This window comes from Pezoporus wallicus, unplaced genomic scaffold (genome assembly GCF_028554395.1).
Source record: "Pezoporus wallicus isolate ANWC-B61680 ecotype Strahan unplaced genomic scaffold, APGP_CSIRO_Pwel_v1 contig_6484, whole genome shotgun sequence".
NCBI lineage: Eukaryota > Metazoa > Chordata > Aves > Psittaciformes > Psittacidae > Pezoporus > Pezoporus wallicus.
Window position 1 is genome coordinate 2592124 of NW_026638903.1, and position 72089 is coordinate 2664212.

Sequence of the window (72089 nt, forward strand, 5' to 3'; positions counted from 1 at the left end):
TGATCTGCAGCTTGCATGTTGCATTAAGCAGGCTAAAGGGGAAAAGGGGCTATAAGCCTGCTTATGTCAACCCACCTCATAGAGAAGAGTCACCCACAACACAAAGCCACTGTCACGACACAACTCTGCTCTGCTGACAGCACTAAGGCTCACAGCCTTAGTGAAGAAACCAAGAACTGATTCAGTTTGAACTCCTACCTCTACCCAGGAGTGAATGTGAAGCAGCAGAAGCACTGGAAAAGAGTAGAGGAATGGAAAGGGGGAAAAAAAAATGTCCTTCTCTTACTGCAATTGGCAGACAGCTTTCCTGGTGTCCTTACATTGGCAAAGAGCCTCCCCTCCTCCTTAGCAGCTGCCCCTCATTTCAATGTATTAAAAACAAGATAACAAATCTATCCAGAAAAGGCATTTACACAGTGCCTAAAATACAAAGAGTACTCACGTCAATTGGAATCAGAATTTTGAATTGGCTATTCTTACTTCACAGACTACATTGCCCAGAGCTTTTTGAAATAACCACCTGCAGAAGTTATGTTATTGTTTTGGGAAGGGTGAAAAAAAACCAAAAACCCACCACCAAGGAACCAACCCAAAAAACCCACTCAAACCTGAAACAGTTCCTTTCATCCATTTGCATCATTGTCTTTTTCAGAGTGCACTGCTAGGCAAACACTGAAGATTTCATCCAGGAACTTTGTCCATTGTGGGGGTTTGGGTCTGGGTTTTTTTTCAGTGTGGGAATAACAGAAACAAAATTTGTATTTGGAATCTCTGTTGAAATACTGACTGGAAAATGATGGCCCTCATCCCCACATACAACTGCAGAGGGTCTTACAACGGATACCAAGTCCAGAAGGGCCCAGGGGTCACTGTTCTCCAAGTCTACACACACTGCAGGCTCCAAAATATTCTAGAATTACCTACGTATAAAGCAAAGTACTAATGGCCTTTAACACAAAGTTAAATGCCAGCACTATAATGGGCCACAGAAAAAAAGCAGGAGACATGAGAATTACTGCCAGTGTCCAAGATCCCTGCCACAGCTGGAAGTTTGTTATGGGAATTCCTAGCTGTTAGCATGTAAAAGAGAGGCAGGGCTGGCAGTATGTGAGTGCTGTACGGCATGAGCTTTCATGAAAGGAGCAGCTAGGGATCAGATCCAGATTTACAAGCCTGGAAAACAAACCCCACTTTTAGGGATAAGACCTGCTGAAAGAGAAGATGAGACGGTGGGAAAATGGTAGAAGGGAAAGACAGGATAGAGATTAGGCACAAAGTAAGCAAATGGCTAAAAAAAAAAAGAGGAAGAAATGGTGGTGACCTGTTTAATTGCCAGTTTTGCTATAAACTCAGTGTATGACCCTGATGACAAGTAAACCTTATCATGCTTTTCCTCAGTTTCCCACATCTGTAAAATGGATATCACATTTCTGTACCTCATGGCTATAAAAGCCTCAAGATCCTTAAATGGAAAGTGCTAGAAAGCTAGAATATATTACAGTGTAAAAAAGGAACAGATAGGCACGAAAGAGAAAGGCCAACTCAGAAAATAATTACTGGTATCTGTGGAAAAATGTCATTTTGGGTACTATAAAGAGCTAAGCCATTTATATTCTTAAAAGGCAGCATGGCTGAGAAAAGCAGCGCTTTATCCTTGTTACCACTATGGTTCCCAGCAGAGCTTCCTACAGAACAGTCAGTGTAAACAAGTAAATGCTGATGTGATAGTGATTGATGAAGGAAGATGAGGATTCCATTGTGTTCAGCACTGTGAACACCTAATGATCCTTACTCAAATGTCTCATATTTAGACTGTAAGGAAGAGACAACAATGGATAGAGTAAGCTGGTAAGAGATGTGCATACTGCAGCGAAATTGCTTTTTCTAATTGGGTTTCATCTTGGTGAAATGATAAGCAATCCCATCATCCCAGCCTCATGTTTATGGGAATGTGGATCTGTCCATTGTGTATGAAGGCAGTCAGCAATTCTCTTCTGTGGAGGGCAGAGACTGTATCAGGCAATTCACAGAGCAGTAACAATATGCAAATTAATTTTTCTGCAGCAAAGAAGGATTTTTTGGCAACACCCTCTCCGAGTTTTTCGCTGTTACCCAGGGAATCTCTGCCTAAGTGAAGGGTGCTTACGGATTCATTATTTCCTTATTCTTATAGCTTGGGCATTATTTTGCCTGCAGCACTGCAGGGATCTATCTGAGCGTTCAGCTTTGGACTTTGCCAGTCAGCTCACTGGAGTAATGAAGCAAAGCAATGAAGCCAGTGTAGCAAAAATGCTGATTGTACTACAGCCCAGGAGAAGCACTATTCATATTCAGCTCACTGCAAAGCCTGTTACAACATCACAAATCCTCTGTAGCAGCAAGAGCGGGACAAGGGAGAGCAGCCTGATGTTCCGGCTTTTCTTACACAGCCTGCTCTTGGTCCTGTGCATCATGCCCTCCTTCATCGCCCTCCATCTCTTCCACACAGTTCAGTAAGACTTTGAGATCCACGTTTGAAGGTTGTGAGTTAGAAAAGTCTTTTTCTACCATGATCTAAAGGCCACAACAGCCAGGGAGTTTCTTGCTGTCGATCCACATTCATGCTCTTGAGTAAAATTGACATAAGAAATATGCAGCCCCCATGGTGACAATATTAATAACAATTTTCAGAGTAGAGCATCATTTTAAGGGGGAAAAAAGAAACCAGGCTCTCGGAACAAAGAAAAGCAGCTGTAAATGTCAAATTTATTTAGTGTCAGGAAATCATGTATCTAGAAAGACAAGCTCATAGTAAGTATTGTAACTGCTGGATAAGTAACATTTTTTTGGTTTTGGCTGAATAGTTGGGAATCTTTTTCCCATCTTCTTCCACAACAGAACAAGGTGAAGATTTTTGTGAGTTTTCCTGTGAAAGGACGGAGAGCAAGAAGCAAGAAACAAATACTTGATTTCTGGGGAATATGGGCATTTGCTTGGGGTTGCAAAACATCAGTTGTCAAATCCATAGTAAGAGACAGTAATTTAACAACTGAGCTTACAATATCAGGCCAAAAAGAGAAAACTGAGCAGAAGGCCAAACATGAACAGGAAGAAGCAAAGTAATTTGCTAAAGGATACAGAGCAGTCCAGTGGCAAGGCCATCTTAAGCTGTGGCTAAACCAAGTGTGTCAGGATTTATTAACCCAGAACTCCAGGATTTAGTAAACCAGCATCTCCCACTGAACTGCTGATATTCTGAAGCTTAAGTTCAAATACACAAAAATACTGTTGGAAGGAAGATATAAAAAGGGTTTCAAGCAATTAGCACAGTTCTTTTATTGGGTACAAGGTCGCCAGGGTATCTGAGAGTTGCAGCGCTACTGGGCTGGGTAGGGACAGTGATAATTCCCCAGGCAATTGGTCTAACCTACTGCTGACTTAAAAGAACACTGATGCGCTGTTTGTAGCTGCTGGTTTTTGCATCCTTCATAAAAATAGTCAGGTTATAGCTAGCAAATGAGCCTAATATAGGCTGAGAAACAGTCTTTGACTTTCACTACATGTGTGGCATGCTCCTGCATCTATGCTGCTAAATATTCTAAGGTCACAAAGGCAGGACATGCCTCCTAAAGTGAAAATTATACCATTTCCAATATAACACTTTGAAGGGGACAGTGGCAGAGCCAGATATGGAGCAGAAGAGTGCATGCACTGTAACTTATACTTTCTGTTTGTGGGTGGAAAAATGAGAGGTTGTGCATTTTTCATCCCTTGACTTTTTCAAGACTGGATAAAGCTGTGAGCAAGCTGATCTTCAACCATCACTGATGTGAACAAGAGGTTGACGCAGAAACCTTCAGAGATGCCTTTCAACTGGAGTTATACTATGCCAATTGCAGCATGAGGAAGGTGAGGTGTTTCTGCCCATGGTTAGTAGGACAACTTTGCAACATGGTCTAGTGAGGCATCCCTGCCCACGCCAGAGGAGCTGGAAATAGATGATCTTGTGATACTTTCCAACCCAAACCATTCTGCGATTCTTTGATTCTGGTCCTTATTTCCTTCAGCTGGTGACAAGTATTTGGTGGCTACTGAAGACAAATCCTTCCCTTTTCCATGCTTCACCAGAAAGCATCACTGGGTATGGCCACAGAGGCAGCTTAACCTAATAGTGCAAGACTTATTCACGCACATTTCTAGTTAGTTTAAATCATAAGCTTGAGAAACAATGGGTGTTGACACTTTGCATTGCACTGCATGGACATGAAATTTAGCCAGGCATTTAAGTAATGAGCAGAAATTTCTCTTAATCATGTCATATTCCCTTGAAGGCAGCCACAAAATACAAGCACAAACTATTTTACCAGTGCCTGTCATGTCTGCTTTTCTAGTAACTCACCTTATGATAACCCAAGCACATAACTTTGTTTCCAGAGATTTTTTAGAGTTCTGCTGGTTTTTCTTCATTCTTTCCATGTCTACATTTACTGGCAACTATTTCCTCTTCATTTATCCATATAAAGCAAAAAATAACACCAAGGTTATGCACTCTCAAGGCTACACTTCCGGAGAACCACAGTGTTCTCTGATGATGAGTAGTGGATGTAAATATGGTAAAAGTGAGAAAAGAAACATGGAGTCTGCTGCCCTAATAAAGGTGTTGGAGCTCTCTATGAAATAAAATAACCTAGAACATATCACAAAGAAAAGGAAAGGATGCATTATGCTGTGGATGTAGTAGACAAGCCATCAGAATTTGATGTGATTAGTAAAGCTAAACACAGTAATAGCTCTGTAGGCATTTTCCGGCTTCTTGGTGAACATAGCTACTGCTAGGATCTAGCACAGTGTCAGGCACAAAACAGTGCCCTTACAAAAATGGTCTGCCATGTAGACAGGCATAATATACAATAAGCTATTTGGTGCAAAGTCAAATCTGCATGTTTGAAAGCTGAGAGCAGGCCCAGGAACTTCATGGCTCAAGCGTGTAAAGACCAGACACTGAAATCATGGTTCAGGAGCTCTCACACTTCTTGTGGTGATGAGGAGAAGCTGATCTATCCCAGCCCCATAGAGAAGCTATGCTAAGAAATAAGCAATTTGAAACAATAGTGATCATTGTAACTGCTTGCAACAGCAAGAGGGTTAGACGGGAAGCACATCATGGATCAGAACTAATTATGGCAGCGTAGAACTACTTCAAAAAAGAGTATAGCCTTAACTTAAAGGACTAGGGGTACCAGCTTTTATGAATTTGGGAGTAAAAAACCTGTAGCTATACAGGAGGGTGCAGAACAGGTAAGGAAATAAAATTTCAATTTTATGCCTGTCACACGTACTGAAATAGTTCATCACCCAGTTGAACTGCAGGACTCTCAGGATCTCCGACTGCATTCTATTTGTCTGAACAGATACAATGGCTATAGAGACTGGGTCTCAGATATTGTCGCATTCTCCATATTCTAATTTTTTGTTTGAAACAAGGTATTTCCCAGGGGAAGGGAAGCTTCCTTTGAGTTGTCACTGTGCTGTCACCTCTGCACAGCAGGTGAGCAGGAGCTGCTCCTAATGAGCTACACAGAGCAGCAACAAGGATGACCTTCAGCCAGCTCCCACTCACAAGATAATGAAGCAAGATTTGTAAATGCTATGTAACGAGGGCCTTGACAACAGCAGATGCCAGTCATACTTGGAGAAAGTCCCTTTACAAAGGTGGGGAACTCGCAGCAGGAGGAGGCAGACGTGATCTAGCTTTCATCCACCTGGCTGAGGTATCCACAGCAGCAAAGATGGTGAGTCTTAGCGAGCAACATGAACCAACAGTCACATGAACGGGCAGGGACACAAGTGGTTTTGCGCTATGTGGTGCTCACACAGTGGGAGGAGAAGTCGCAGGCAGAGGGAAAGGAGAAGAGAGACATGCACAGAGCAGCAGGGGCTTTTCTGAGAGTGGGCAGACTTCATTTGGCATAGCCATAGAAAGCCACACTTATCATCCACACACATGGACCCTGGGACTGCCGGCTTGAGTGCCCTCACTAGCAGCCTCACTTCTCAAAGCCAGCAAAAAGTGGTGGCATGTTGGGAGGAAGGAGGGTGAAGCAGCCCTGGGAGGGCACAAGGAGGACAAAGCAGGGTGAGACAAGGGAGCTGCATTATAACAGCAGGAGCATTGTCCTATTGCAAATGCCAAGGAGCTACTTCTGGAGCAGGTCAATCTGTCCTGCAGTGACAGGGTTAATTTGTTAATTTTAAATTGGCAGAGAGCTCCTCAGATTTTTCACTTCCACTGTCAGATCTCTGGGGGCAGCACTTGCTAATTACGATAATGTGAGGTGACAGTCACATAAGGAGTGGTGGATGGGTGAGGGAGGCTGAAAATCCAGGGGGTCAGATCACAATGAATTATAGTGACAGGACACAAAAGCTTCTGCCCCAGACTTTTCACTTCCCCTCCTCCCTCCTTCACACACACCACCCCCCCCCCCCCCCATGCTCAGCATCAGAAAAGCAAAGATAAATCATTCTCATGACTAGAATGCAAATGGATGGAGGGCACCAGGAGCTGGGCTGGAAGCTGGGTTTCAATGGCTACATTGTCACCCAGCTATCCAAATTCACAAACCATATGGCCAAAAGGGAGCAACTAAGCATCTCTTTTCATTTCCCACATAACAAGGGCTGCCAGATAGCACCCAACTTTAGTGACTGTTAATGTAAGAACTGTTAAAGCTGTAAAGCTGAACTCTTAAGATTTTATTTAGACATGAAGAAGCCTGCAGAAAGCAAGTACAAAATCTATATAAACCATTACTGAGTGTTCCTACTCAGCATTTGCTTTGCGCTGGCCTGAATGATCACACAGAGATGGAGTTCTTTGCACATAAAACTGAGACACTCCCAAGTCACATTCTCATCCCTTCTCCCACTTGCATAGTTCAGAGAAAACTGGTTTTGGCTCAGCCCCATTCCCATGACCAGCAAGAGAATTACAGCTACTGCCATTCTCACATCAAAGATCAATTCAGCCCTGACCTCAGACTTACCCTGTGGGTCTGTCCAGAGTTATTATGAGTGATTAGTTCAGATTTTCCCTCCAGCATTTCGCAGTGATGTTATGATCTGTAGGTCGTGGTCTATGCTACAGAAACCCATGTGAGAACTTTCTAATGATACCAAAATTCTCTGAAGGAGAAACCTGCTCACTAGCCACAATGTCTGGTTTCCATGACAAGCTGACTGACCTCTTAAGGCTGTTCAGTTGATGGCTACATTCACCCCCCTGGAAAAGGGTGGCTCATATTAAGCCCCACGATCACAGAGTTTGAAAATGCTACAGCTATCTGCTGTGGCCTTTACTAAAGGTTTTCCTATGGATTAATGGAAAGAAAAGGTAACTGAGCCATATACAGAAACGAGCTTTGTGTGCGACTTTCAAAATTACAAAATAGGACTTGCACGTCTTTCATATCTCTTCTCAGATTATGAAGAAAATACTCAAAAATATTTTGATAGGGGTTTTTTCCTACCTTCTTCTGCACTAGAATTTAACATTTTTCCTACCCATTTTATCACAACAGACTTTCTCAATGTTTCAAGAATCAGCTCAAGCTACACATTTTGAGGCCAAACTTCAAATAAGTTGAGAGAGGGAGAAGGTAATTTTTCATAGATGTACTCAAACCTCCTTATATATTAGGTTTAGAATCAATTTCACTCAAATGTCCAACAAGCCCACTGGAGAAGAACTCTCTTCCTGAAGGGGTCATATAAAGTCTTAGAACATTTCTGCCTCTGCTGCTGACTGCTCTTCCAAGAAAGCTCTCCAACCATATCAAATAGGAACCACTAACTTCTACATGGCACAGAGACAGCCAAGCTTGAATTTAGCCCAAAGACTAAATACAAAGCTATCACATTAAAACAGATGAGGATATCCTTGATGAGTAGGGCTATACAGGTATTCAGCTCAGGTATGAAAAGGTCCCGGGAAAATGCTGTCTGCTGAATCTGTGAGGGGATTCAGCATTGACTCAGCCTGAAGCATCTGGCTCTCTTCTGAATCAATGCCACCTGAATTTCCTGCAGCATCAAGGCTTATTTCTTTTCTTTTGGCAGCTTCACCTTCAAACACTGCACCCTGACTGTCTGGGCTTAATACAGAACTGTATCTGGAGGCCTGTCATGGATTTTAAATATACATGCTGAAAGAAAGAGAGGTAACAACAATAACAGCTATGGCAATAAGAAAAGACCTTTTTAGCAAAGAGTACTAGGAAAAAACATCTAGCTTTCAACAGACACATGTAATTGGAAAAATATCATGCCCTGCCCCGACATTTGAAACTATAATGGCAAACACTCGTCAAATTGGCTTTTCCTTATCATAATGATCCTGAAAGAGTCACTGTAATTGCAACAGCTCTGTAATTGGCAACTTTAGGGAATGACTTTATTAGCACAAATGGGAAGAGTCACTAGTACCCGGCAACTTTTATTAGTAGCAATCTTCAAACTTATTCTCTACTAGTGGACCTGAACAAAAAATGCATTCTTTTCTGTTCATAGGCTGTGCATGACTTCTTACAACATGTACGTAATGGTCTATTTACAAAGCTCCTCTTGCCCAGATTTGTGGAATGGCCGTAGCAGAACTGGTTAAATATCCCATATTTGAAATTATTTCTGGGAAGAGATCTGTGGACGTCAGTAATAATGACAACAGGCTCCTGGATTGTTTAATGGCAGAATCTTCTCTATACACATTCTAGGATGCCTGCACAAAAGCAGCAATCAATAACATGTCCCTTTGCACGATTTAACTCTTGTCCACTCTTGAACTTTTCCCTACCCAAGAAAGGTTTGGCACAAAGGTTTGTGACTGTCACAGAAGTGACAGTCACAACCCAGTCTTTGGGGTAATCTAGGAATGGTGATCAATCTATAAAACAGTTGCTCACTGATTACTTGAAAACTACATTTTCAAAATAATTGATGATGGCACCTAGCCCATTTCCCACACCTGGAAAATTTGTTTCAGTTCTTTCTTTACTAATGCTTCAGTGCAGCTTCTTTACCCTTTCCTCAGAGATTTTATGAGTTAAGTTTTGCATTTCCTGCTTGCTTCTATTACTTAACCCACGATTTAATACTACACGTGCCACCAGAAATCAATTATAGAAGTAATCCAAAGGCTTATGATAACCTTGGAAAAATTGCACTGTGGCTCATGCTTTTTTTTCCACAGCATATTCCAGGTGGTATCCTATCAGAATTTTCTATAGCTACTTCCAAAGAAAAAACAGCTCTGCAGTATCCTCTAGTATCACAGGCTCTTAACTAGTAGTTTCTCTTTTTCAAAAAAAGTGCTACACGCAGTAGAAGCTGAACCAGTGCCTCTGTAGGGAAGCAGCAGGAAGAAGGGGTTGTGAAAAGATATCTTTCCCGAGGCTGGTATCTGATGTTGATAGTCTGCTGTAGTTTAAAATCCATTCCTAGATCTAAGGTACTGGCGGACATTAGGCAGATCACTGGACCTACAATCTCCTACTTTTCAATAAGGAAATTGAAATTAATCAAAGTACGTCAAGTGAAGGGTGATAGGAAAAGTATCATTAATGATAGAAAGCCCTGACAAAAGAACTCCAGCCTTCACCATATACATTACTCTGCAAGAAGATAACAGCTTTGAGCTAAAAAGTTGACAAAGGTGTATCTTTGTCCTTTGTGGAGCACAGCTTTCTAGCAGCTTCATCCTTCTCCATATTACCAAGGTTTCTGTAGCCTCATTTCAAAAACACACTGAAGACACTCCAAGTCATCACACTTTTGAAAAACCTGACAATGCAGGAAGCTTATTGAAAAAGAAAAGTCATGCTGCAAAGATGGCATAGAAAAGTAATCAGTGATGGAATTCAGTTTACACTCACAGATCATGCAGCCCCCCTGACTCATCCAAGCCACCTTGCTTTATCAGAACTGCCAGCATCACTCTGAGACAATGTGCAATAAAATAAGGAAAATGCATTCAAACTGTGCAACCTCAGTGATGCAGTCAGCTGACATGAAAAACACTTTCTTCTCACTGCGAAATGCCACAGTATGGTTGATTTAGCTTGGAAGCAGATGTATATTGCTGCTGCTACTCTCACTGCTTCTGACACACCTGTTTAGCATGGGCCTTCAGGGCTCAGGAGATTCACCAGCACAAAATGCAAAGCTTCACATCTGGCTGTAGTCCTGAGTAATACGGGATGGAATCATTCTTGTGCATCTAAAGGATGCAGTGCTGTGAGATAACACCCTTATATGCCCCTTGTGTCCTCAGAGTGGGGTAATAAACTGGTTGCCCATGAATCAGGCCTTGGCAGATGCAGGAACGTCAGCAGCGCAGCTACTCCGATAAAACAAGATGACACTACTTTCATGCAACCCAGTTCTGTAGACACAGGTCTAGTTGTACCTGTCACCTGACCAAGTCTGAACCCTTGCTATTCTCATTGCAGGTTTAGTGTCTCTGTGTTTGCCAAACAACAAATGCAGCTTTTCTGCTCTTTCTCCTATTTCAGTACAGAGCTTGGGTGCTAAAATAAAGCTCATTAAGCTGGTGACTGCTATTCATTTGAATGGTACTACTGCATCTGTGGTTTTAGTTAAATGCACTGCAATCTCCTACATTTCATGGCTGTAACATGGCATGATAAGAGAATATAGCATTTCTCCTGATGGCCCCAAAGCATTAGTAACACCTGCAGCTGTAAGTAATGCTGTATCTTGTATCAGCAGCAGAAGAGAAACAGAATGATTCAGGTTGGAAAGGACAACCTTCTTAAGGGCTCCAGTCCAAAAAAGCAGAGCTAACTTTGAAGTGAGGCCAGGGAGGGGGCATATCGAGAATAATCCCCTTCATCTACCATCATTGTGCAAGACAGAAATTAAATATTTGTGTGGATTAAATGTAGCATTTCTAAGAACTAACAGTGACAAAAATTACCAGCCAATATAGATTCCACAGCAAGGAAATGATAACAAAATGTTTGTCTTAGCACCGCATATTTACTACTTGATTGAAACTTCCTGATTTTCCAGAGATTGGATGTGTAAGGCATGCAGTGAATGTTTTTAAAGTCAAATTAAAGGGCAAGTAATTTCAGAGAGGGACTGATTTTTAAATATTGTTGCGTTTTCTCCTAGTGACTAAAGTCAAGCAAAGTCACCAAGCTGCAGATTAGTTTGCAGCTCTTCTAGCCAGTGGCTTTTGAACTGTTGTGTTTGATTCACTGGCCAGAACAGATAAGGCACAGCAGTTAACATGCCAGTGAGTCAATGGAAACACAGCTAAAATTGCAATTCTCAGCACTGCGGAACTCTCAGCACTGTGGAATTATCTGGGCTGGAGCGATAGTGTGAAATGTTAGCGAAACAAGTTGCACACAGCCTCAGCTTTGCTCCGTGAACCAAACAGCTGTGGGTTGCAGAGCTGAATGAGCATTACTCAGAAACAAAATTCATGTATACACACTATTCTCTTTTTTAACCCCTACAGGAATTTTCAAATCACGGTTCCTCCCACTCACAAATACCATCCTTCTCCAAAGTGACTAAAAACCATCGTGTCCCTCCTGTAAGAAACTCTGCTCTCTTCTGGTTTTATTCAGTATAAGAATGATGCATGAAATTTAATCTTAAAAGTTCCCAGAAAGCACTGGATCCTGAAACACAGAACTATAGATTTTCAGGCAGTCCCTGGTCAGGACATGTCTACATTGCCACAGCTGCTACAAGGAGCTGTAGTTCCATATCTCTCATGCTCAGTATCTTCCCTACACAGTCTTTTTGCCCAGTCAAGCATCTTTGTGATCACAGTGCATCATGGAAGTGCCACCCTATCCACTAACTGGGATCAGGAAGGGCAGACTGTATGTAGGAAATGACAATAGACATCTTGAAACTCCACACACATGTGCAAAGGTAGGCAAAAGAAGACTATGCCCTAGTCTCCATAGAGCACTCACCCCTTCTCATCCCCATCTTTACCACTGGGCTATGTAAGGACTTCCTTCCAAGGAATGGTGCTTATAGAGGGCTATGTGAAATGAGGATCATATATATATGATAACATGTTCCTGCTAAACACCTTCCACAATGCCTCTCAGGCATACACAGCAGTGTGCAGTACTCCCGGATGTGACTGTGTCTAAGTAAGAGGGGAAAAAATATACATTATTTAGCTTAAAAACTCATGTGAGATTGTGCAGTTCAATTCTGCAGGCTGTTGTCCATCAAATAACTACGGGGTTTTTAATCTTAAATTTCTTCTCTCTTTAGACTTGGCTACCTGTGTCTCCTAGTGTTACCTAAGATCTAGAGGATGGCAGCTCCAAGGAAAGGGCTGTTCTGTACTGTCTCAATAGCTCTTTTCCCCAGGCATCTGAGGCTGCAGCATCTGCAAGTGAGGTTAATAAGGATGAAGACAGCTTTTGAGATCTGGGGCTGGTTCATAAAGGTACCTACCTCCTGGGATGCTTATGCTCCTGCAAAGAAATGACCTGGCATGATGGGTTTGGAGTTCCCTAGGGAAAAGCGAGGCCACTGCTACCCACCATAGATCTTTCTGATGGTATCAGCAACAGAGTAAAAGCTTATACACGTTTTTTTCAGTGCATGGCCCAAATGAGGAAGAAAAGTAGTGAAAAGAGTGGAGGAGAAACTTGCAGCAAGAAACACCCCTTGGAACCTTTGTGGTAGTTTTACTGGAAGAGAAGATCTGAATCTGGAGCTGCTCCCAGGGTCACACATTTCACTAGTAACACAGCACAGGCAACATATGCAGATGTTAGATCTATGTTAGATTGACTTTGGACTTTCTTACTTATTAAAACATGCTCAAGTCCGACAGTTTTCTATGGGTCAAGTACACAGTTAAGTAAAGCACACCATTCCACAATCTCCTGAGCAGGGTGGGTTCCTGATAAAGAAATTATGTGGGATGTGACATATAAACACATTTCCAAGTGGCAAGTCAGTTTTTGAATCTGCAGCACAGCAGTTCCTCAGCCCCATGTTTCTAGCCCATGATAAATGCAAGGTAGTTTTAAGCTCAGAGATTCCAGTATGCTGCGGTGACACATGACGTTTATCTCATTGTAACTTGCTTATGTGCTTTATCCTCACATTAAAACATCTGCCCAGTCCATAGTTTTACAGTGCCCACACAGTTGTAGCAAAATCAATTCTGCATGGAATAAGCTGATCCCCACTTCTCAGGGTGAGCTGTTTCCATGCTGAACTAGATGCTCAATCATTCAAGCTCCACCCAGCCTCCAACCAAACCAAACCAAAACGTCTAAAGGATTTTTTACACCACGAGCAATGAATCCCACATCTTACCTGTCCTGGGTTCAGCAGTAGCAGTCATTTTTTCTCCTTCTTGGTAGCTGGTGCAGTGCAGTGTTTTGACTTTCAGCTCGGGAACAGAGCTGATAACAAGGATGTTTTGGTTTGGCCAAGGACTTTGTGAGCCTCATGCTCTGCCAGGGAGGAGGAAGCAGAGACAGGACACCTGACCCAAACTGACCAAAGAGGTATTCCATACCACAGCACGTCATGCCCAGGATGTTACTGGGAGTTAGCCGGAAGGGCTGGGAGTCTGGAGGGTTGGAGGAGGTATCGGTCGGAGCTTGGTCGGGCTTGGGGGGCGAGTTATCGGTCAGTGGGTGGTGAGGTGTTGTATTCTCTTCGCTTGTTATTTCCTTTATCATTATTATCATTGGTGGTAGCAGTAGTGGTTTGTGTTATACCTTAGTTACTAAACTGTTCTTATCTCAACCCGTGGGAGTTGCATTCTTTTGATTCTCCTCTCCGTCCCTCCGAGAGTGGGGGGAGGGCAAGAAAGGGGGGGAAGTGAGCGAACGAATTACCTGACTGGGTTTAAACCACGACAGTTCTTTTTGGCGCCCAATGTGGGGCTTGGGGGGCGAGTTATCGGTCAGTGGGTGGTGAGGTGTTGTATTCTCTTCCCTTGTTATTTTCCCTTATCATTGTTTTAGCTGATAGTAGCGGTGGTGAAAAGAACTGTCGTTCTTTTCCTGCTTTCTAGGAACTGACAGAATCATGTCACTATATTTAGGGAAAAGAGGGTGGGGACACACACATTTTGTTGCATGTTACTAATGATGGAAAGTGGCAAATTCAGACAGAGCTTTAATTTTAAATAAAGTTGTTTTGAAACTTAACTGCTCTCTTGAGGTTCAAAGTGGGATGTCTGTGATAGTTGTACTATAATGCGTATCTTGGTCTACACAGTAGCTCTGCAGGGATTACAGATGGCTTGGGATAGTGGGAAGAGTGCAGGCCTGCAGCCTGCAGACTTACTGCATTTGCAAAAATTCCACCTTAAGAAGTAATTGGATGTGTCTGTGTCAGAGAAGGTTTGCTAAGCAATGACACATTGCACTTGGATCTGGAAACATAACATCTGGAAGCCAAATGTTAGAGGCAATATAAAAGGGACAGCCCAACAAACCAGCAGGGCATTTCTAAGCCAGGAACATCCTCAGGATGGACCTCGTCCTTCTCTGTGTGTTCCTGCCTCTGGTGACTGTGGCATGGGGCCAATATGGTGACTATTACTATGGCCCCTATAACTATGGAGATAATGATGAATGGGTCAATGTGTACCGGCAGGGTTTCAATTTCCAGTGCCCACATGGGCAGGTGATTGTGGCCATCAGGAGTGTTTTCAACAAGAAGGAAGGCTCCGACAGACTGTGGAACTATGCCTGCATGCCAGCGGCCCAGAGCCTCGGTGAGCCGACAGAGTGCTGGTGGGAAGAGATCAACAGGGCGGGAACTGAATGGTAGGATACCCCCAACCACCCCTGGAGGGCACAGCCCTGATACCCCCTGTGGAATGTGGGTGCTAATACTGCAGTCAGAGCAATGCAAATGCATAGTAATGCCATCATATGCAGAGGCTTCACTGCCCTGAACAGCTGCCTGAGACTCATTAATCATGATGCCTGTGTGTGAGATGATCAGCATCACATCTGCCTTCTCTTTATAAATTTCTTGCTTGAGGTTCTCACTGTGCTTTAGAAATACTGCATTGTTCGGTCACTCACAACCTCAGCTGCAAAACGGTTTGGTCTTGTTTCTGTCAGTTCACTGATGAGGAAAATAAGGCATGAACCTTCAGTGAGGAAAGGATAAAGTCCCCCTTGAAAGACCACTCATTGACCAGTGACTAAACTGGGAATAAATTTCAAAACTCCTCTCTCCTGCTCTTATCACTAGGGACAGAAAAAAAAAATATATATATTGCACTGGCTTTTCTCTTTGTGTTTTTGTTGCTAAGCTTTTTGGCTTAGGCACCGTCAAAAGCTGTTTTCTAGTCATGCTGATGTTACAGAGCCAAAAATCCACACTAATGAGCAATGATGGTGGCATATATATGCATGATAATGATAGAGGATCATGTTAATTTCCTAATACAGTCAATTGTGGTTAACCAAACATTATATGTTCCACCAACCTTAGAGGCAAAGGTGATTGCATTTCATGGCCACAGTAATTTCAGGAATATGTAGAGTGTTTCATGTTTAGGTAGTACATAGCCAGCATTTAATCATCTTCTGATATTTTAATGAAATATGAAACACAGTTTTGAAAACTCCAAGTTTGAAATATCTTTGAACAGAATGAAATGAATGCAAGAATAGTCTCAACTACTTGAAATGTGGTTGTTTGTGTTGTTTGGGGTTTTTTTCCCCAGAAATTGCAATGTGATTTTTGTAGATTTCATGTTATATGGGAACAGGTTAGCAATGAAATGTAAAGCTTCTGCTTTTTAAATGATTCAAAATTCTGTTCTGCATTATTCATAGTCTTTCATTACCACGTGATACATTCCTATGGCTGATGCAATTGCTAAGGAAAAAAAGATTGACCCGACACTTAATTTTGGAATAGGAACTGAAAAGAAAGGCTAGAAAACAGGCAGAAAGAAGACACTGTAATAATCCTAGATGACTTCTTCAGTTTTCATACACTGATGCAATTTCTACCTATTGCATAGCAATTTTAAATTAGACCTTTCTATTGTTCAAAACAAAATCATTATTCTCCTAAAAATCTCTGACAGCAATGCTCAAGTTCACCTCTTACGAGGACATTGTTAAGTCTATACAGAACATTTTCTTCTGCTGTCTAACCATGGGGCCATATTCATCACCATGCTCCATATGCTTAGCATGACTACATCCAGTGTATTACCTAAATCTCATTTCCTTCACCTCTTAAAAAATGTTTCCACTTTGTCCTCTTTCTTGCCTACATTTTTTCCTATTGCCAACCATATCTTTTTTCCAAACTATTATAACCCCTCTTTAATGTGTTTAACCCTGTTTCACTCTATTTTCTAGCTTTTGGAGTTATTTTAGTTATTTCTCCACTAGCTCACCTTTTCAGTCCAACATCCTTACATTTACCTGTCTTCTCTGCAAAGATATCCTTCTTCCATTCTTCTGTCTACTGGGGGAGGCAAGAATACACCAAAGTGACTAGGGAACACATACTCCTTTGCAAAGGTGAACTTGTGCTTAAGCTATCTCCATGTATCTTAGCTAGCTGTGCCTTGCTGTGTTCTGCAGTTTTCTGCATCCAGGGTTGAGCCAGTTGCATCTACAGTGAGTGTTTCATGGAGAGCTTCTTGCTGTAAGCCAGTACATCCCTCACTGTTCCCAGACACTGCTGCCCAAGAATCCAGCAGGCTTATCCCGGACTGGAGTGAAAGACTGGGCCAGCAGGCAGCCAGCCTGGATTGTCTGAGTGCAGACTCAAACCTCAAATTAAAGTGATGGCATGGATGCAGCCTGTGGGGCCTTTGACAATCCCAAACCTTCTCTCTTGGCAGTCTTACTCCTCACAGCTGTCTCTCTTTTCTCTCTTCCATGCCCAGCTCAGTACTATTTGGAACCATCCACAGCTCTAAAGGGAGTCACTCTCTAATCAAGTGGGACCACAAAGATGAGTCACAATCTGTACCCTTAGTTCCTGTTTGGCTTCCTCTGTTTCCCTGCTGATCTCCTGACAAACCAGTCTCTCGGTGAGCAATACATCATCCTCATGTCAGCTAACACACCACTTTGTAGGACTTGCTAGTCCATTCCCCATCTGTGTAGGATGGACTGTAATATCCTTTCTTCAGCTCTGCCACACAGGGCACTGTGTCTCACCTTGCACATCAGATCCAGGAAGATTCAATGGCTTGTACTACCAATAACTGCAAAGCTGCCAAGCTTTTCCTAAAGTTTAAGCTACACTTCCTCTTCTGTAATTGAGGCTTTCTGTTCCTTGCCCTGCCTTCACTGAGTAATGTGAACTAGCACACTGCATTCTTTGTAAAATCTTTTTAACTTACGAATAGGTAGCAGCTATGCCTTTTCCTCACCTACACACCTTCACCCATGTTTTTGCTTTCAGGCTGAACACATCTCCATCCTTCTAGCTCTCCTTTGGAAGTTTTGTACTCCAACACTCCTAAGCAAGTGTTGATCTTACGTACAGCTCTCCTTTGAATTCCCTCCAGTTTCTCAGCCATGTCCAGAAACTCTACTCTGGCAGAAACACCAAAAAACTACCTTTGTCAAATGATGCTTATGGCATTTCACAAACACTATTCTGGACTGAAAATCAAGATCAAGCGAGCTTTTGCCCTTCTGCTCCACGGGAGGTTTCCGTCCTCCCTGAGCTCACCTTTGAACACCTGTGTTAGGGGCCTAATGATCCTTCTGGCTTTTTGGATTTTAAGCAGGAGGTGTCAGAAAAGTTACCACAGGGATAACTGGCTTGTGGCAGCCAGGCGTTTATAGTGATGTCACTTTTTGATCCTTCGATGTTGGCTCTTCCTATCATAGAATCATAGAATCATAGAATCGTTAGGGTTGGAAAGGACCGTAAGATCATCAAGTTCCAACCCCCCTGCCGTGGGCAGGGACACTTTATGCTAAATCATATCACCCAAGGCCTCGTCCAACCTGGTCTTGAACACTGCCAGGGATGGAGCATTCACAACCTCCCTGGGCAACCTGTTCCAGTGCCTCACCACCCTAACAGGAAAGAATTTCCTCCTTATATCCAACCTAAACTTCCCCTGTTTAAGTTTTAACCCACCAAGCGTTGGATTGTTCACCCACTAATAGGGAACGTGAGTGGGTTTAGACCATCGTGAGACAGGTTAGTTTTACCCTACTGATGATGAGTTGTGGCAATAGTAATCCTGCTCAGTATAAGAGGAACAGCAGGTTCAGACCCCTGGTGCGTGCACTTGGCTGAGGAGCCACTGGCGCGAGGCTACCATCTGTGGGCTTATGACTGAACAGCTCTAAGAACCCGCCTAGACGCTTGTTGTGCTATTGCATCACGGGTCGCTTGTGATTGACCCAGGAGATGACAGTCTTGTTCAGAATGTGTGGGTGAGGATCTTCCCAAATCTTGGTTAGCAAAGACAGGCCTTCCTCATAGGAGAAGGAAGGGTGGGGCCAGTTCTGCGCAAGCTGCGCCTCACCTAACAAATCCACTGTGCAGGCTGGAAGGGCTCACTCTCACGTGTCTGTATGGACGGGCGAGGGTCGAAACGGCAGGTGACAAGGTGCATGGGAAGCTGCAGATCCAGCGTTGCATGTGGGCGGACAGGCACATCAGTAGCTCGAGTTAGCTCAGGAGTCGACAGTCTTGGTCAGATGCTTCCAGATTGCCTAAGCAGCTTTTTTTCCAACCAGATTTTCATATCCCACGTGCCCTTGGTCATCACGCTTGTAGTAAGCGTGGTTAAAGCCCTTCCCAAATCTTCGCTCGCAAAGCCAAGCCATCATTCTGGACTATTGTGCAGCTCCACAACAGAGACAAACCCAAGAGACATTTCTTTAGAAAAGACAACAAAACAAAAAAAGCTTTAGAGAGAAATTAATTGGAAATATAAAGCAGAGAAGAAAGAGTTTTCAACTCACTATTTTCTTTGGCCATTAACACTGGAGGAGAAATGGTAGAAATTATGTGGGGAGCATAGGGATAGGAGAGTTGTGGAGCTGGAGGGCAGGAGGGAACCACAGGCAGAGCTTGTTTAGTTTGCTTGCTACACTAAGTATCATATGCACTTCTAGGATTAAACCCGTAAGACTTTGCATTTTACAGATATGAACAAAAATATTCAAGAGAAAGAGGGCAATGACACAGATCCCCATTAGGCATCTAATTATGATGCCTAGGTTATGACCTCTGCTCCCTTCCAGGGTCAATGGAGAGAAACAGGTACTCTAAAAACTGTTCCCTGGGGCACTCTGTCTCTCTCCAGAAGCAGACTCACAAAAACCAAACACTTCTGACAACTGCCTAGAATTACTTACTGGCATTTCAAAATACATCTAACTATAGGTGCTTTGCTGATAAATGCATCCCTGAAGTTAAGCATTTATGTACATACACTTCTGAAGAGAGCATGTTCTTTTGTGTTTTGCTGAACGGACATGAAAAACCTGTGAATTTGTTACAAGACTCACAGGGAAAATTTAGGCAATATGTCTGATTAGATGACCAGGGCTGCCTTCTCAGCTTCATTAATCTGTGAATACATTTGTAGTGAAGTACGTATACAAAGGTTTTGTTGAATCTGTACTAACACCTGCAGAGGCTATCTGCTAACCAAGATGCTATTCCTGGTTAAGCTTATGTTCTTAGCTCCATTTGTACTGGAGCAAGTTTGACTTTTGGCAAATATTTCACGACCTAGGAAAAGGTAAGGTTGGAGTGATTGCAGGTGAGACTATTCTTCACTGTTTCTCTAATACTACAGAGTTGTCTCCACAGACAAGCCTTTGAATAAGGTACTTAAGAAAAACTATTTTTCTTGCCTGAAAGAGATCATACCAAAGGATAGGGATCACATGAACAAGTGAACAGAAGCTTGCAAGTGAAATAAAATTAACTATTCCTCCCAGGAGAAAATGTTTGGTTTACACCACATAATACAGATGGAACCATGTATCTGCAATACACTCCCAGTTGCCCATAAGGCACAAAGCAGAAACATTTCAGGCAAGCAGTGTTTAATGCATGTTTATTGCCTCTTTTCCTTGTTTGGACTGCTGAGAAATTGTTTGGATAGGACTTGGAAAAAACAGGTATTTATAATTTCCCTCCCCACTCCCATACTCACTTCGCTTTCTCTTTAAGTGCACAGACACATACACCCAGATCCTTCTAGTAGGCACACAACCCCATTGCCTACAAACTAGGTGCAAAGACAGAGTCATGAGCAAAGGAAGTGGCTGCAGGAGCCTCCTGTTCAGGCCCTGGCAGCAGACCCCAGTAAGCCGGCAAGGAACTGCTTTTGTTCTCAATCCCTGACCAATCCAAGTCTCAAATCTGAGGCTGTATTACCCAAAACCAGTATTCAAGGTGCCCTTTCAAACTGTCCCCATTTGAGCTATCTATGCAAACAAGTTACTTTTTCTTCAAAGCCCTAGGTTTCTGTTAAAGGGATAGTGCTACAAGCTCTTAGCACAGCGGCAATGGACTGAGTCCAATGGGAGCATCCGAGGAAGAGTGTTTTGATAGATAGGGAAGCCTCATCAGCCCCTCGGGCAGAGAGAAGAAAGTAAGTCATCACTGACCCCTAAATGAAAGAAAAAGATAGCTGAAGATTACAGTGAACTTGCCTTTGGCATGTGAAAGTCATGACAACATTTCTCACCACCCTACAACAGAGAGTGAAGACCCCTCATAGAAGTGGCCACTGGTGACTGGTATGGCCTAATCAACCACAGAAAAGTCATTCCCTTTGAGTGCCAGCATTTCAAGTGTCCTGAGCCTGCCCTCAGCCATTTATGTCTCCCCACTCATCGGCAACTCACCATTAAATTAGCTTTCATCATATGACTAACCAAATTACACAGAGGGAAGACACTCCGCAAAAATAACTCAGGAGAGCAGGACAGGGCATCCCCTCCATGCTGTACCAAAAGGAAATTAAGTTTTGGATACTGAAAGTAAGAGATTTTGTTGGAAAAACACTCCAGGAAAACAGTCTATCATTAAAAATGCCTCCCACACTTCTAACTGTGGCCTTACCAGCTGCGTGAGGTTAAGCCACCTCTCTCTGTATGCCCCTCAGGGAGGGCTGCAGATGAACGCACACAGTGTTATTTCTAGTGGGTCAGTTTGCCTTGTCTGATACATCTCCCTAATATATAGATAGGTTAATTTTTCTGTGACAGGTTCTAGAGAGACAGATAGCTTTAAAGTAATTAATGGTGCAAGTTTTATAGGAGCCATCTGTTCTACAGCAAAACAATGGCATTTTTTTCAAGTACATAGAATGACTCTCAGGTCACCCTGTTACAAGGAACAAATCACTATTAATGCAGCATGACCCAGTGACTACTGACTGCTCTGTGTGTCAGACCCTGCATGATTCCAGGGAGCCTCAGGGATTGCTACCCAATGGGTGCAGCAAGGATGCAATGCAGGCTCAAACAGCAACAGTTCCTGCATCTTGACTTGAGTGGATTTGTAGTGAACAGGCTTCCCCTTTGGGTTGTCATCTTCAGGACAGCATGCTGCTCAGGCTAATTCCTGACATATCTGAAGGACAGGGGCCTGAGAGAGAGGTTTACAACGTAGCACCAACATCAGATAGCGCTCAACACTCTGGGGCTTTGTCTAGCACAGAGCAAAAATTAGATGTAGGCATAATTATCAAATTTCACTACAATTGGTGCCATTGCCTAAAACAATTATACTGTTGCAAACAATATTTGTCTTCAGTCTGGCAGGCAAATGTTGAGTCAATGAGGTCCACAGTTGGTGGCTGAGACTAGATCGACACGTGCAAATAATGTGGCACAATTTAAGTGCATCAGTGAAGCAGACTGAAATACAAGCCATGCATGGACCTAAAATCCACATGTATGTTTTCAGTGGATTTGTTTCAAAGCAGCTCTAGTTTGGTCTCTCTGATACAAGCTCACTGGTTAACAAGGAAAGCAATACTGACCTGAGCTAAACTGGTAACATGGATGCACACTTTGGTTGCTTGCCATGACAGAACTCAGCTGTACAACACTCATTAAGGAGTTCAGAAGATTGGAAAAGGAGAGGCTTTTCACAGCAACTGTAGCAGGTCAGGAAACTCTCAGCTGCCATATCCCTGTTACTACACAGAACTCCTCCCAAAATAAGGCTGTATAGTTTTACTTACTTTCTATGAAACACTGCAGTGATGTTACTGATGTAAACAAGGGAAGGGAAGGGCAACTTCCCATTCAACAGCACCTGACCCTCACCTCCACCAACCTTCCCACTTTCCCAGCCAGCTCACCTCCTCTCCTCCCAGTACCAAACCTAAGAGGCAACTCTTCATGCATCACAACTTGAGCCAATTAGGGAAACAAAATTACCTATCCATTGCTAAATTTAATCTCACACAGTCCCAGATGGTTTCTCATTCTCTTCTGCATTCACCTTCTAAGAGGTATCTTCGTCTCTTCTTAGCCATGTCAGGATTTCATGAGTGAGGAGAACAGTGACCTTAACTCTGAATATTGAATTCTCTACAACCAAAGTGTTACAGCGTGGTTCTAGTAGAAAAGACATTATCCTTACTTGGCCATAAATCAAAGGTCCTAAATCACTAGCTTTTATTCACCTTGCTGGTTTGTAGGATTTGCTGTGACAGCAGTAGTGAATTCAACAGAGAAGGAAGAAATCCTCACATATTGTTGTTTTCCAATTAGTGCATAGAGCATCTGACTGAAAAGGTGTGTGAGGAGGGCTGTTTGCAGCCCCTGAAGAATTACTTTCTGCTTCTAGGAGAGACTGACTGGGAAAAGGAAAGAGAAGGAAAAATGGTATACAAGCTGACAAATAAACACTCAAATTTCTGAGAGCCTCTCTTCATTTTTGGAGGAATACCTGGATTTGACTTGAAAATTAGAAACATGCAGGGCAAAAAAATTGTATATTAACCCAAAGCTAAAGAAAACTACTTCAGTGTCACTACTGTTTTTCTTTCCCTGAACCCAGTATTGAGCTTGAATAAACAGATTGCAGGACTTGGTGTGTATGAGACTAAAATAGCGAGGGAGAATTGAACATAAGCTTAAAAGTATATTTCAAATTTTACTTTGAATATTTTTAAAATAAAATGGCAATTCAATGATAAGACATGACTTATGTCCAGCTATCCTCTCCATTCAGGAAACTAATTTTTATGGAAACTTTAAACACTAATTTTTTTTAAATCAAACTTTTCACGAGAAGATAGAATCAGGATGAAAAATAACTAAACCTTCCTAAAGTTTACTGCCCAAAGATGTACACATGTAGACATAGGAGAGTTATATTAGCTAGATTTTTTTCAATCCACTAGAAAAAGAGGGGTCCATCAGTGACATCTCTCTCAAAATAAATCTTCCCATCAAAATTGGACTGTATTAGTAGAGGTGTCAAGAAAATAAAAGCTGCAAAGAAAAAAGGGCAAAGAGGGCAGGACTTCTCAGACTTAATGTGAGCAGGTGGGGAGAAAAGGATAAGGAAGAACCTCCTACAAAGACAAGAAATATCAGACACTAATAGATGGGGGTGGGACATTGCAAGGTAATGGTGAGCCTCAGAGAGGAAGTGCAAAGGAAAAGGGCAAATGAAATGCTCCTGTTATTGCACCTAGGCAAAAAACCTAGAAAATCTCAAAGGGGCACAAGGACTGGAGCAGTGGAAATGCATGTAACTGGGGGAGAGGCAGAAGAAGATGAAGAGATACAAGTCTGGTTCTACTTTACACAGATTAAAGCTCATCTTGCAACAGGTACAACCATTCCCTATATTTCTGTGAATCAACCTTTCTTCCATCATCTGCAGCTATCCAATATGTTTACACAGAATCTTAGCCATATGTTCCCACGGCCTATGTGCCAAAACCCAGAGCAGCTTCCTATCAAAGTCCTGCTGAAATCCTCTGAGAGCCAAACTGCCTTACTTGGTGTGATACCATAGCAACTCAGAGTCCCTTAATTTCTTAACTCTGAAGGTCTTTGAAAGAGTCTCACAAAGCACAGCACCTATGTGTGGCCTCAGCTATGTGGGAGATGCAGGGGTACAAACATATGTAAATACTCCTATTTACAGAAAAACAGAACACAGTGGAAGAAAGGACATACAGAAGAGACCACTTGTTCAAAGGTAGAAGCTGAAATTTAGGCAGTGGAATTAATCCCTGCACTCGTCAAAATTGATCAGTTTTTCAGCTTTTGCATACAGAGTCCTGAGCCTCATGCTTTTCAAGAACACTTGCATGCACAAGTAAATGACTTTCCAAACACTAAAGTCTGCTCTGTTAGGTGTTTTCCCTTCTGGAAACTCCAGGGTCATTAAAATAAACCATGAGGTCATTGAATGAAACCAGGAGACATTTGTCACATTTGTTAATCATAAAGTTACTTCTGAAAGTGTCTTTTGAATATACCAATGTATTTGATATTATGGTATTGCAAGGAAGGTTTGCTACAGCTCAAGGCTGCCAGTTTTTCTTGATGAAGGGAAAAGAAAGACAAGAAAATGGAAATTCCTGTAATTTTCTCCAACAGGGAAACAATAAGGCTAGGAGGGTGCTTGAAAGAATGAGTACTCAATAGCTGACTTAATAGCTGTCTGTTTTCACACTCTCCTTGTCTTTAGTCTCCAAGAGGCAAGCTATTCAAACTGGTTATCACTCAGATTACTTTGGGTATCAAGGTCCAGATGCTAGGAGGGCGTGCAGAAAGAGAAGCATATATTTGCATGCTTAGAGACCATGTCTATTCTACTTGAAGGCAGTGATTTATGCGTGTGACAGAACTGCCGTGTATACAGAAAGCATGAAACAGCAGATTTTTCTTTTGAAAATCCAACCATAAAATTAATGTGAGCCTTATAATTTCATAACACCTCATAACATTTTCCTCATGTGATTGTTATCAAGTCATGATCTCATCACAAGCCTGTAATGTTTTGAATTAATAGTGTCTTCTCCTGGAGACAGGTAATTGGGAAAGAAATAAATCGCTGAACTTCTTGCATAAAAGAGTTTGTAAGGCTTCTTTTTTGGAGAGAAGCTATTGAAAAAACTTACTCCAGTGAACCCCAAATGCTCAAATACCAAGTCAAAGATAAAAATATTAATGGACTATTCTGAAGTCAGTAAACAGTTGAGAATGCCAACACCAAAACGATATTCTTGCCCAATTACCCTGCTGAAATTATTAAATACTTTCATAGAATCATAGAATCCTAGAATAGTTTAAAATGTTTTAAATGCAACATTAATGTTAAGAAATTATTAGTTAACTACTGCTTCTTTCTTATATAAAGTGGTTACTCAATACACAGCAAGCGCATACAGTGCTTCCCGATGCAAAGCCAGACCTTTAACTTTCACCCTGAATCAAAATCTTTAATGATGTTTTCAGAACTGCTTGGAACTAGCACAGAATCTAATAACATGTTTTTCTTACATGTTCTTCCCTTTCTCATGTTTATTAGGTATCAAACTTGCTCAAACAATGGGCTTGTGGCTGGTTTCCAGAGTCAGTATTTTCCATCTGTGCTTGACCGTGAATGGCAATTTTACTGCTGCCGCTATAGCCGGAGATGCCCATATTCATGCTGGTGAGTTCAAGCAGAAACCAAACCTGTTAGCCTCTTTTCCCCAGCAGTCCCTATAAACATCTTTCTTTGGCCACTTGGCCCATAAAAAACTTTGTCTTAAGAAAATTTTAACTGTGTTTTATGGGGCTAAGTAAGTTATTTCCAGTCTAGTAACAGGATTCTGGAGGATCCATGGCTAAGGGAAGAGAACAAGGGCAGAGTTACACTGAACAACGCAAGGCAGTAACTAGCCCTAGATGAACACATCTGGGTACAAGCAGCAGCTCCCTCTCTCAAGGCTGTTTGAAGACCAAATTGAAAATGAGCTACTGAACATAGACCAAACGTTAAAAAACAAAGATGGCCTCACAACTGCTGGTGGCAACCTCACAGAGGCTATGGAAAAATGAGCTACACAACCTGACCTTCCCTGTGTCACCAAGTGTGGCTTCTGCGCAGACTGCGTAGAGGAAGCTGATATTGCTCCTGTCTGTTCTTTGTAACAGAACTCATGATTTTACTCTCCAGGGCTACTAATCCAGCTATTCTCACCAATACAAAGAATAACCCATCTGCACTTAAAAAAAAAAAAAAAAAAAAGAAGAAAATTGGGGTGGTGGGTGTGAATCTGTGCTTGAATCTTTGCTTCAGAACTCAGCTTTGAAGTAAACTTCCCATTGAGATGCACACAAACTGTTTACATGCCTGTTGGTCTTACTTGTCCTGCTGGCTACTGGCCAAACACAAACAGCAGTGGCTTGCTTTCCATCCTTCAGTCTCCTGGCAGCCAGGAGGAAAACAAATATTCTTTCATTATTACAGTTAAAGATTTTAAATTACAGGAACTCTGTAACAAAGTCTTTGAACATTCTCCTACCGCCTTTCCAGCCCACACTGCTTGCGGAGATTTTCTACCCTGTGGGTTTATTTACCTACCTGCCCAGGCTCTTCCCTTTGAGGGAAACTCACCCTAACTTTCAAGCAGTTCTTCCAATCTCCTACTCATCTGATATTGCATGTATTTTCAGAGAGACAAAAGAAATCTTCTCTGACCTCTTCTGTTGTCGTTGACAATTCTGCTTTCCTCAGACGTCCTCCTCACAACTACGAACAACTAGGACAACTAGTCTCAGCCTTGCAAATTGACATTCAGAGTAATGCAAATCCCAATGTAAAAGTTACTCATGCAGCATTTCCACCCCAGCTGCATATCGACTCTTGTACTGTCCTTCTATTTCCAACAATGACAACACTCTATTTTCGTGCTTAAAAGAATGCCTTATACAGGTCAGCTGCTACTACTGTCTTGCCATGCAGAAAAGGCAGGCGAAGAGTTTCTCTCTTTAAGCAGGGTAAAAATCCCATGTTCTCATGTTCTTCTGGGAGGGGAGAACTGTAAAACCTCTGAGAAGACCTGTCAGTTGGCTTGTGAAAAGCTTCTGGTGCATAGTTTGTAATTATGGGTTCATTATAAAACCATTTTGTACCCTGCATTACCAGCCTCAGTCACTCAGTCTGGAGCCCAGTTTGTTTCATTCAAGCTACTGGCCTATCTTGACACTTCCATATACACTCTCAGTCTGGACAGTCTCTCTTACAGAGTTTTCTTCTACCTGAGAGCCTTGTTTGACCTTATTCTCTTGAAGTGCCTCCTTAAGACATATTTCTTCCAATTTCTTTCAAGCTCTCATTCTGCCTTCTGAGTTAGCAAGGCAGATACAAGCTCCTTCTGCATATAGTTATCCAAATTAGGATGTTATGGTCTGGATGGACAGACAAAATGGTGGGCAAAAGATTGGTGACAAGCTGAGAGGGTAGCAGTTGAGGGGTGATGCCCTGTCTGGGTGCCCATTACAAGCAGAGCAATGTGACTAAGGGTCTACCGTGGGACCTTTCCTACTTAACATCTTTATCAGCGACCTTGAGGAGGCAACAGAGCACACCCTCACCAAGTTCACATATGACACCAAACTGGGACAAACAGCTGTTCAGGGGGATATAAAGAAAAACTTTTGCTCTATGAGGAGAGTGAGACAGTAGAGCAGGTTGCCCAGTGAGGCTGTTCAGGCATCATCCTTGGGGCTGAATAAAGACCTGCTGAGGTCCCTTTCCACTACAGTTATCTTGTGATCCCAAAGAGGATTCTACACCATGCAGTGAAAAGCCCCTCTCCAAAAGAGTGGTCTCCTGCCTATTGTCCCCTGGGAATGGTTTCTTTTCTGTTTTATTCCCTTTACCCTGTCTAAATAGCATCTGGGTGAATGCTAGTTGCTATGCTAACGTATAAGCAACACAAACTGCCATATTGTAGCTCAACCCCCCCTGCTTTTTTCACCTTTTGCTGCTACAGATGTGACTTGTCTGAAATGTTCAACTTCAGCGTGCAGCAACTAGAATTCCCATATCCTAAGCCCAGGAGACCTCATTCACAACTTTGCTTCCACTGGTATTTCCAAATTCAAAAAACCTTGTTTGCTCATCACACTTCTGGTCTGTATCTTGCACTCCTTTTAAGATGCACTTGACAGAGAGAACCCATTTTCCAAATAATCTGCAAAGCAGATCTGGGCTATCATGGGTAGGACCTCAAAATGTATACACATATAAGGCACAACAAAAATGTGTGTGCATATACAGTATCATTATTTATTACAGTTTCTGCCCCAACCTATAATGGTATTTACCATGTTCCAGAAACAAGCTGTCAAGAAACTATCTGTGGAGAAATGGCTATTAACATGCTGCTGACTCCTGTTTCTTGACTGAATCAGCAAACGCATATTAGTATGTGATTATACGTAAAAGTAAAAAGTGGAAAAGTAATACAGGAAAATATGCAATGACATGTGGTGCCTCGTGGATCATGTGTGACATATACAAAAATCCATATTCAAAGACAGTCCACAGTGCAGAATTTCTCAGCATCCTTGAATTTTAATGTGCAATGAATCCTTCTTTAAGAAATCAAATATGGACAGAAAGGCATTTTAAGAAAACTGACAATACTGAGGTGTGACAAATCTCTTTATTTTAAATTAGCTCTCACCTTGGGTATTTGATCCCTTCTGCTTCCAGCTGTCACTGTAGAGGGGTCTCTGGCAAATACAAAAGCAGGTATTCTGCATGATTTCTCTTGGCTTTTCCTCTTCAAGACTACATTTCTCATGAGGTGGTCTTCCCTAAAATGAATAAACCCAGGTCTTCCCTATGTATATGTTCTATGCAAATGGTTTGTTAGAATTTGACCTGGTTTTATACCTGGAAGACTCCTGTGGTTTTTGAGTCCTGCTAATACTTATTGGAATGCTAATTTATGACACCATCACGCTGACTGAAACACACAAGTAAACACTTTGCTTAACAATACGGTTAAAGCCAAATACATGGTTATGGACTTTGCTTGGTAGCATCTATACCCTTACTCTTAGAGCCCAGCAGTTCTCTTTTACAGCTCATCTTCTAACCATTAATTCCCAGTTTACCTGCACAGTAATCCCATATTTAAAATAAATATACTAATATTTTCCAGCCTCACAGTTTTGCACTTGGTGTTTAGTTATGGGTTTTTTACAAGTACTTTGTTTCCTTCCTCACCATGCCAAGCTTTGTCATGGATTCTGCACATTTTTACCATACTGAAAATAATTAACATTCCTCACAGGAGGCAGAAGAGCTCCTATTATTTTACCTGGCTAAGGAATACCACCACAGTAAAATAAACCCTGTGCTGATTCAAACCATAAAGGAAGCAAATCCATTGCAGATGCAGAGACAAAGTTATTAAGTGGACCCATTAGAGTTCAGACTTTTCTCTTTGTCAGGAAATTGAAAGCTTGATCCATACTCTCCAAAGCAAACACATGTCACAGAACAGCCCCAAGTCTGCACAGATTGTTTATGACTGTTTCCTCTCTCCAAACAACCAGCAGTTCAAGTGCCAGAAGGTCTGTCTGAAGCTGTGGCTGCTCTCTGTCACAGTTACATTGTCCAGGCAACAATTACATTTTCCAAGAGTTACGGGGCTTAAAGAATTTATTTGTTTTCTTGACTCAACCTGCCAGTTTCATATTGAAACTGATGAGATCCTATGCAGGTTTCTCAGAGATTACCAACAGCAGACATACACATCCAGGAACAGATGTGGCAGAAACATGCACTTCTGCGCAACACAATTCCCCTCCCCGCTTTTCCTTTTCTTCTTCTTTTTTTTTTTTTTTTTTTACATAAAGGTATTTAACTGAGGTTTATTTTGTATCCCAGCAAATACAACCTTACAGCTCAATCTCCAGGACCTTCTTCCAGAGCCATCCTAGGACAAACTCACTTAGTTAATATTGGAAAGCTGGTTAATGTTACTACAGACATGTATTTCCTGAGGAACAGGCATAAGATGCCCTGAGCTATCTGCTGCTGCTTTTACCTTTACTGCACTAGCTCATGCAGGCCTCCAAGAACTGTGGTCCCACTGTGTTGGCCTTGTGGCTCCTCAGCCCTGTGAATGGGAACAGAAGGCCAGTGATGTTTCTAGGAGAATCTGAGATATCAGATCCTGGAGCTTGAACTCAATCCCAAAATACATGCGATACGGCCACATGAGAAAATTGCTTATCTGTAGAGCAGCTCCATGTCACCTCTAGTTCCCTGGCACCCCAGCAATCTGGGATCTAGTTATACTGGGAGCATTAGCAGGGATTTCCGCACAGAGTTTACTAAGACCATCTTTGGCTTCAGCACAGTGTGCTTTTTAAAAGGGGATGACCACTGTTTTCCAGCTGGAGGAAGTATTGAAATTGATTGAAGAGGCATATAATTCCCATGTTCCCTGAATGTAACATGCAGGCTCTTGGCTCTTGAAAAAAACATTCTCCTTTAGGAGAGTCATACATTTGAAGCATTTGTAAATAATGTCTGAAACAGCAAGGCCATTGAGGGGACACTCCTCTTCCTCAAAGGTCAGAAAGTTAAAGTCAAAGATTATATTCTCCTCTCGAAATGAAACAGCTTCTTCTATTCATCTTGTTAGCACTGTAGTTGCACAAGAAATGAAAAATGTAAGAGCACTTTGAAACAACGTAGTTACTAGCAGGGAATAAGTATTTTCAACAGTTGGAGCAAGAAACCATGAGCTCTACCACTGACTGTCTTTGATATTTCAAAAGACTCATTTCTTTCATCTGCTTGGTATCTGAAGGCAAGGCATACCTACAGTTCCCATTTACTTCTCCAAGGGGCAGGCTGTACAGTATTGATAAGGCCATTGGTGGGACTCAGTCTTTTGATCAGTAAACCATAGACTGATGGTAACTATTTCTGAAAGTCAGTCATTACAAAGAGTGCTAGGGATCACTATGGGTTAGGACTAAACACTCAGTGCTAAATGAGTAACAGTGTTTTCTATTAATCGCTAACAGTAATTCTTCACCATGGAAAATAAACAACATTACTACTTTCAGACTACAACAATAACAACAGTAACCATGTTAAATATTTTTGTGCCTTTTTCCAGTGTTTCCTACCCTGAGCAAGATTTATAGGGTTATAGTAAAGTACATTAGAAAAACATGGGGATGGGTGCAGTGATGCAAACCAGTCAGAAGCTAAACTGTCCTACATCACTCTGTCCCAGCTAAAAACCCCATTATGAAAATACCTTTTTCTGTCATGTTTTCCCGCTCTCCCACACACATGCCTAACCACTTATATCCCTTCTCACAAACCTTTCTTCCCAGGTTTTTAATGTAGAAATTACCTGCTTTCTCCTCTTGACACCTATATGCATATCTGGGTTTAGTAAACAATCCCACTAAATGCACCCTGATAGCCCCTACACAGATCCTCTGCCTCCTTGGAGTTCATCTGGCACCAAACTACTCAGTGCTTAGATCCCATGATCGGTATAACACGGATCTTCTCACAGCAGATTTGCAAGCTTCTCTCCTAGGGCCTTCCCTCATGTATCCTTCTCAGGCACCACAAGCACCACGGCTTGGCTATAGAGGCCTTAGGTTTTGGGTTATATGCCCCAAAACAGCAGCAGGGACTTTTGTCTCAGCACTTGCTATTCCCAAACTTCTCACTACTCCCCTAGCTCAGTTTCCTTTGTTAAGAGGTCAGTGCTAGAAGTGCTTACAGGGCCCTTGGGCAGATTACTGTGGATGGTTCTTCCCAAATGGGTCTTGCCTTCAGGCTTGGAGTCTTTGGGAGTCCAGACTCCTGTGGGCAGGCGAACTCTCACCAACTAGTGCAAAAAGTCTCTCACTTGTTTCATAACTCCTCTCAGGTACAAACCATATATTGCCACATGTGGCTTATAAATGTTACCAAGTTTGTAAATAAATTACCTGTCTGTAAGGTGGTTCACAGTTGATATGAAACACTTGATAACAAGGTTACAGACCAAACTACAACAAATGCTGAGGGAACTGCTGTCTTGAGCTGGGCAGACCACTTCGAGAAAACCCTTAATGGCTGAATTAAATGATCAGAATTTCTCCCTTCCAGGATGAGAAAACCACCTACTGAATATCCCTATGCATTAAACACTAGAGTATCCTTCAGTGCAGATCTTCTGTGTGACTTAGACTGAATTCCAAAACTGGGGATGATGGAGAAGAGCTGGGTCACACCACAGAGCCCTGCTATATGACAACCAATTGCATTTCCTCCCAGATGATACAGCACAATCCAGATGACCTTGAGATGCATGGATTTAAGGGAACAGTTTCATAAATGAGTACAGCAGACATCAAAGAGAACTGAATTAGACAGACAGACCAAACAGACACAAGCGAACTTGAACATTGCTGTCATAACACTCTTTATAACTTTTCTCTCCAGAGCAAAAGGAGTCCGTGTAGGCATCTGTCTATGTAACAAGACAAACTGCAGAGCAGCTCAAGTCCCCAATTCACTTACTTTCAGTAACTGCATATATTTGATTTTTGAATATGCTTAGTGGAGGAGCCTTAGGAGGCTGAATGATAATGTGGAGAAGTTTATAATAGAGAGGGAGGGGAAGATGACAGCAGGCAGAAGAAGAGGGAAGCTAAATGAAGGCTCACTACTGCATCCATTCACTTCAAAATAACATCACTTGCTCCTGTGAAAGGCCTGCGAGATCCTTCACAGCAATTCAGGAGCTTGTCATCAGATTTCCTTTTCAACTGAAAGACTCATGAAACAAGTTCAAAGAACTAACTCTCAGTTCTGTCTCTCAGTAGAACTGCAAGCTGCTTTTGAACCTTGTGTTTTGCAGAGTCTTGTCTGCCCAGTACATAGCACTGGTCAAGATCACAGAACATTTTCCTTGCTGAACGCCAAACAGATGTTACAAAACACATTTGGTGGAACATATATATAAACACGTCTTGGCGTTTTCTCATAATAAACCTAAAAAGCACAAAACCCTGGAGCTGATGGGGGAATGCAGAACTGAATTCTGGTCCATAGCTGGTTTTCATGCCACATTTTAAAAACCTCCTACACCCCAGGAATCTTCGAAGACGTATTATCAGACTCTCAGGCTCCAAATTAGTAAACTAAATATGGGGACTCTCCTCTGGCAGAGGAAGCAGCCACACCATTAACCTTTCTTATCCTCCAAAACAGAGTGTCCACATTCTGCCTGCTGTGTCTCTGAGGTATTGGCTGAGACTCTGCTAGTTGGTCTGGGCTAAAACTGCTCCAGGGGTTGCTCTAATAAATTACATGTATAGGCAATTGAGTTACAGTGCCCAGAAACATTCTCTGGTGCTGTTTAACTTACTAGCATAGATGTAACTCTTATTTCTCTTGGGCTCTGGCTATGGATCCAGAAATAGGCTCTAGTTCCCAGGTTCAGACCCACAGCTTCACTGAAGGAAGACTCATGCATGCAAAAAAGTCCTCCTCAAGGGCTTGATTTCTGTGTAAAGAAAATGGATAAAATGCAGACCATGTAGCAGAGGTCAGGCTTTGTGCAGTATGCTTCAGCTCTCACTACAGCTCTGGGCATGGAGTGCAGGGCCCTGAAAGGAGCTCTTTGCAAACTGAAGGGCTTTCAGCAAGTTGGCTATACCAAGGGACCAGCTTATGGTCAGCTAAAGGTTTTGCTATGGGGCCATAAAACTGTATTATAGATTCAAGTCATAGGCTGTCTAAGTAAAGAGGTATTCAAGTCAGAGTTTTAAAATGCCTGATACTGACAAATAAATACATATTTGGGAGCACAAGGGGAGATGTCCTGAAAGCAAAAATGGTAACACCAGCCTTCAATCAAAATAGCAAATAAAGCAGGTCTGCCATTGTTTGATAGAAACACATTCAAGTGATGATCTTTAGTCTAAGAAAAATCACCAGCTAACCAGTCAGAAGCCACAGGGAACAGCCTTTTATAATATTTATATTTATTTTCTTTGCCTGGGTCAGAGCCAGCTCCCTTAAATTCCATAGTGGTTTCATTTTTGACTTTTCATGGGAGCTGGGCTGAAAACTGTGGCTCTAATTTTCCACTTGCAGAGCATACTGGTGACTCTGTCTATTTATCCATCCCAACAATTGCTCATGTGCATGGTTTCTTCTGTTTCTCCTAGTCCACAGCAGGTGTCTGCATGACCTGTGAAATACTGCTGTAGTTCTTACCAACAGCACAGCACTGCAAGGCCTCCACAAATCCAGGGGCCCTTGATCAGAGCTCTGACAACAAACACTGTGACCAGGCCTGATCTTCTACTTCCCAAACACACCTGAGGACAGGTGTTCTTGTACTACAACTGGTAATCTGACGATTGCCATGGCCAAAGGACTTGAGAACGAGATCTTCAAAGAAAGAAGCTGACTGCTGACACTTAGGGATCTTATAAAGGCCATGCTTGAGCTTCACACTTAATCCCATTTTTCAGTTGTCAAGGAATAATGATTTGTTACAAGGAATGGTGTTAGAACTGAATGATGTGACTTAAGTCCAGGTCAGCTTCAGCTTTTGAAAATTAAAGAAAAATATCTGCTTTGCAAAGAAGATGTAAAAAGCATAAAAAAGGGCAGACAAGGTGATCAAAAATACATTTAAAAAACACAGAGAACGATGGAAATTTCAGAGGAGTTTTTTTGTTATAGCAAGTGGCTCCAGGAGTAAACAGCGCAATGTTCCAGAGTCCCTCAGTTTTCAGGTAAACTTTCCGTGTCTGAGTATTCCAAGAGTTCTGGTTTGGGCTCCAAATGCACCCAAACATCTAATTTTAAAAACTTAAAACTATCCTGATAATTATATTCCTGAAGAATAAAATATTTAAGCTTGTGCCCAGACCCCACTGGTTTAACGAAATCTAAACATGTACATGAGTGCTTGGCTGGCAAGTGCAAAGATCACCTTCAAGCATCATTCAAGCACTGCTGCTGGGCTGAATGAAGTCAGAAAAATGGTTGTCAGGATTTCTGTAGAGGCATCTTAACCCTGTTAGTCTCTAGAGGAGCTGAACCATTCATTTCCAGAGAGACAGCATCCCCCTTACAAGGAATCTAATTCTTCCCTGCGCCATTTCAAAGTGATGCTGACACAATGCCACTAGCAACACCCATGTAAAATGGAGTAATACAAGGAAAGACTAGTGCCAGGTTTCCATTCCTGACCTCTAACATAATGTTGACATAAATTACTGGTCAAGATCCCAGCTCCTTCCTGCATCTGTTCATTATCTCTAAAACCAAGTACTGTATTGCCTAGTTCTCAGGGAAGCAGGAACCATAATTTGATTAATAAGTACAAAATCACTTTGAGCTTCTTAGATAAAATACATGGAACAAATATTGTCCAGGCCCATATTTTTACATTATAAACTAGGCAGAAAGTGGGAACAACAAAGAGGAATGGATTAATTGCTACATTCATATAATATAATTCATAAATGGATAAATGCTTGCAGCTATTTGACTTGGCAACATTTGCAGCACTCCACAGCAGTAAACCAAACAGAGTCAAAAGAGGATGGAGCAAATCCCTGCAATAAACACATAAGTGGTAGACAAGCTCTTGTTCACACTGCTTTTATGCCAGAGTTGCAGATGCATACACATAAAATACTCCAGCTTGCTCCTAACAGTTCTAAACTTACTGAAATGCACTCAAATAACTACATGAATTAGTTGTGTAGAAGATAAAGGCAGTCTCACAGGGGACACTACATCTTGTGGTGCTGATAAGAAACAAGAACTTTCAAAGCAGCAGGAAAAATTTACTATTTGAGTTGCATTCTGTCAAGTGCTTTTTTTATAAGATGCTAAATTCTACTGTCTTCTTTTTCCTTAATGTAAAAGGTTAACAACAGAATATCCAGGACACTATGGAGAAGATATGGACATGATGATGTACACTTATGACTACTACATCCGTGGGGCAACCACAACTTTCTCTGCTGTAGACAGGTTTGCTTTTCCCTTGTTTCATTAGAACTTTTAATTATTTTATTTTAAAAAAGGTCTTCCTTTGCTGTTTCCCCCAATCAGTGCACAGCTACACATCATCTGCTGTGGTATTCAGCAGCAGGTGAGTACTTCTGAGGACCATAGTGGATATGGCTAATTGTTCCAGGTGGTGCATCAGGCATAGAGCACCTTCATGTACAAGCGGGTCATTTGCCATGTCCATCTGAGCAGTGAAAAATGCAGCAATAAGAGGCTTGGCTGAATCTGAGCTATGCAAAGTGTAAACCAGATGTTTAGTTTTGTTTCTCACCTAGAGTATCTTTCATCTAACTCAGTAAAAAACCAGCCTGAACACCCTGTCCTTTCAGGGAATGAAGCACTTACTATTTCTTTTTGGAGAAGCAGGGAATCTGCCATCATGTGAAGATCAGACCCTACAAACTGCAATGTGAATGCTGTAAATTGCCCAATCCATTGCGACACATTTCTAACAGATTTGAGGCCACACCAGGAATTAAGGCAATGCAGTGCACATAGATCCCTTTCCAGAAAACAACTTAACAATTTTTAATTTGGACTTAACGTAAACCCCACAGTGCTGTTTGCCTGGGACTACAAAGATCATTACAGAGCAAGTTTAAGGAGAGTGTGGTCACTGAAACCTGATTGTGGGAGAGGGATTTTAATTCTTTACTCTCAAGCTGACCTCTAATACATCGAGTGTGAGCTATTTCTTTGCTGATGTTTTTTATTAGACACCTCAGTCCAGCATATTAAAGCATTTGTTATCAAACACAGGACAGACAGCAAGGCAAGGCATACTGTGCTGGCCTATCACTGCCAAAACTGTCTAGAAGAGAAGGGGGGAGAGAAAAGAGAAGTGGGAGTTTAAACACACCCGCAGTTCAAGATTCCTCTAGTAACACTCAAAGGAACCGAGGTGCTTTTGGCACTGTGATACTCTCAATTTGCTGGAGTTCACTAGGAGTCCCTCAGACAAAAGCTTACTTAAAATACTTAAAATAAGGAGCTGCAGGTCCATAACTGTAATTTTCTGGCGAAAATTCATTAGCTTGTTCATTGCCAAATGGAAGCCATGTCTGGAAATTGCTCCTACAAGTCCAAGAGTAACTTTCACAGTTAACTGAATCAGTATGTGTTTATCCCTTTAGATAAAAAAATTACAGGGTTGCAAGGGACATCCCTTGTTCTGGGTTTTTTCTCTTAAACACTTCCCAGTGCTGTTATCCTTGTTCCTCATAACTATAGCAGAAAGTAGGGGAGATAAAGCAGACATGCTCCCCCTTGCAGCTGGATTCCAGCCTCCATCAGATACAGACCAGGGAAAAGTCAGAAATCACAAGGACAAGCCTCAAAAACAGAGCAGTTGAGGTAATGGATGCCTCTGAGCAGATTTCTATCTCTGACTGCTGAAGGCTTAACACAGCCCTCAGAATGGAATAGCAGTGGGGGGACTAGGCAGGAGCAGAGCAGCACCACAGGGGTGTACATCAGGAGTAAAGGTCCTCACAGGTTATGGGACCGCAGCACCTGGAAAGGGAAGAAACCACCAACACCTTCGTCCTACTGCTGCTGTGACAACAGAGATGAACCTGCAAAATAGTAGCAGGTGAAAACTGTAGAGAAAACATATTATGATTTGCAATCCAGGAGACTTTTCTGTGCTAATGAACTTTCTGGCTCCCAACTTCCAGAATGACTAAAACCAACTTGTGTTGTCTAGTCTATGAAGTGAAAAATATTCCTGCTACACCAGTTCATAATTCAGACTCATGCCAGCCTATCCTGAGTGGCATACTCACAAAAGTCAGCAGAGTTTGTCAGCCTAAATGGTTCTTTGCATCTGATTGAGGCAGAATAGGAGCACAAAAATCTATTCCAAGTTTCAGCCTGCCAGTAGAACACACATGCAGCTTGTCTGTGTAAAGATGCTGTAGACTTTGAGACTGCTTTTCATTTTTAAGCACATAATTAAAATTGTGTCCATACTATTTAGCCCATGATGGGCAACGCTCTTGAGCTAATAAGAGGCACAAAAAACCCCTCTGAAGGTATTTTAGTTTAAACTTTGCTTCAAACAGCTCAGTATTTTTAGACTTTTCGAATAAACTTGCAGAAATCATATCTTCCTTTATTACTCCCTAAGACGTTGTATCACTGAGGTCACTGCTGATACACAGATATTTGAGAGAGCAGGTGATGCCTCTGGCAAAAGCTGTAGAAAGTTTAGAAAGGTGGTATCCCCACCTCCTCTTCCATAATATCTCTCTGTACATTTCCATGCCTGTGTATCAGGAATGAATGAAGGAGCTGCTGTGCATCATCAGACATTTTAAGTGCTCATGTGTGGAGAACAGACTTCAGAAGTGGTTACATTTTTCAGCTCCACTTTAAATGGGTCAAAGGAGAAAACAATTGTCTATAAAGCAAAACAAAAGCAGCTGGAGAGAATTAGCAGAGGCCTGAAATACCCCTGGGAGCATATCTGGGACCAGTGGTAACACTATTGCAGACAGGCTGACCTGTGGAGGTAGGTAAGTTAACATGTACAGGGAATGGCAGTATTTTTTGTTAAACAGAGTGACACAGGCAAGTTTCAGAGGGGGTGTGTGAACCTGGCTGTAAACAACTGAAAATACCCACATAGACATGTACATTGTAAAATAGCTTCCAAAATTAAAAATAATCATAGATTCATAGAATGGTTTGGGTTGGAAGGGACCTTAAAGATCATCTAGTTCCACCCGCCCTGGAAGGGAGACACCTTCCACTAGACCAGCCTGAGCTCTGAAACATGCTAAGTGAGGAAGGCAGGGGTCCCTCACAGAACCTTGGTCAGGGACTGTGGTCTGGTTGGATCTGTCTTTCAAGCCCAGAGAGTACCACTGGAGCATTCCCCACCCAACCTGCAGCAAGTAGCTTGGACAGGAGGTGGGGATTACCAGATGTGCTTGGTAGGTACCACAGCTTGGTATTCACGGCCTAATGTAAAAACAGCATGTGAAGACTGTCAAAATCTCATTTCTTTTACAAAACTGTTCTCTGCTCTTATTTGGGTGATCTGAAGAGCCATTAGTTTCTTAACTGCTCAGACATCACCACTGAAATACCCTGACAACAAGTACATCTGAAGTGCCTGGACAAGCTGGGTATCTACCAAGCTCAGCTGAGCTAAATTCTAGGGTATTTTAGGTCCCTAATAAGTTTCATATGATCAAAGAAAGAGGATTTTGTCAAACTCAATAGGAAAAGGAATTCATAGATAATTTTTTAACTAAATTGGAAACAGATTGTTTGGCAATATTTGGATATAAAAGATATTTTCCCTGTAGCATCAAAAATTCAAATCTGACAGCACATGACAGCTGGAGAGTAAAGGCGACAATTCAATATTGACTCCCCAAGCCAAGGAAAATGCAGCAAATCAGCAATTTGGAGGGGACCTACAAACTGGTGTTAAGAATTTGCAGAGGCATGTTCATATATATTCTAGAGTGTGCCGCACTGGACAATTCCAGATGGGATATGCACCCCTGCTGGAAAACATGAATGGGATCTACAAATTGAAACAGGCTGATTACTATTGAATTTAAAACACAGTAACAATGGTACAGAGCAATAGCCTACATCCTGAAAAGTTGGACATATGCGTAACTTCAAACATAAGTAATACAAAAAAGGATGTATTAAGACAGTAAATGTATAAACCTATTGTCCATTGACCACATGGATATATGCCAGAGTGTCTGCAAGTTCAATCTGAAATTGCAACTTCAGAAATAATTCTGTTCTGATATTTTAAAGCATGTTATTAATTTAGGTAACTAAAATACATTTATTTTAAAGAACTTGACTTTTAACTTTACGATACCCTGGTTTAGAAAAATAATTTTACCCCAGCTTTTGAGCTAAAAGTCTCTCTGACAAAAGGTACTAGTTTAGCAGATCTTAATTTTGACTCATATAATCCTGTTAATCCACATATGTGTCACCTTTTGGTCTGTCTAGGTAGCTTGGTGACCAAAAGAGTAATAACTGTCTTTGAAATGCATGCATATAATCCAAATGAGGACTTCCTAAAATAAACCTAAAAATGAATCTTGCATTTCATTAACCTTTGGGTTTATGAGGAAATTACAATTAAAACCCATCTAGGAAAAGCCCAAATTACACACTATATAACTAAACACAGACTTGCTGGTGAGTGTGAGACAGACCCATTCCAAACAACGCTAAGCATAAGCTGGTAAAGTGGCATAGTAAATTTCCAATTAAAAACCTCACCTAATGAAAGCTGAAATGAGACACTTTATATCTACACAGAGCTTAAGAGTCAAATTACTCTTATTTCAGGATAGAGTCACACAGCCAATGAAAACACGTAAGAGCCACTCATACCAAAACCTGGGCTCAGGTGTCTCAGTATATCCCTGAGAGACAGCAGGTTCTGCACCATTTTCCTCACTGTTTACAGCTGGTCACCAGGAAACCAGGATGGTGCAGGAGTCTTGAAAAGCAAGCTCCTATTGAATCACTCCAGTAGCATTACCTGTCGCATGCCTCAGGTTTAGGAGATCACCATTAGCAGAATCAAAACCTTCAGAAACCTCCCAGAGTATTACCCACTACCAATTTAAATGATGGCTGCCATCTGCAAGGACTGTACTTTAGATGTGAACTCCTGTTAGCCAGTACCAAGTAGTCTAAATTGAACATTTGCTCCATAGCAGGACAGTATTCAATCCTTTGAACTTACACCTTTTTGTCAAGGGGAAATTTAACACACAATAAAATCAGGTGGAAATTTGCAGCCTATTGGACAGTAGACTATTGGCTTCCACTGTTGAATCCTGCTGCTCCAGTCATGCTTCCAGCCAGCAGTTGTTAGTAGGTATGGTATCACCCTCCTGAGAGAGAACACAGACATCCAATTACTCACAGACTAGGAAGAGCATAAACTCTCCTTACATTCATATACATTGCTCTGCCTCACATGTGACTTGCGGAAATCAAGGATGACAAGTGAATTTAATTTCTCTCACTATTGATTCCTTCATATCTTTAATAAAAGGTTGAAGCTAGATGACCTGGGGGAAGAAAAAGAGAAAAAAAAAAAAAAGAGAAAAAAAAAAAAGTTAATTTTGCTGTGTGAATAACTCCCCGCTTAGAAATGACTTAAAAATCACACACAATTTTATTTTGTACACATTCCTGAGCAATATATCACACATCAATGACTTTTCACAGAAACATCCTTTTCCTCTTGATCACTGATGTAAAGTCGATTTAGGACTGATCACCACCAACAGTCATTGTTTTCTGAAGGATACTCAGAGACCTGATTATTCAGAGAGCTGATTTTCTCCCCTTGTAAGGAAGTGTGAAGGAATTATATTGGACACATTTAATCTCCTTCCATCCCATAAAACCACAAAATATCCACAGGAAAGTTAGCTAATGGCAGGCAGATGTTTTTGTTGCCACAGTACCTGGGGTAAAGTTATTCTTACTTGTGTAGTCTTATCCTCTGCCACTCTGGATCACTAATATCTCTCTCTTGCCTCTCATGCAGGGATCGTCAGTGGAAATTCATTGTCTGCAGGATGACAGAGTATGACTGCCCATTTCAAAATGTTTAAAAGATTGAGTGTACCTCACTTGGAAAGCTTGGGGACAGACAGGGTGGGATGAGGCTCAGTGATTACAGAACAGCAATTAGGCTCACAAAAAAATACCAAGACTCATCAGCTGTCTGCTGAAGATACAATTCTTTCCCTCTGGAGCTAATGAATAAATTACCAGCCCACACACTTGCAACAGCAATTTTGGAGGATTCCTTCAAGCTGCACTGGCAGTCGTATCCCCCAATTAAAATTGATTATGGCATACAGGTTTATGATACTCAAGTCAATGGCATATGCACTATTACCTTTTTTATATAAATGTATAGCCATTCTGAACACTTGCAACTTTCTTTCACATAGCAACTTTGTATAAATTGCCTCCTAGTACAATCACTCAAAATGAGGTAGAAACACACTATAAGCTTTCCAATGTGAACTAGACTTTCCTGCCTTCTACTTTGTACTTGGAACCAATGCAGTGATCCCTACCAGCTTCTCAGCACCAGTAGCTGAGAGTGTGCTGAAAGAGGCATCAGGAGGTCTCTGATGCATCTGGCATTACATGTACAGCCCTCAGTGTAATCCCACTGCAACAAAGGTCTGCCTGCACAGAGGAACTCCAAGTATTTACGACACTAGAAGTATCAATACCTGATTAAATGAGCATAGATCCATCAATAAAAACAGAAGCCTAACCACCCAGCTTTACTGACAGTGTCTTTTATACCGTCTTAAAGGTCTCTCATGCCATAACTAGCCAGGAGCTCTACTCTAGGCAAACCCTGGAGCAGGTCAGGCCACTTGCTCTCTCAGTAAATACAAATACTGCACTTGTCAGGAGTCTGCTTTTTAGGTGGATTGTGTTTCCACCATGGATGCCTAAACAAATTTCATCTGCCCTTGTTAATATACTTTTGGCTTAGAATAGACAAATAAAGCTAATGACTTAGGTGACCTCAGTTCCTCCAACTTGCAGACCTCATTCCCTGTAAAGGATTAGCTGGCCATGCTTCAAAACTGCACAGCACTTGTGCAGCTGTAATCCAATAAGAAAGAATATTGATTTCTTCCAGGAAGGTCAGAGGCAGGAGTTTTGCTCTTGAACAAACCAGAATTTAGTGTTCAGTTTCTCAGCTGATGAAGTCAGTGGCAAACTTAGCAGTGGCTTGCATGGTGCTGGCTCAAGGGCCATGATGACCCTGTGCGTCAATTTAGTTGTAACGCTTCATAGGAAACAAGAGGTGTCAGGCAGTCAGTTTCCATGTTCCAAGCATTTTTAATATATTTGCTAGCATACCCTCAAGTGTGAGCATTAAAACTACACTTGTCCAATAAAAGTATAATGGGTTTTGCATTACTGTAGCCTTGTTCTTTCTTGATTTTACTTACACCAGCTTATTAGTTTACACACAAAGAAACCCTCTGTCATTCCCAGAGACCATGGTGGTGATTAGAGAGTTTCTGTGAGAGCCCATTGCTGAGACATGTACATAACAGCGGGAAAGAGAAATCAAGAGCCCCAGGGAAGCTGGAGAAGCTTGTTAGCTGACACAAGTGGACAGGCAAAAGAAGCCAGTGGAGCTCCAAACAGTACAACACCATATGAAAAGGCACTCATGGCAGGGAGTTGATGGAAAAGGCCAGGCACTATAATCAGGCATAGAAAGATCATCTAGGAAGACCCGCTCTAAATTGATACCATCTTATGCACAATTTTATCTTGACTGCTGTGGCTGCTCTCAATTCTGTGTGTGCACCATGGTCTTATGGAGGCCTCTGTGGGGGACACTGCAAGATCAGCTTAAGCTCATTTAGACCCACAGCACCATGGAAAGGAGCAGTTCTACTCTGCCATCCACTGGCGTGGCAGTGTGACATTGTCCCATATACCACCTTTCTCCTTCATCCCTGTCCCAGTCACTTCCTTCCACCCATGCTCTATTCCCAGCTCCGCCCCAGCAGTGCATCTGTGTGGGATACATTTCACAGGACTCCTCTTCAGGAACTTAAGTAATTCTCAGATGAGAAAAGGAGTGGGTGGGAAACAGAATGTATCTTGGGAGAAGGCAGAAATGGGATGTGGACCAAAAAAACCCAAAAAAGCTGAACTGAGGCAGAGAAAAAGTGGTTCCTAAGAACTCCTAGGACAGCCAGTCAGCAAAGCCAGGAAGTGAATTTACGTTTTATCATCTAAGTTTTTATCTAAGTTGCAGCATCCATTTCTAATGTTAGGTAATCTTTCCATGTTGGCAGACATTTCTCCAAAGCTGATAAGGTTCCAGCCCAAATTCCTCAGCACAGAGCAGGGCGATAATGAGCCTGCCTTGCAAAAGTTCACTGGCTCCAAAACCTGACCAAGACTGCTTTGACTTTCCTAAAGCCATTCCAGAAAAGAGAGCCTTTTGACCTGCTTAGATCACCTCACCAAATCTGAACCACCTTTCACTCATGCTAACACAAATCAGACACCACTGCAGGGAAACAGCATTGTGCCTATTCAGGCCCAGTGCAACTGAGCACAGATGCCTGGTACAGGGAGCCCACAGAACTTGCTCATTCTTGCGTTTGCCGTGGTACACAAGCACCCCACCTACACATGTAATATACAGAGTGAAAGTCACCCCTGATCTAAGAGCCAACACAAAGCCAATGTATCACTGAAGTCCCTTCTCTGCCTAACATTTTAAATAAACCATTGGTTTTTAATAAATAAAACATCAGGAAATAATGTCTTCTTTATTTAATAAGTAACATCAGTATGGATAGAATTCAAACCTCTGAGAGAACAGCACTCTTTTGTAAATGCTGAGTGTTGCCCCAGTCACGCTCCAAGGGCTGCAGATGGCACACTGTCAGTGTCGTCAGGGATTTTTTTAGACAAACTAGGGCAGGGGAATCTTTGCATTCACAAGGGGAATTGCAGCAAATTTCAAAAAATAAACCCTTTTGGATTTCTCTAAGTCTAAATGAAAAAAGTTAAGAATAAAAAGTGGGGTGGGTGGGCTGGTGGGGAAAAGAAATACCAACACTGACTCCCTTTGTGGGTCTCCTTTCACCTGAAAATGGGTGAAGGCTGGTGCTAAGCCAAACCTACATCCCCCATCCACTTTGACCCACTTCATTTGAAGAGAGGTTTGAGTAAGAGAACAGCATAAGTAATTGGGGGAAACACAGACAATGCTATCAACCCCGAAGAGTCAAGGAAGAGGACTTGACTGAAGATTAACTGAAGTTAATCTTTCTTCCAAAACTTAATGGGGGACTTTCACAGGAAAAAAAAAATACAAAAAAAATAAAAGAGAGAACTTTATTTTTTACATATATTCTGATTTCTCACTTGCAGAGTATGTAAGCACTTCCAACATTTTTCCACATTCTTCACTTCCACTATTTTTCAGGTGCTTCAAACAGTATTTTTCAATTACTTCTCAACAACACTGAACCTGTAAATGCATTTTTTAAGTGAAGGCTGAGATTCTTGTTTAATCACTTGACAGTGAGAGCTGGGATTAGTTTTACAGGACATCAAATACTGTAAGACTAATAATAAAGTTAGCAACACAGCACTGATGTAAAAAATAAACAGCAAGCCCATAGCCATGTTGAAATAAGGCGTATTTCCTCTAAAATCAAGAGGGACCTTTCAACCTCTTCCAGTCAGTGTTCAGGATTTTGTACTGTGAAATAAACCTGGCAGAGAGTCATGGCATCACCTAAGCAGAGAGATGCCAACACAGCTAAAGAGAAACCAGTTTGTGGATAAAACAGAAGACCTGGCAGAAGACCAGTTGGCTCTTAGGAAAACTTACTTAGACTTGGCCCTTGACTCACAGCCATTTGATCCTTTTCTGGTTTTAAACGTTATTTCAAGCCTATGCTTATCACACCAGCAACGTGGTACTGTACTGGCCTGTGTCTTTAAGGCTACAGTACTGTTTGCAAACAGAGTATGAACATCACTGGTAGTGGCACTTTGAGCCAGAGTTGTTGGCATGAACATTTGTTGGCAGGAGGAGTTCTGCTAATGACACTTTATCAAACATAAAACATTGCTTCTGCCTACATTTACTTTTGAAGACACAGTGGTTACACAAGAGACTGCTACCTTATTCCTCACTATTTCAGGGTACTTGTATGCATGTAGCTGATGCTCTCTGTAGTAATCTGGACCTATGCATTGAGAAGCTTAGAAATGGCAGCAGGGCTGCCCACACGCTGAAAATGAAAGACATGGACAAGTGCCTGTGGGTCAGAGTCAGAAGGCTTGGCTCTGTCTTTCAGCGTACCTGAGCAGCATTGACTTCAGCCATATTCAGCTTGGGAACTTTGGCCAAAATTTATGGAGCCCAGTCTTAAGCAAAACTCAGGCACCTAAACATTTTTCAAGATCTTAGCTTAGCTGGTGCATCTCTACCAGGAAAACTGGAAAAACTGGATCTCAAGTCAGAGGGAAATAAATTGAAGACTGTGCCAAGATACATAGGGACTGACAAGGCATTGCATATTCTCGTCAGACTTTCTCAGACATAAAAGCCGTGAAGTGGTCAGGCAGTTGAACCAGATAATCCTTGTAGGTCCCTTCCAACTGAAATAGTCTAGTCTTGGAAAATGTAACTGATTTAACCTCATGAAGACAATGAGGTCAAGTCCTAAGACTCTGCTACATTTTTGCAGGATATGAGCTTCAGTTTATGTACAGGACCAAATTTTCCAGGCCTTGCCTGAGCAAGACAAGTCACCACGCTGCAGAACCTGGTCCTAAAAAGATCAGCCCAAACTGGGGAGAACACAGAAGATGACATAGGTGCACAAGAGACAGTCCTATCTGAGAGAAAACTCAGGAGAATGCCAAAACCTGAAGTGAACAGTGAGACAGATGAAGCCACCTGAAGAATATGTCATTATGTAATTTCTTAAAATAAAATGCATGCTCCTCTATGTTAGGAGATTAGATGACTGGGATAATTTAATACCAGCAAAATTTCAGGAATTTGGAGAAAGCTCCCCAAATAACTTTGCAAGGAAAAAAGCTAGCACAGTATATCAAATACCATCCCTGAAAAGCAGAGGGTTTGCCAAATGAAGCAGAACCAAGTAATAATGTTGGGAGCTCTTAACCCTTGACCAAAGAAAACAGAGATGAGAACAGAAGGAGTAAGTTAACAATGAAGTGTGAGTAGAAGGAGGAGGTGTGATCACAGTTGAAAAAAAGAGGCAAGAAAAAAAAACAAACACAAAAGCAAATGAAATCTCAACAAACTAAAGAAAATGGACCTTGGGAACAATATGAACTGAAATTCTCTGAGTTCCATGGTTGTGCGAGGCTGCAGAAGAGGCTTTGCTTCAGCTAACATAAACACATTGCTCAAGCTACTTCGAAGTCTGAAGTTACTTAAGACTCTGGCTTGGGTTCAGACCCATGTTTAAGTGAACAAGCTTTGACTTGGAAATGGATATATTTAAGCAAAAACACAGCCATAATTACAAGCCATCCAAAATTCAGTGCTTTTGTCTTTCACTGAAATGTAGCAGATGCCACAGCTGTGTCCAGGGGTGAACGTAACTCCCATCCATTGGTTTTCATCCAGGCAAGCTCATAGAGATTTTTTCCTCCTCAGCCCTTACTTCTATTTCATCTGGGAGGCAGGAAACATGGCTTTACAAAGCATCTAAGATGGCCTTTTGTAGGTCTCACCTTGGGTTATATAGTAGCCCAAACAAGGATGCTATAACCTGAGAGGGAGGCAACTAGCTTCTCCTCATTTATTTTCCTGGTCAAGCTTCTCTTCCTCTATGTTTCACATGATTTTACACTGAAGCTGTTCCTGTGCTTTCACCATCTCTCTTGTGTTCATGTAAGAATGCTTACAGCTACTGAAAGGTTTTGCGGCAGCAATCTGCCTGCCTGGCCTGTCATGTCACTTACAAACTAATTGCATACAGCACCATAAAAATGATAGAAGACAACAGCTTAAAACAGCTTGTCATAGTGCAATTTCAGATACATCTCCCCACTTATCAAAGTCTGGTCCAAAGTCCACTTATAATAGTAGAAGCCTCACTATCAGTTTTTATGAGGTTTGCACTTTCCTTGTGTGAGGAAATAGTGCCATCTCACATGGAGAAAGCTGATGTATCTTTCTCAGTCCTAAACTAGCAGCAGGCAGGGGATGCTGCTCTAGTAAATAAACAATCTCTGATCATGATCTTACACAAAAAGATCCCCTTTCTTCCTTTATTTATCTTCATTTGACTTAGTGAGTTTGACACTGGGTGAAAATTTGAGGTAGCCTTGGAGAAATTCTTACCCACATAACAGACAGAGCACTTTCCTGTCACATATGTCTGACCTCCCCTGGACAGAACTCTTTGAGGTCTAGGAGAATAGCTGAGTGTCTGTGGCTTACCAACAGCTGGACTGCTGAGGCCATCAACAAAGGGAATAAGTAACACTATTTGCCGTGCTTTTCTGCCAGAAACTGACTCGTGATCATGGACTTCATTCAAGATCAGCAATCAAATAGTTACTAAATTGCAACAGGCCTGCACTTGTTGCGGCTCACAGGCTGATTTTACCAAGGATTTTATTTGCTGAATCTGCTGCAGTGGGTTGGAAAAAGTCACCTACTGCAATTTCTGTGGAGTTCAGGAAGAGAACTAAATAAGACAAGACAGATGCAAATACCACTTAAAATGAAATCTGAATCTTTTTAGCAGCACAACCTGCAGTTTGCTCTTCATCTGGTTCAATATTACCTGCTTTCCAGATACCTCTGTCTGACACTTGCCTTTGCTGTCACAGACTCTGCACTTAACATTGCAGCACAGCAAGTATTGAATTCACAGGCCAGTAATCAGAGCTATCAATTGCAGTTGCTCTCTGCATTATCTAACGAATCAGACAAGAGAAAAAAGGCCTTGAGTGACAAAATGCCATTCAGCAGATACAGTAAATACATAGGTCACTATGGCATTAACCTGAAACGGTGACAGAGAGCATCGGTGCCTTGCGCCCACTTCAAAACAGATACAACACATTCACAGGATTACTAGTAAGAAAAGTATGTCATGACTGCGGGTCATCCCTTTCCTCTGTTAAACTGAATTTGTCTCCTGGTACACTGGCTAGTACAAATGGTCTGGATTACTCAGCAAGAGTGGAACTTGGGGCCACAATGCTCGCTCAGGGCCAAGGAATCTCACTGCCAATGTCTCCATCATCCAGCCCTGTGCTCTGCTCAAACAACACTGTGGGCCACAAGCCTCTCCTTGCTGAAACTATGCTCTCCAGCCTCTCATGGCTGAAACCACTGGGTTTGAGCTGTCCACTGTCAAACTTTCTGAGATGACCATTTTATCCTCCTTCCCCTCACACCAGAGTAACAACAAAAATCATTAACGTTAGCAGTGAAATAATTGATACCGCATGTTAGACTTAAAATACTCTGATTCTGCAAAGTCAGATATGTTCACTTGTATCACAACTGAAATTATCTATATGTATTCAATTATGCAAATAACATATTTCCATAACGTGCTGTATGAATACTACAAAGATAGGAGCTGTTGTTACATCTTTGTGAACTGGAAGTTTACAGGCACAATGAATTAACTCTTCTGATCAAGCAAAAAGAAAGAAAGAGCAAGTGACTAACATATATTATTCTCTCTGCCTGCTCTATTAAAAAATTGACTCAGCCTTCAGTCTGTTGCTTGGAGGACCATGCCAAATAAGCAAAGAGGGTAATGCTGTAGTTTGGGATTAGCAGAACTAAAGAAAAGCAAGATGTAAGTGCTTTCAGAGCCAAACACTCCAAATAAAAAGGATAGGCCATGGAAAACATGCCTCAATTCCCATGCTGGTACTGAATTTTCCTTTGTCACCAAGGGTCTTAGCCATAACAGAAGAAAGACAACAGTGGGGTGCTGGTACAATGGAGCATCTTGAAATGAACTTGCTAGAGCAGTCTAATTCCAGCTGCCCAGAGCTTGGCATTAAGAATTTTGTCATGCTTCTCTTCCTGAGTTAATTAAAAACTATTAAAAATGGCTAGTGCTTCAGGGATAGCTGTCACCAGAAAACAGACTAGTTTCTGCTGTCAGGCCTTCCTTTCTGCTGAGACCTGGATCTTTCTGATACAAAGCCTAAAGCTGTTTGACATTCTTCTAGAGGAGGAAAGTGAATTAGCTCACTGTGGCCCATTCTGTTATGATCAGATATATTACCGTATCCCAGATAGTTTTTCTTAGCATTTGCTTGGGTGTTGCTAGTGTACAACACAGACAAACCCCCAGTGTTCTTCCCTCCTCACCTGTTCTGAAATTCTGGGCTTCCTGATTCCTGCATGGACAATTAGTTAGAAGCTGTGGATTGATAGGGGGTGGGAAAGAATCAGAAGGTGACATCTACCTCATTATAAGCATCAACTTGGTACAATGGACATGGTCCCCCATATCCCATGCTCAGCTCAGCCACAGATTTGAATACCACAGCCAGGCATTTGCCTCAAATAGCATAAGCTCTGACAGGGAGATGGACAAAGGAAATTTTATGCTTTAAAACCATATGCAGTCAACCTGAAAGCAGGAAGAGAGCTAATATTGCTTTAAATGTTACGCTGATGAAGTTTGAAAACTCTAATTAAAAACAAATTAAAAAGGAATATTCATCATGAGGCATTGCTAATAAAGCAATTGTCTGAAATCTTAAAACCTGAAGAGTGCTTGTGTGGACACAGGATAATAAAACTGAAGATAATTCTAAAATAATTCCAACTGCCTGTTTCTTATGGGGCTTTCCAGTTGACAGTGCAGTGCAGAAAAACCTGTGTCATCTTCCAGGCTTCACCTGGGCAAAGGCCTTTAAATGATTCCTGCTAAGTCCTTCGATTGAGGGAAATCCTGTATTCTGTTTAGAGGACCATGCTCCAACAAGCTGTTCAAGCTGCCATTTGTATCTTGAATGCTGTGCAAGACAAAAAGATGTCTGAGTCATGCCAGAGACTTTTTCACAGAGAAAAGAAAGCGGGGAAGGAATGGATGCAAGAAAGAAACCTCCACAAAATAAGGGAGTCCTGTGGAATAAGCATCCACAGCAGGACTGAGATGTAATTAGTCCCATGAAAAACCCTCTTAAAAGTCCCTGTGAACACTCCACTGTGAATAGTCTTTATGGAAAGAGTGCCCAGTGTTAAGGTGCTCGCCAGGGACTTGAGAGGCTCCTGTTGGCCACCATGTGAGTGCAGTAGGTCACTGGGGTTATTCTCCCATGCCACATTGCAGAATAAGGCTAAAGATCACTCTGTAAGCTTTGAGTGGGATGATACTCCTAAAAGCCACACACACAGATGCCAGCACACATTTTTAAAGCAATACTTTCATTGTGTCCAGGCTGCTAATTAACCCAAGCACATGCTTCAGCTAACACAGCTTGCCCGATTCCAGGACAGCTTGGTTAACACTAAGACTGTGCTTTCTTTCATGTGTAACTTAGACATAAGAAACGTCCCCCGTGTCTCCCTGCATCTCACCACTCTTTCTGCAAATCAAGGATAGAAATCATCACTGGCATTGTGCGCAAACAAATGCACTGACAACAGTGAGGTTTTAAGACACTATGATGAGGAGAAGGCAGGGAGATACCTTTAAATATGACAGATCAAATGAATCACAGTGTTACAGTGCTGGCTACATACTCTGGCATTTTGTGCTTTCCTAGAGTACCAATGCCAAGAGCATTGTGCCCAGTTCCTCAGGGCTCTGCTGCCTTGAGGGCTCCTCCAGAGCTAACACAACAGCATGTCAGTTTCTCAGTCAGCACAGTCAGCACAATGCACCAAATGGAACTAAGTTCCCCATTCAGGTGGCCATTTCTAACCCATCAAATATGGCTGCTGCTTCTGGGAGCGGAAATGTGCAACAATTCACATGGCCAGCAACCAGTGCCCTACCTACTTTACCTTTTGCTGCTACAACAGCTACCTACACGCAGTGTCAATGAGTCAGTCATGAATTGGACTTGGCTGTCTCCACCCTTCAGGAATCTCTTGCTGAAGAAATCAGGTGGACCACTGGTCTAGGCAAGCACCGTTTCTTCCAGACATGCCAGTTACCTACTTTCTGTGCTGGGTGTTTCAGGACAGAGCTGTGGAGCTAGTCTGCTGGCCCTAAGTTGTTCAGGTTGTTATCCATGGGAGACCAAAAGTTAAAGTGCTGAGGCAATGCACATGGTACAAGGGACACTTTCCCCAGCGATCACCTCAAACTGCAGGAGAGAAAAGGTTCTGAAAGGATCAAAGTGACACTTGGATTAAAATGCTTAAATGTTTTACAAACACTGATCTAAGGAGCTGCCAGGCATATCACTCCTGACCACATCCACCAGTTCTATATTTGAATATAAGACATATACTTTGTATTTAGGAAGAGTGCAAGTTGTGATCCGCATAGATTGCTGTATTATTACCAACCCAAGTAATTTTCTGTGCTTCATTTTACACTCTTCACAGGGTGTAAGAACAGATTTCTCTAACTCAAACCCACCACAATAAATCATTGTTATTTTCCTTTGTTCTTCTACTCTGTCTTACCTCACACCTCTCATTCCAGGGAGTAAGAATGGCCAAAGCTGGCATATGCATGCTTTAAACAGTCAACAGTATACTGTTTTCACTCAGAAGAGGAAAACCAAGTCATAGAATCACAGAATCACAGAATAGTTTGGGTTGGAAGGGACCTCCAAAGGTCATCTAGTCCAACCCCCCTGCAACGAGCAGTGACATCTTCAACTAGATCAGGTTGCCCAGAACCACATCCAGCCTGGCCTTGAGTGTCTCCAGGGATGGGGCATCTATCACCTCTCTGGGCAACCTGTGCCAGTATTTCATGACCCTCACTCTAAAGAATTTCTTCCTCACATTCAACCTGAGTTTCCCCTCTTTTAGTTTAAAACCATGACCCCTTGTCCTTGTGTGATACACAACAGGCCCTGCTAAAAAGTCTATCCCCATCATGCTGTCTTGTCAATAGCCTGGGCCAGTCCGCTAGCCCTGGAACGCCTACAGAATTGGGTCCTGCAGGTGAAAGAACCCTAAGAATCCTGCTGAGATTTAAAGTTGGAGCCAACAGAAACTGAGCAGCTGAGTTTGTGCCCAAGCAGCATAAATCAGTCAGGATTTTCCTGGAAGATTCATGCGCATAAAGAAATGGGGTATGTCTGACTGAAACAGCTGCTGGGTGGGGCTTGAAAGGAAGTGTCAAGTCACCTACTGGGCACTTAGGCTTGAACTGGCACTTTCACATAGGGCAATTGTACATGCATCTCCTGTGGTAACCCATACAAAAGAGACCAGACTCTGGGCTCTGAGCTGTTGGTACTGTTCATTTAAAGAATCTCACTCTGGAAAGTCCCAAACCAGACACTGAAGGTCAAGGCTAGATGTAACTTGAAGATGTTGACATAAAGCTGCTTGATACAGTAGCCAAGAAAATGTGAACCCTTTTTAGCTCTGTGTTCTAGAAACTTGCCTCCATTGATAGCTAGTGACATATGGGCATAGTCACTGTTCTAGCTAGCACAGCTTTATACAGAGCTTAAAGGAACCTTGACTGTAGAGTAGTGTGAACTAACACTAACCTGCTGGTACTGGCATTGCCTAATGGATTAGGGTAAATGCTCACAAACCAAGTCAAAATGCTCCACAGTTAATGACTTGACATTAAATCATATTCTTCTATGGAGCAGGTTGCTATGTTTTTGTAATGGAAGAGTTTTCCACTTTAAAATCAGAGTGGTTAAAAGGGGTAACTCAATAATTATAATAGTAAAGGCAAGATACACAGTGAAAAGGCTCTGCATTTTTATAAGGCCAAACTATAAAGATATTCATAAGTCAGTATCCTTAAACCTCCAAAGCATAAGTACAAACAACCATGAAATGAATATACTTAGGCAACTGCTGGGCTTAATCCAGTGCAATTTGAAATCAATGGAGGGATGTGAGGGACACTGGATTATGTCCAGAGGTGAGCAAATGAGAAATGCAGCATAGAGAGGTGATCCAGACACCCTTCATACAGTAGGCTAAATACATCAGGCACTGGCAGACCTCACACAGGAATTCTCAACGGAAAATCCTCAGGAAGGCAGAAATGCCTCATTTTTGAGCTATTATGGGCATATTTTTCAATACCAAAGCTAAGGTCCCAAAGCCATAACTAAGGCTTTCCACAGGGCTTAGTGGGCTTACAGTGAGTCAGGTTTAATATAGCATCATTCCTCAATCTGCAAATCCTGGTAAATTGTTTCCACTCTCTCACCACTCTGTTTCCCATAAAGACGGGTTAGGACAGACTAAAGGAAGCAAAAAGGAAAATCTTAGTTGCTTAGCAGTAAAACATATGGACAGTTTCTGCAAACAGCTTGTATGTTTTGAGTGCTTGAGTGCTGAAGGCCTGTACTTGGGGTGTTTCCAACAGGACTGGACAGGAAAAAGAAAATCACTATTCTCTCTGTTTGTCACTGATTCTCAGTGGAGTATCTCTCCTTCTGAGATTTCTGTACTTCCATAGACATTTTCAATAAGCCTTGCATAAAGAAGATCCACCTCCGGACCTCCTAAAGTCCAAGACTTCTGTCTCTCTCCCCCTGTCTTGGTCCTGTGTGGCCTCCAGTACTGCCTGACTATTATGAGCTGCGAGAAACTCCTCCTACACATCTACTTGCTTTTGATACCTCCCTTCTCCTGACTCCCTCCCTAGATAATAAGGACTATCTCAGCTTACAAACCAAGTCCCCAGGAATTCAGCCGGTGTCCACATGGTGACCAAACATGAAGCTGTGCTAAAGTAAGGGAGTTGCTATGATCCTGATGTGTACATATACAGGGTGTAAAATGAGTTCTTGCTTGACTTAGGGAGGCAGTGTGAGGACGTACTCACAAACACACACACAGAACAAGACCTCCTGCTCACTGTGACTCAGCATCAGAGCACTGCTGCTGCTTTTGTTATGTTCCCCTCATATAAAAATAACATAAGGATAGACAAGACATTAGATACTCATTGCACAGGGAAAACCCAAGCAACATGGAGATCTATTAAAGTATGCTGATTTAATGGACACATTAATGATAAACACTACATGCACAGAGGGAAACAGCCCAGCAGCACGGTGAAGAGCTGTGCAGATTCAAGACAATTTGGTCACCAACTAGGAAATGTGGCAAATGTAAGCTGTAAGAGTTATATGTGTTCTGACATCAGCTTAACCTAAGCAATTAATTCTCAATTCTTTCCCCTTAACCTGACTAATAATGACAATAAAATATTTACTGTGTACCATAAAATATGTACAAAGCTGCCTTTACCTGTGTGCTTGGCAGAGAAAAATCAAACAACTTACAAAACTTGGCTAAAAAATATTCAGATGGAATCAAGCAATGCCTCCCCATACACATACATATTTCTCTCAAGAAAGTGCAACTAGTTGTTAGAAATTCTTATTGATGATGTAACTACAGTACAGCCCTGGTAAACCTGGTGAAATATCTTTCTTTCTTAAAGATTAGGTTGATTTTTCTGGGTATCACAGTATGCTGTACTTCAATGGAGAGGAAGCTGCAAAAGACACAAAACACAGGCCAGAATCCATGGTGTGTACCAGCTGAGTAAACTGATGGTCTTGAACAAGTAAAAAGTGCCCATTATAAATGTTCTTTTTTGATGATGGGGAAGTAGGTGCAAGAGCTCTTCTTTTGCACACATTCATTGTAGGAGAAAAGCTGTTGATTGTCAGCTGCTGTATACTCTCATCAGGAATTATGTGCACGTTTCTCCTGTCTGCAGCCAGTGCTTAACTTGCCCCCAGGTCAGGAGAAGTGGAGACAATGAAGACACGCAGCTCCTCCTTCCAGAAGCCCCAAAGGAACGCAGCCTTTTCTATAATGCATCGTTCACAGATAGGAAACCAAGGCACCGTAACTTGATCAGGGATCAAATAACGATCTGGATGCAGAACTCAGCTCCTGGCACCAAGCCACATGCTGTGGAGTGAATCACACTCTCTTCTCTCCTCAGAGCACAAGTATCTCTGGCACTCACCCAAGGTGGTGCAGAAGAGACTTAACAAATGAGACAGAGGAGGCAGGGGAAATACTTTGGTCTTCACCTGAAACACGCCAGAAAGTACCCTCACTGAAGCACTTCCTCTTGAAGCTCTGAGCAGGCTCCAAGCCTTGGATTCCCTGGCTTCAGCTTTGCACGTTTCCTGCACAGAATTAGACTGACAATGCAGGAGAAAATGGCAAAGCGATTTGTTTACACTGTACCCGGGCTTCCTGCTCACCTGTTACACAATTAGGTGGTTACGTAAATGGCCCAAGATGTCACATTCCTCACTTGGGCACTGACCCTTGAAATAATCCAGGTAATGTGACTCTTGAGTAGCTGGAGGGTCTATTTGTGAGGGGATTTGCTGAGTGGGGCTGCAGCATAGTGTTATTTCCATTTTTATGAGTGTATTAATCAGTGGATCATCATTTGCAGACAGAGAAATTCAGACGGTGTTGATGCAGAGTTTCCATGATCCGTTCCAAAACTGGCTGCACATCAGTGAGATCTCAATAATGTTTCCTTCACTTTCCCTCCTTCGGAGCACCAGTACAAAGGGCAACCAGTCACAAGTTCACCAGCTTGCTTCCTTGTTGAAAGTAGATGATGACCTTGCTGAAGTTTTTCTCTCCCACCCTTCCTTCCACACTGATTATCTGACCCAGAGCCCACAGAAATTTGTGAAAACTTTGACACAGACTTCAAAGGGCTCTATAATCTTCATCTCTGCCTTTCAAACAGGGCCAGCATTTTATGCAGCACATTGTATTCAATAAATCTGATGCCATTATTCTACAGATCTCAAAGCATTTCCCAGTCATTATCAGCTCATAGTAACAGAAGCAAATATTATTCAATGGCTGATTCTATGGATCCTGAAAACCAGTCTGTGACAGGAAAGGATTTATCCATGATCATACTAAGGTAGTGGTATGACTGCAACAGGAATCCTGCCCTCTCAACCCTAAGAGATGTTTCCTCTATTTGCATACTAGATTTATTTTGGAAAGACTGTGAAGGCAACATGCAGTGAGCAACCTTCCCATTTCCATGGCATATTCCTGAGGGTGGTTCTCACACATTGCCTTCTAAGACACTATCAGAGCATATTCTCCAGTTTTCAGGAAGAGCAAAGCACAGAGTCAAGGCTGACTGTAAGGCCAGCATCCAATCCACAGATCCTGTGGGAGGCACTTTTCTCCTGGCTATAGGTCTTTCAAGCGTAATTGTCTATTAATTCACACACGAAAAGGAGATGAATAACAGTAGCTATGAACAGTGTATAGAGCTGCACTGGTGGCAGAACTCACCCAATTTGGTTTTGGCCACCAAAAAAAAGAAAGTTTTTCTCCACCTGTATACCCCCTCCTCTCCTTTTCTTGCAATTTTCAACAAACATCAAGAAATTACAACAAATGTAGTCCAAAATGAAAGCTAATATCACCCACTAAGACTGCTTATTGGGATAAAAATAACCCTGATTTCCCAAATCAATTATATAGCTATGGCCTGCAATCCCTATTTATTCCCTGTCCCTACTAAAAATGAGTTTATACAAAAAGAAATCTCATTACTCATGAATTTGCACTGTGCTCCAGTTTCTTCTGAGATACTGGATTTAACTGATCTACTACAGTATTTTGCAGAAAAGGAGAGGCAAAAAGGGAAAGGCTGGTATTGGGCTGTCTGGGGGGAATCTCTCAGAGAGGCTGTGTGACATGATATCTTGTAGCTGTTTCAATGGATGGCTTCTCTTGCACTTTCAAAGACAAATGATACATCAGTCAAACTGCTGCTAACTCTATGCCAGTTTACAGGAAGTCTGGGATTTAGGGAAAGGCAGCACACAGGTGATTTGAAAGCTGGCTACAACTCCTGAATTTAAATTTCAGTTACAAGCCTATCTAGCACCCAGTGCAAAGCTCTGGGAAAGAACAGCTCTCATTCTGCAGAACCTAATAGGCTCAGGTGTCTAAACTGTACCAGTCTCTACCTTTTAGTGTTTGTTCACATGCGAATGCTACAAGCTCTCCTAAACAGGAACTGCCTTTTCAATATTCTTGTCTTGCATTTATTATTTCTGCCTAGTCCAACCCATGACTAACTTCTCTTGGGTGTGCAAGAGCTGACCACAGTCCATTTAGAAACAACCAGCATATAGTTTTGTTTAGTACATTGGGTGGCATCATACTCAAGTACAAGGATTACTTATTTCCAAAATGTAACACTCAACATTGATGATACTTGTTTCATTAAAGATTGCAAGAATAACACTTCAAAGTGTGTAGAAAATAATTTTTGGCCACCATTTTTACACCAACTTAGTGTAAACTCCTATAAACTCAACTTCTTCACCTCACTACATATTTCCAGGCCATGAGGGGAGGGAATGAATAAATCAGTGCTCCCTAATTTCCACAGACCTGATTAAACAAATAGCAAGATGACATCAATTTAAAAGAAAGCCACCATACAGACAGAAACTGTTAACATTTCCCTGGTTTCATTAGCACTGAATGACAAATATTGCTCACAACTGAACCTGACCTTGCAGATCAACAGATTGGTTAGCAGATTGGTTGCCAATGATATTACAGCTATCTGGTTTAGTTATCAATATTCAAAGCAGATTTTGCAGCTATCAACAGAATCATTTCCTTTTTATCATGTATCCTCATCTTAATCTAATCACCTACAGAGCAGTTTACCTACTTATCCCAGATCAAAGTAGCTCTGTTAAACAAGGCTACCACCTTACATGGTAGCAGTTTCAAATAACTTTCTTAAATGAAGCGATACCTGGAACAGATGAATTGCAGATTTAGGTTTTAAAGACAGGGAAGCATTACCAGGGCCAATATCAAGGCAGTCTTTTCAAGAATATGTTTGGCATGCAAACACACTCGCTCCACATGCTGCCACCAGAAAACTTTTCCTTCAAAATAAAAGGGAACAGGAAAAGCAAGATCCTTGGAACATGGCAATGATGAGCTACTTTTGATCTGTTACCTTCTTTGCTGAACCTTGCAGGATTTTTACTTCAGTTGCCAAATGTAGCCAATAGAGAAGGTATTTGTACAGATTTTTCATCAGCAGGGAGCTCCCAGATAGTAGGAGTATCAGTCACCTGGCAGTGTATACAAAGAGGATCTCTGCCCTTCTTGGGTGGCCAAGAAAGCAATCTAGTTACAGATGTTGATAATGAAATGTAGAATGTGTAGCTTTCTGACATTTTCTTATTTTCACTTGCTGAACTCCCATATTTTGGGAGCCAAACCTGTGATCTAGTTTGTGAAAACAACTTCCCGTAAAGCTTGCTGAGGGTCTGCTTCAGCCTAATCACACTGGGAAAATCATTGCCTGGAAAACCTGTGTTGCAGTCACACGGCCTCTCAAAATCACATGGACTTTCAGAATACCTTATTTTACAGGGTCTCACCAGGGGAAGCTGTCCCCAGCCTTCTGCTGTGGGAAAAGCAATTACCCTCACCTTAGGGACCATTACAGGCCAAGCAGGTCATTAAAAATACCTAAAGGCTTAGTCAGCCACTAGACCTTGTCACTTGTCCATGCATCCTATTACATTCTCTCAATACACTGGAAATAAATTTAACTAGCTTATGACAATCAGTCACATCCTTTCATCAAGGAAGACAATTAAAGAAGTAATTGGGTAAAAGATGATTTATATGGCCCTTTCTGAGACAGGACCAAAGAACTGGTTTTATATCGTAACAGTATCAACTCCTTTCAAACATAAACCAATCTAAATTTCTGCCAGGTCATAATTTTCACTTGGGCTTTTCTTTACACATTAAAAAAAGGAAGGAGAAAGAGTTTATGAAAGTGTGTAGAGGTGTGTGGATAAACAAGGGAATAGTCACCCAGTTTGCTCCCTTTTCTTAATAAATCTTTGTATAAAAGGATAGGTCAGAATGATTTTCAGATTAAGAGCTGATCTCATGAAACTGGCAATGGCAAACTGTTAGCAAAATTACCCTTGGACCAAAATTTTGGTAGTACCTATGGACTCACATTTTCCCTTCTATCTTCTGTTTTACTGTAAAATTGTTAACCTGCTTAATCATTCTATAATGGCAAGAAGGCAGCTATAGTAGAGATGAAGAAGCAAAACAAATTTGGCATGAAAAATAAACTACACAGTAGTAGTTGTATTAACACCTACTAACAGTACACAAACTAAAAGTAAACTGAGGGAAAACACTTGAAAAGATGAGAACTGGGTAAACCTATCTGTGGCAATGAGTGAATCACAGGAGCTGTAATATGACTGACTGATAACATTTCACATCCACATGACCAATTTAGTTCTGGTCCAGTTTCACACTGATCAAAAGCTGGTACAATCTAATGTGATGCTTGGTGGCTGTAGAAATCAGCTGATGACTTAAATCTAATTCCTCTCAGAGGGCAGAAGTCAGTTCTGCCCAGAAATCTCAGAAGACCAAAGGTTATTTACCCAAGCAAACCCAGTTCATACCCTGCTGAGTGCATGGAAAGCCCACAATATCCAGTTCACTCACTCATGAAGAGTGAGTGACTCTCATTTGGAGAGTTAGAAGGAAGCACAGTCTGTAAATATTTATACTGTTTGTCAAAACTATAAAGCACACAGAACTCAGAATTCATCCTACAAGCCAGTCCTACAATAGCACCACGTTCACTTGCCATAGAACAGCTTCTTCACACCCCTTCTCCACTCAGCCAAAACCCACTGAAGAAGCCAGTCAGAGAATTAGCCTTACTACCTGGCAAATGTAGGCAAGTAAAGGTTGTGTCAGGCCTGGAGAAGGTGTGTATCTTCACCTGAAAATCACCTGCCCTGACAATCATATGTAGGACCTTTTAATAATGTCCTAATTTATCCTACCCTGGCTAATATACAAAGTGTAGGCAGCCACTTCAGTTTCATAATGATATCTCACTGCATAATAAAACTGAAATGAAAAGCAACTGTATTTCTTCATACTTTAGTATCCCTCCTGCCTCAAATACAAGAGTGCTAAGGGAAAAAGAAATGAAGCATATACTTTGCTTACAACACTCAGCTAGGAAAAGCTCAGCCCAGGGAAAGCTAGAAGCATGGCAAAAAATGTCTTCTGTAGATATCAATTTGGGAGAAATATACACTGGAATTTCAGAGGGGAATGCACACAAAGGCAGCTGTTAACAAGGTACTGACAAAGTGCTGCAAGATGCATGTCACCACAGCCGCTACTGTGGACTGCAGTTCCTAGGATATTCCTCTCAACAGTCCTGTGAGTCTACACAAACAGCTGTTAGGAAAAGCATAAAAGCATATGAACCACAGCATAAAAGGAAAGATCTCTCCAAGTGGAAATTTGCAGCACATGTGAAAGAAAGCCCCAGATGTTCCTACAGCCTGTTGACTTACCACCAATATCCACCACTCAGACTGATCTTCTATTGAGAAACTAATGTTAGAACATGTTGCTGTAACTGATGTGTATCAGAAACGTGGAGTAAAAAAATGAAGTCTTCTAATACTTAAAGAAAGTAAATCCATTCATGTCATTCAGCACGTTCTTTGCTTCTCAGACCTTTCATATGACTCCTTATGATCCATTTTAAATTATTCTGATCAAAAGATACCTTCAGAAAGTTTTTAGGGAATAAGGACAGGAATGCTGTTTGTGTATCATAGGTTCCAAAGCTTCTCAGCAAGTTCATGTTCTTAGGCTGGCTGTTACCCCCCGTCCATTTGTAGGTGCCTTCCTCTAGAAAAGCAGTGGACTGTGCCAGCTCTGTGCTCCACCATAGCGGAAGATGGGCAGAACAGTGAGCACCATCCCCATGGCAGGAAGGGGAAGCCTACAGCATCCACACAGAGAGCTCAGCACCTGCTGGCTACCATTCCCTGTCTTCACTCAGATTTCTCCGTTTCCCCAGCTTTTACACATTTCTCCTCCAAGAGCTGAAACAGCAGTAGCACATGCAGGTACTGCTGTGCCCTATCTGGAATGCAGCTAGCTTAACTTGCATCTTTTTGCCAGCTGGCCAGAGAGCATTTGCATTTTCAAGCCATTACCCGCAGTGACTTCACAAAAAGAACAAGTATTATCCAGCGCTATTTAACAGCATTAATACAAACCTTGTCCTCAGGCCCATTTGCCTTCTCCCAGGCTTGTACTGGTGCTTGACTCACACTTCACTATGAATTCCCACTCTTTTCTGCCACTGAGGGCCTAACAGCAATTTGACAGACAGTGGGGATAGCACCAGCAGGACAGCCTTTCAAGCCTGTAGGCATGTCAAGAGCTCTGGATGTTATTAGTGATTCTAGCAACTTAGGGAGGCCAATCTCCAGGGTTTTGTAGAAGGAATGCAGCTCCCAGAGTGGCTGCTAGCCTGGCTGCCCTGCTGTGCTCTTGGAACCGACTCTGTGGATGGAGGACAACAAAGTTGACTGGCACAGTTCCAGCACAAGAAGTGGCTGCAGAGATTTGTCTCCTCACTGCAGGCAGGCTGATGAACCAGAGTTACCTGCAGAACCCACTGCCCTGTGTCCCACAATGAACGTAAGTGACCTGCTTGGTTTCCTGGAAATTTTCCTTTGTTTCCCTTTGAAATTATTAAGTGCAAACACTGTTTTCAAGGTCAGATAGGAGAGCTAATTCTACAGGGTAATACCTAGTTCAAACTAACATCCAAAAGCATCCAATAAGAAAAGGGAAACTCTACTTGTGAGCTTGGCATTTTCTTGTGGAAGTAGCTTGTTTGCTGCTTTTTGAGTTAAGCTGTACACAGCTGTTCGTGATGAAGTACTGCAGGGCACTTAGCAGTCACCACAACTCTTCGCATACCTATTCCACTTTTCTTTTGCTCCCTGTTAGGCTGACATGGCCTAGCTAGTACTATAATGTGAGTAATCACTGTAGAGACTTGGTGGAGGTTGCATAGCTCAGTGTAAGATGGCTTTGCACTGGGGGACCATATAAATAATGGGAAAATATCTGTCGTGGTTTAAACCCAGTCAGACAGCTTGTTCACTCACTTCCCCCCCTTCTTGCCCTCTCCCTACTCCTGGAGGGACAGAGAGGAGAATCAAAAAGAATGCAACTCCCACGGGTTGAGATAAGAACAGTTTAGTAACTAAGGCATAACACAAATCACTACTGCTACCACCAATAACAATGATAAAGGAAATAACAAGGGAAGAGAATACAACATCTCACCACCAGCCGACTGATAACTCGCCCCCCCCAGCCCCACCAAGCACCGACTGATACCTCCTCCAACCCTGCAGACTCCCAGCCCTTCCGGCTAACTCCCAGTTACATCCTGGGCATGACGTGCTGTGGTATGGAATACCTCTTTGGTCAGTTTGGGTCAGGTGTCCTGTCTCTGCTTCCTCCCGGCTTCCCCTCCTCCCTGGCAGAGGCTCACAAAGTCCTTGGCCAAACCAAAACATCATTGTTATCAGCTCTGTTCCCGAGCTGAAAGTCAAAACACTGCACTGCACCAGCTACCAAGAAGGAGAAAAATGACTGCTACTGCTGAACCCAGGGCAATATCCAAATCTAACCTGCAAACATAAGGGACATCTTCACAAACATACTCCATTTAGCCAATAGAATTTATATTTCTGCATTCATAATTAGACACCTCACCACTACCATAGAGGGACAGCAATAAGCAGTTCAATTTACCATCCAACAGAACTTAAATATACATGTCTAAGTATGATCCAGACCTGCAATATGAGAAACCTTGGGTGGAGGCAGGAGAATGAGAAACCCATAAATCATAGAATCACAGAATGGTTTGGCTTGGAAGGGACCTTAAAGATCATCTAGTCCCAACCCCCTGCCATGGCAGGGACATCTTCCACTAGACGAGGTTGCTCAAATTCCCATCCAACACTAGAAAGCAGGTGCCTCTGTGCCACTCAGAATGTAATCACCAACCACTAACATTTCTAAGTTCTTCTTGGCACTGTGTCCTATCCAAAGACCTAAATTATGGAAAAACTTTTTCAAAATGGAACTCATTCTTCCCACTCAATTCTAAGGGCCTTGACCTGCTCTCTCATGAACGATCCATCAATCCAACAATGTGGAATGCAAGAACAGCCTTTAAAGAAGCATGGTGATATCATATTTTGTTTTAAATTTGCTGCAGAAAATGGGACCACAGGTAGAAAACTCAGGCTGATGTTTGTTTTTTTTTCTGTCAAACCAAACTAGCCTGCAGATTAATGATCAAAAAGAGTATTTTTCTAGCACCCAAAGCCATGAATTTTTCTTTTCATTAAACTCACATTAATATCTGCAATTGTTGCACCAGTGATAGTTCTTACTTCTTTGATCCCATACTACAGATTGTCAGGATAGATTTTTACCCCATTTCTTCCTTGTCTTTGGTAACAGAACTCATTTCATCTTGCGCTTATGTCCAGAAAACATCCTGAAATTCTGATGGTTGCCTACAAAAGTGACGATTCTCCCTCTATGTCAACGCAACCCACGTTCTTTTGAATTCCTACCACTTTGGCCTAGCAATGGGTCTAGTGTGTTTAAGTCCCTGTGCTTAATTAAGGTATAACAATGTAGCTCTCTACCTGTGGTCAAGCAGGCCTAAAGAAAGGAAAATAAAGCAAGCAGGCTCTCTCTCTAGTGTACCACAGTGTTAGTGGCTAATTGCTAGGTGAGTATTAACTGTTGAGTTCATCTGGATTACTAAAGTAAACTAGATATAGCATAACACTATTACAATACCTTGTATTGTTATGCCTTTTAGATGAAAGCTGGAAAGTAGGGAGAAAATAGTCTTTAGAAATTCCTTAAAAAAACATATAGAGAAAATAATTAGTCAGTTCTAAAATAATCTGTAACTTGGTGCCAATCTGTAAGAGCTCATCAAAATTAAATTGCACAAGCATATTCTTTTTTAACAATCTTTGGCTGGTAAACCTTTGTCTTCCATCCTTCATATTTATCTTTGCATTACCTTCTCCCTTTGACTCAAATGATATCCCTTCTCCCCGCTTCAGAAACTGATTGTTTCTCTTAACCTCAACCCAATCCTGTCACATGCTCATTTATCACGCTCAACTTGCCCAAGCAGACTCTTTGGTTGTGACTCTGGTTTTCTTTTTTTGACTTACTAGAATGTAGGATGCCCATTCTAAAATCTTGAAACTCCACAGAATTGCTCCATGGAGTCTATTATGGATCTGGGTGGGGTCTCAGCATCAGCAACCACTTCACTGAAGGAGCAAGGATTTTACGTGCCATAAAACGCTCAGACTGCAACCAGGAAGAGGTCTGCAGCCTTGCTGGTCCTCTGTTGTGTTGGACATGTTCCCAGTGAGACAGTCTGACCCTGTACGGTGATAATATAATTCCCCTTGCTCTCCACTTCCTTGCGCTTCTCTCATTATCATGAATCCTGCTCTGCTTTGAAAAGCACAGCGCCCTGAGAAGTGCAGTTTTCTGAGTCACTAACTCTCCAAGGAAGCTTTTGAAGGAAGCCATCTAGATTGCTCAGGGGGCCAGAAAAAATAAATGTCATTCAAATCACTGGAAAAGAAAATTTGACACCTTTAGTATAGGAACAGTTGCAAGTTCCAGAACACAGAAAAATATGTATTAAAAGGGTGTACTGTCCTTACACAAAAAGATGTTGGACTGTTCTTCCTCTGAGGGCCCTGGCTGCCAAGCTGATTTACATGTTCAGAAAATAAACTGAAAATATATCTTTCTCCTTTCCTGTAATAAACAGTCTTACCTATCGGTCTTCAAGTAGAATAAAGCAGTATAACCAGAGAGATGGACAAACCCCATTATTTCATTACTTTGAGTTGATCAGAAGGGAGCATTCACTTACACAGCCACATGTAAGATGCATTTTCCACTCTTTAGCCCCTGCATTTATATCCCACTTCAGCCTCCCAGCTGAACTGGGACAATCCTCAATTCAAGATGCTAACAGCAGCTTTGAGGTAGAAAAATGAGCCCCAGGTACAGCCCAGCGGCAGACTACACTTTCAGATTGTAATATTTCATCTCAAAACGCAACCTCTTAGGATCAAGCAGAAAGCCTTCCCCATGGACAACGCTTCCCGCTGGGTGTGGAGCTGAGGCCTGCAGACCCCTGGGGCTCCTCCTTGCAATCCTCCCACATTCACCCCAGGGCTTGCAGGGCTGTTTCTGACTGTTTCTCCCTCACTCCTCACTGCAGGGTAGTGTTTTGCCTCTTCTCACACCGGCTCTCCACAAGGTGCCCTGTGGTGGGTTGATCGGAGACGGCTGGAGCTGGCTTTGTCCGGCACAGGGCAGCCCCAGCCTCTCCTCACAGAGGGCACCCTGCATGAGTTGGTGTATTGGAAGGAAAATGACCAGCTCCACCTATGAACAGTTATAATGGATGTGACAGGAGGCATGCACACACTGAAAAAGAAAACATGTAAACAACCTGTACTGACAACAGTCACTATTTACTGACATAGCTGCCTCTGTGGCCTTCATCACCCCAAAAAAGATATATCTACTTAATCCTCTCAGGGACAAGGCAAGGCAATTATCCTCTGTTTCAGCAAAGAGATGGTTTGATCCTGGTCTTACAGGACATTCAGGGTAAAATCACTAAGCTTTTGTTTGCCATCATATTCCATGGGTGTTGAGATCAGTCTTCAGCCTGAAGTATTTGTTCACAAATCACCACCAAAACCTGCAAGTTTGAATAAAATACCCCAACACACTACCATTACTAAATGAGTGGGTTTTTAATTTTCACTCTGTACCTATGGCACAGGTTGACAACTGTAAAGTTGTGCTGCTACAATAACACTATAAAGGAGAGTTTTAGATTTCTACTGGTAAAGAAATGCTTTGTGTTGTACTACAGGACCTACAAAATTAAATTGCTTTAGAATCAAAAGATAGCGTGGAGCAAAGAGCAGGTATCAAATATATACTTAATTGAGCATTTTATGTTAGAAACTAAAGAACTTCTGGGAAAACCATCATCTACTGCTAATTGATATAGCTCCACGACGGTCAACCCAAATTTATACCTGCTCAAGATCTGGTCAATGTAGGTATGATATATCTGCTTCTACTGTTAAGACATCATCCTATTCAATTTTTTCTGCAGTTGTACTGAATGTCTGGAGTGCGTCTATATCTCATTTTGGTATCTCTGTATTTTCATGTCAGTCACTTAGCAACTAATTATATGACAAGAAAAATAAAGTATCCACCTTTAAGAAGAGCAGCAGTGTCATAGAGATGGCAGCCCTCTTTTTTCCACACCTCAGATATGTTTCCATCACACCACAATGAGCTTTTAGCCTAGCCCTACACTCAGGGAACATCTTTGTCTTCCCACTCCCTTGATACATTCTTTGTTGAAAAAAAAAACCCAAAACCTCAGGGCATCAACCATGCTAATACAGAAACTCTTCACCAGGAACATAATTGAAGCCGTTCTAATGGCTAGCACAGAGGACATTAGGAAGCTCTTAGAAGGAGGAACTTTGGGGATAAAAAAGATAAAAATCATTAAGCAACAGGTGAGAAGTGTCCTTGAGGCAGCTTTTCTCCAGCCACCTCCACTCTCAGCAGGTAACTCAGCAGAACAGTTTTCTGGCACCACTCTAATCTACTGCAACTTGTACCAGCAATTGCTATAAGCATGAGCTGAAATTTCAGACTATGAACTGTTATTAAGGCCTCTTACTATTGTAAATCATATGCAAAATTGCCAGAGCAATTTCAGCAGGGTGTTTATGTGCATTTGAGCAGCTGTTCTGAAGTAACAGCTCTTCATCCGCAGTTATCTCTTGTGTCTTGAGGTGATGAAGATTTGGGAACAAAATATTCTTGCATGGAAGAACACTGCTACTCAGTAATTAAGCACATTGTAATTCACAGCACCAGCAGAATGCCAGCAAGGAAGGACTGTCCTCTGATTATAAAAAAAAAAAAAGACTCAGAAAACAAATCACATTTTGCCATGGCTTCCTTTCAAGGCCCTGTTCTCCATTTACAAAACAGGAAGAACAGTGCTCCCTTGTGAAACAGTGAAACTGATCTCATTTGCAGGTTCCAGACTCTGCTGTGTATGTCATTAAACATTATTACACACTACCAATGAACTGAAGTTTGTTGTAGTGATAGGTGCAATCAATGAACTGAGGCATGACATTTCCAAGAATGCTGTGGAAAAGATAAGAAAATGCAATCTGTGCTGGTTTTGGCTGGGACAGAGTCGATTTTCTTCATGGTAGCTACTATGGGGCTGTGTTTTGGGTTTTTGCTGTAAACAGTGTTGATAACACCGGGATGTTTTAGTTACTGCTGATCTGCTTACACAGAGCCAAGGCCTTTTCTGCCTCTCACCCCACCAGTGAGTGGCTGGGTGTACACAAGGAGCTGGGAGAGGACACAGCCAGGACAGCTGATCCTAGCTGACCACAGGGGTATTCCAGACCATATGGTGTCGTGCTCAGCAGATAAAGCTGGGGGAAGAAGAATAAAGGAGGGACATTCAGAGCGAAGACATTTGTTTTCCCAAGTCACCATTACCTGTGAGTTCTGCTGTCCTAGAGATGGCTGAACACCAGCTTCCATGGGAAGCAGTGAATCAATTTCTTGTTTTGCATTACTTGCATGTGGGGTTTTGCTTTTTTTTCTGCAGTTCACAACCTTGCCTGCAGGAAGGAATAACTGAAATGTTATTCCAGTGGTTATGAGCTGGTGAGGTGTGAAACGCACCACATGCAGATGCCTACTCACTGATGCACAATACCATCTAGGTACCCACTGCCTTCAGTTGCGCTCCTAGTGTACTCTACAATCCTTTTTCTCTAAAGGATCTAAAATGCCATTGGCATAACACTGTGGCCAGAAAAGTCCTCAGTTGTCCTGTTGGATTACGTTTCTCTTCAGATACATGTATGTGTAGATGTGGTGCTAAATATTTCTATGATTCTATGAAATCGTACAAACAGCTCTGCAAAACAATGTAGTAAAATTTTCAGTTAAGAACAAACTAAGACACTTCAAAATGAGACCCCCAGCTCTTCAAATAATGGAAGTCTGAGAAAAGACAGCTCAACATGGCTTTGCTTCTCGGAGTAGACCACACTGCTCTATCCTGAGCGGATCAGAAGTCATTAAAACTGTACCATCAATACAATCTGTGGCCCACTGTGGAGCGTGCAGAATTCATTGAAGTTAGAAATATGGCTGCCATTTAAATTTGACTAAGAAACAGCAAAGACATCTAAGATCTGTTATAAATTTCATGTGGCCTGATGCCAAATACATGGTGGTACTGAACACAGGTAGGATGTGGACTCTTGCACTACTCATATTGTACTGAATTGCTATTTAAGTTACTCAACTCATCACTGTGTCCCACATCTTTATTTATTGCTCTGATTTCCCCTTAAAATAATCCTTCCTGACCTCTTCAAGGGTTAGATTAATTAGAGGAAGTGCGCAGCAGGACCAGGTATTGTTAACGCAGCCACCCTGGACAACTGGCAGCAACGCCTTATTAAAGCAAAAGTGTGAGTGTGTGGCTTCTGATCACACCAGGGTAAGTTTCCTCTTCCCAGGTTGGGATTTGGTCTTCAGGAAAGAGCAGTCCCAGTCTGTGCTCATGCACTGTCTGTGTTTACAGAAAAACAGAGGGGAAGTTGACCTTGGCTGCAGAGAGGATCAAAGAGCAGACTCCTGAAGTCCCCTGGCATATTTACAATCAGCATGCCTGTTGTTTACAGCTTTCTTTTCAAATTTAGAAACAGAGCCTTTTCTCATTTCACTTGTTCCTGGCTGCATAAAGGTCTCCAGCTATTTATGTATGTTGCAGAGGTGCCAAAAGACACACAACACGCCTGGCAGCTTCCAGGGGGCCTGGCTCCACTACCACTGCAACTATCCAGAGTTTGTCATACTGGAAAAGTGGACAAATTTGGAGGGTAGCAAAAAAGTAATTGAAGTAAACCCTTCCCAGCTCCTTTGAACTGGGGACAATTCTGACATTCAGAAGCACTAAAACGTTTCCTACTGTGATACTCTTTTTCAGACTTCATAATTAAGACAAAGGGTGCAGAATGGCTTCACATTCTTGAGATCCTGTTAGCAGCTCATTTATTATCCATGCATGAGCTGGCTCAGATGTAAAACAAGTTTTTTAACCTATCACACAAAATGTGAGGTATACTGCAGTTTGGCAAATGGTGTAGTTACTATGTCTTCTTTATGCACAGTGTATCTTTATGGAAACAAAGATGTATGCACAGAGCAGGAGCCATCTGGTCATTCTGTCAAGCACAAGTGGTTTAGTTTCAATTCACATTGGTTTGGTTTGCTTCTCCAACAAACACAAAAACTTTGGCTTTCTTAAAAAGGAAGAAATTTGCAGTGAGATTAAAAAATGATCTTATGTTTCAATTAAGAGCCCCAAACCGAATTATTTTTCTCTTCCCTCTCTCCTTTCTTTTTCTTATCATGTTGGGAAAAGGAAAGAAATTAGAGAAAAAAATATGATGGTACTAAACAATGATGTTTGCATCACTTCCTTCTGTATATTTTTTTTACTTAAAAAGTCTACAAGTAAAGGAGAAACTGAAAAGACTAAGGAAAACATAATTTGGCTTTCCATTCTTCTCCATGGCACCTTTTTGGTATACCTACAAACTCTCCCTTAGTTAGAACTAAGCCATGGCGAAACACTTTTTTCCCTTTTGTCTCTTAGACAGCCTCAATTATAAGCCATGCAGAGTGACAATGAAGCATTGACAACACATCACTTACACACTTTATGATAAAAATAAGTTCTTTTTTGTGTGTGCTTACGTTTTACTGTTTCAGAATGTCAGAATTGTCCTCAGTTCAAAGGAGCTCGGAAGGGTTACTTCAATTACTTTTTTGCTACCCTCCAATGTTGTCCTCTTTTCCAGTATCACAAACATATTGCACCTCTCAAATGCTCTTCTCCTTCAGATCCCTTTCCAATACTCTCATACAACTACTGGCTTACACATAAAGCAGAATTCTTCCTGCAGCTTCTCACCAACCACCTCAAGATTGTCTCTCGTCACTTGTTTTTAGAGCAGATCCTCCCAGGTGTGGACACACTCCTAGCTGTCATTGCTCCTCAAGATGCCATGTGTGCTGTTTTTTGATACTGTAGTCTGATGTGAAGGTGAATCTCAAACAAGAGAAGATCACAAGTAATGCTTGGGCCTAGCAGCTGCTTCAGCCAGTCACCATGGATGATATGCAAACCTCAGCTGTGGACTGGAGGGGTATTTTAAGAACCACAGATGCACAGTTGGAAAGTAGCCCATTTAACCCATGGCTAAGATCATGGAGCAGATCCTCCTGGAAACTATGCTAAGGCACATGGAAAATAAGCAGGTGATTCGTGACAGACAACATGGATTCACTAAGGGCAAATTTTGCCCAACAAATTGGTGGCCTTCTATCATAAGGTTACAGCCTTAGTGGTTAAGGGAAGGGCAAGTGACATCATCTACCTGGACTTGTGCAAGGCGTTTGACACCGTCCCACATGACATCCTCGTCTCTGAACTAGAGAGGCATGGATTTGACAGATGGACCACAATGGGTAAGGAATTGGCTGAATAGTTGCACTCAAAGAATTACAGTCAACAGCTTGATGTCCAGGTGGAGGCTTTGCCTGCAACATGGACAGTGGGAGAAGGACTCGGGGACGTTGACTGACAGAAAGCTCAACATGACCTGGCAGTGTGCACTCACAGCCCAGAAAGCCACCTGTATGCTGGGCTGCATCAAAAGGAGCTTGGTCAGCAGGTGGAGGGAGAGGATTCTCCCCCTTTCTCAGCTCTCATGAGACCCCACCTGCAGTACTGTGTTCAGCTGTGGAGTGCTCAACACAGAGGGATGTGAACCTGTTGGGGTGAGTCCAGAGGAGGCCATGAAGATCATCAGAGTGCTGGAGCACTTCTGCTATGGAGGCAGGCTAGCACAACTGGGGTTGTTCAGCCTGGAGAAAAGGCAGCTCTGGGGAGACCTTAGAGCACCTTTCAGTGCTTAAACAAGGACTACAAAAAAGCTAGAGAGGGGTGTTTATTTATAACAGATAGTGACAGAACAAAGGGCAATGGCTTTAAACTGAAAGAGGGTAGGTTCAGATTATATTTGTTCTTTACTGTGAGGGTAGTGAGGCACTGCAACAGGTTGCCCAGAGAAGCTGTGGCTCTCTGATCCCTAGAAGTGCCCAAGGCCAGATTGGATGGGGG

At 42.0% G+C, this 72089-nt stretch overlaps 1 protein-coding gene across 1 annotated transcript; it reads left to right on the top strand.

The window, feature by feature from the left end:
* The first annotated feature begins 14491 nt into the window (after positions 1-14491).
* DPT (dermatopontin) lies at positions 14492-43061 on the top strand. The gene is made up of 4 exons (XM_057413056.1): positions 14492-14837; positions 25552-25677; positions 35947-36054; positions 41648-43061. Exons 1-4 carry the CDS (start codon positions 14539-14541, stop codon positions 41712-41714), a joined length of 600 nt encoding a protein of 199 aa, XP_057269039.1. The 5' UTR covers positions 14492-14538; the 3' UTR covers positions 41715-43061.
* The last annotated feature ends 29028 nt before the right edge of the window (positions 43062-72089 follow it).

What these genes read in the sequence shown, in the direction of transcription:
- DPT (XM_057413056.1), top strand. Translation starts at nt 14,539, where the DNA reads ATGGACCTCGTCCTTCTCTGTGTGTTCCTGCCTCTGGTGACTGTGGCA. An exon ending in AACAGGGCGGGAACTGAATG is followed by an intron (nt 14,838 to 25,551) that starts GTAGGATACCCC and finishes CATGTTTATTAG; the next exon opens with GTATCAAACTTGCTCAAACA. An exon ending in ACTTTCTCTGCTGTAGACAG is followed by an intron (nt 36,055 to 41,647) that starts GTTTGCTTTTCC and finishes CCTCTCATGCAG; the next exon opens with GGATCGTCAGTGGAAATTCA.